General features: G+C 45.5%; 1 pseudogene; it reads right to left on the bottom strand.

Annotated features, from left to right (window-relative positions):
• Positions 1–44,651: 44,651 nt before the first annotated feature.
• Positions 44,652–50,617, bottom strand: LOC138376161 (Y-box-binding protein 1 pseudogene; annotated as a pseudogene).
• Between the last annotated feature and the right edge of the window lie 21,472 nt (positions 50,618–72,089).

Below are 72,089 nucleotides of genomic sequence, written 5' to 3'. Positions count from 1 at the left end.
CGGGGCAGCTCCCCTGGGAATCAGGGGGTGCTTCTCAAGTGCACAGCTGTGATCGAGACGTGTGGCTGAAGCTGAAGTGACAGCTGAAGCCATTAGAAGAATCTTCTTAAGACAAGTGGACTTTGCTTGCTCAGCGATGCCCACTGAAGACTCACCAGAGTCGTCAAGGAAAGAGCACAACTTCATGGCCGTGACGTCCACCAGAACAAAGTCATTCTGTGCTTGTACACCGGCTGCGGCAGTGACTCTCAACCCTGGAGGCGCATTAAAATCACCTGGAAATTTTTATTTAATTTGTCTCGGGTGGGGCCTGGGTGAAGGTTTTGGTTAATAGCTACTAGGTGTTGTGAGTGTATTTCACAAGAGAAAACCCTTTTGCTGGAAATAGATTGTGTGAGTTAAATTTGTGGGCAGGGGTCCGCTGTGGGCAGGTGTTACTGGGAGGGCCGGGTCCTTTTGAATCCCAACAGTTGTGCTGGGCGGAGTGGGGATCAGATCTAGGTCTGTTTGGTCGTGAAGCCCCTGGGAAGCAGCATATACTTCTTTGCGTCCTCCTAAAACTATCTCTAGTTTGATACTGTTGTTATCATTGCTCTCATGGATTTTATTTGGATTTGGAAATAACCCAAAAAAGTCAGGCACAGCTAAGAAATATAAGCAATCCTGATCTTAAGAACAAGCTGTTTTCCAAGATTTCATTTGTAAGTTGGCCATTTGTTGTGTATATAAAGGGTCAGTTAATGCAAGACTGCTCTTTTGATTTTGTTTTTGTTTTATTTGTTTGTCTTGCTAGTGGTTTCTGCTACTCACAACCCGGCCACGGAGCAGGCCTCCCACTCTCACTTTGTCCTTCATTATTTATTGTTCAGTTCACACAGGGGTGTGCTGGAGCCGGCTTCTACCGGCCCACAGCAGCTAATCATGAGCATCTCTTCCCACCTCTGCGCTGGGTGACATTACCCTGGGAGCCTGAAATCAGCCCGGGTAGAAGTATTTACACCACGGAAATCAGCAAATGCTACAAATCAGGGCTTTCCCCCCAGGGAGCCCATTGTTCAAGGCTCACCAGCACACCACTGTGGTCACGGCTTCCTATTTCAGGAGGTGCACAAAGACCAAGAGGATGCTCACTGTTCATGGGAGAGGATCAACTACGTGCCATCCCCTCAAAATGATGGTAAACAACAAAAAAAAGGTACAAGTAGATAATAACAAAGGGAGCAAATGAGAGGTAGGCCCTCAGCCAGAGTCACAAGTGGGACACATCTCAGCCTGACCTCTTGTCCCAGCCACAACAGCACCCAGCCCTGGGAGGGCTCCAGCGACCTCCAGCAGGCAGGACCTGCCCAAGCCTTGTCCCCTGAATGCTGAGGCAGGGGTGGATGCTGCAGGCCCACGGGGCTCCCAGTAGCGTGGGGAGGTTAATGTCCCATGGGTATCGCTCTGGGGATGGGCCTGCAGGACCAGGCAATCCGATGTGCCTCAGGGGCCAGAGCACACTGTGCAGCTCATCCTGCTCCCTTGGGTCACGCCCCTTCTCCTACCTGGGATTCGCCTCCTAATAAAGTGGTAGCTCATTAGCCTTTGCCTCTGCTTAGCCCAGACTTGGACGGAATTTACGGAGGAGAGAGAACAGATGGCGAGGTGGGAACTGCGGCACCCCTCTAGGGAGCAGCCACGAGCCCAGCAGGAAGGGGTGGGAGCCCTGCGCGGGGCGGAGCTGCTCCCTGGACGCCCACGAACAGGAAACATTGTGCAGGACTGAGGGTGCCACAGAAAAACAGGCAGGAAAAAAAATTAGGGAATTTAGTGCTGTCTTAGTTTTGAGCAAGGATCTCTGCTCCAGGCAACTCTGGAAATAACTATGTGTTCAAACGAGACCAGAGGAGATGAGTCCATGCTGTTCAAGTCAACACACTCTTCCAAAGATTAATATGGAAAAAAAATTAGATGTCAACAACCTGCAAAGGAGTGACAGCACAATGCAATGCATGAAACTTGACTGGATCCTGGTTCCAAAAAGAAAAGCAATGAACATAACGACATTGGAACAACTGGGGAAAACTGGAAAGGACATTAGATGACGTGATGAAATTTGTGTTAATTTCCTTATGTGTGCTAATAGTATTGTGGTTATATTGGGGAAATGTCCTTACTTTTAGGAGATTACATGCTGAAGTATTCAGGGATGAAGTATCATTTTGCCTGTAACTTTCAAATAGTTCAGAAAACAAATACATGTTTGAATACAGATATATACATTATACATACAGGTGTGCACACCTGTAGGTAAGGCAAATGTATCAACCTGTTGTCAATGGTTGAATCTAAATAAAGGATATCCAGATATTTATTGTACCATTATTTCAATTTTTCTTGTTTTTTAATTTATAATAAAATGGTAGGCAGGGAGACAGTAGACCAATGGCTTCAAGATTCCAAGAGGAATGTTTTCTTTGTAAAAATATCTATTGTATGTATATACCCATATATATAATTTCACATAAATGCATAAAAGTACTCATATCATTGATGCTTTTTAAAATACCATCTAATTGTTTTCCTTTGTTTCCTGGCTCTTGTCCCTCTCCTTTTCCTTCTCACCTCATATCGGCTCTGCAACACCACAAAAATAACCTGTGCTATTAATAGCAACTAGAATGAAGACTTTCTTAATTCTCCATGCTCACAGAATCATATACAGATATAAATATGCACATATATGTACACACTGACGTACACACACATACACATGTAAGGGAATAGATTCTTTCACAAGTGTGGAATTATTTTAAACACTCAGGTAGGTGTAAGTGATATGGCATTGTTACTTTAATTTGCAATTCCTTTACTGCTGGTAAACTTAAGGCTCTTTTCATACGCTTGCTGGTGTTCCTGATTTGCTCTTTCGTGAACTGCCTATTCACATCCTTTATCCATTTTTCTATTGGGCTGCTTCTGTCAGCTTTTTATTGTCAATTTGTAAGAGCTCTTTGTATATAATAGACAGAGATAACCTTTGTCATCTCTATTAAGTATTTTTCAAATCTATTGTTTAATTTTGTTTTTAATATCATTCACCATACAAAGGGTTTTAATTTCTATATATTCAAGTATGTCTACCTTTTCTTTGAAAGCGTCTGCATTGTCAGTCTGGTAAAGGAGGTCTCCCAAACTGTACATGGAGTCGGCCAGATTTTGCTTCCTGTATTTAGTTCCATAATACAGCTGTGATTTGTTCTTGAGTAGGATACAAAACAGGCATTCACTTTTTTTTCCCCTAGATGTATGGTGAATTATGCCAGCAAAATATATTAAATAATTTCTTCTAAGCCATTGCTTTTGGCATATGTGAAATTCTCTCTCCTGAATCTCATTGCAGACTCACTATTGCATTCCACTGATCTACCTGCCTAATCTTATGCAAATACCTTATGGGTTCTACTGTAGTACCTTGATAGCGTGGTCTGAGACCAGGTGAGCCGAGTCCCCTCAGCAAGCTAGGTCTCTCACGTGTTCTCAGCTACTATGCAGATTACTCCTCCATAGAAATTTTAAGATAGTATCTTTGAAAAAGCTTCTTAGTTTTCCATTAAATTTATATGGCAATTTATATAGCATTGATATGTTTAGAATGTAGTCTTTTCATCCAAAATCATAATAGCTCTTTCCTTTTGTTCAGACTTTTTATGTCTTTCAATAAACTTTTATAGTTCTTTTAGGTCAAGAGTCTTTTTTATTAAATTTATTTATATTTTACAGGTTTTGCCATTGTTTTCTATTAAATATTCTTCACATCTTATTTCAAGGTGTTGCTAGAGTAGAGAAAAGCTATTTTTCATATATTTATCTAAAACCATCCACCTTCCCAAATTTTCAAGTCCAGCCAGTGCTTCACATCCACAGGCTCTACCAACCCTGGATAGAAAATATCCTTTTAAAAAACAATAAAAAATAATGACATAACAATAAGTATAATGCAGATTTAAAACACAATGAAGTATAACAGCTATTTACATAGCATTTACAGTGTATTAGGAATTATGGGTAATCTAGAGATGATTGAAAGTCTACAGGAGAATGTGTGTAGGTTCTATGCAAACACTACACCATTTTATATAAGGGACGGGAGCATTGCAGATTTTGGTACCTGCAGAGGGTCTTGAACAAAACCGTCCAGGATACTGAGGGACTACTGTATTTTTTTTAACTAGAGACTTTTTTGTTTTTTGATTATAATATCATCAGCAAAGATCAAGAATTTTTACCATTTTTCTTGTGTGATCATGTGGTTTTTCTCTTTTAATTTTTGATGTAATGGATTGGAGTAAAATATTTCCCAAAATTAAACCACTATTATTTCTAGAAAAAACCTTACATAGGCATAGAGTAAAATTTTTTGTTACATATGTGTAATTCTTTTTTCTTTTCTATATACATATATATTTTTTTTTAGAGACAGTGTCCCACTCTGTCATCCAGGCTGGAGTGCAGTCATAGCTCACTGCACCCTCAAACTCCCGGGTTCAGCAATCCCCTGTCTCAGCCTTCCAAGTAGCTGGAACTACAGGTACACACCACCACACCCAGCTACTTTTTTTAATTTTTTGTAGAGACAGGATCTCACTATGTTGTTCAGGCCGGTCTCAAACTCCTGGTCTTAAGCCATCCTCCTGCCTCAGTATCCCAAAGTGGGATACAGGCACACATGTGTAATTCTATTTCCTAATATTTTATATAACTTTTTTGCAACAGTATTTATAAGTAAAATCTTTTTTATAAGTTTTGTTGCTATATAACAGATTTAAGCAATAAATTATTTTGCCTTATTCTAAAGCTTGGATTAAATAACATTGGAATTACTTGCTTTTTAACAACTAGACAAAACTTAGCTTGAATCTTCTAACCCTGCTGTTGTTTTTTTGTTTTTTAATGATAGATCTTTAAACAATTTTCCAAACTCTTCTGTAGTAACTGGTCCTTTCAACTTTTCATTTCTTCTTTGGTCAGTTTTAGTAAGTTGTATTTTACTAGGAAACCCATTTTATTTTGTGTTTGTATCTGTTGCCATACAGTTGCATGTAATATTCTATTCTAATATTTGTAATATTTAAAATCTATTTTTCTAAAATTATGTTCCCATTCTCATTCTTATTCTTACTCTTACCTATTTTGTTTCATTTTATCTTAAATTAGGGTAACATGGGATTTGACTATTTTATTGATATGTTCAACGGACAGTTGGATTTATCTATTCCTTGCACTGATTTTTGTTTTCTATCCCATTAATTTCAGTTTTTGTTTTTATTAATTCTTTCCTCTTCATTTCTTTTTGTTTATTTTGTTCTTCTAGTTTCTTAAGATGAATATTTAACACTTCTGTTGTTTTTATTTTTTTAATATAGAAGGCATTTAAAGCTCCAGAATTATAAGCAGAGAATTCTCTGTGTCTCATAGGTTTTGGTATGAAGTGTTCTCCTTTTTTTGTATTTTTTGTTTGTTTGTTTTTACAGGTGAAGTCTCTGTCTTTTTTGCTGCAACGGTGTATTAGGAGTGCATTGCTTAATTTCTTAGAAGTTAAAACTCATTTATTGCCTTTTTGTGATTTATTTTGTTGTTCCTAATGTTTTTAGGCTGGAGAATGTGGTTTCCTTTATGACCAACTTAAGCACAATTTCTGTAAATATTCGATACAGAAAACTATATCTCATCTCTTTGAGTTGTGTTAAGCTTCTATATATAATTATTAAATCAAGTTTCTTAATATGGTATTTTATTCTCCTGTATCCTCACTTATTTTTATCTGTTATACTAGATCTATCCAATTCTGAGATAAATATATTCAAATCTTCCACTATAATTGTATTTTTATCAGGCTCTCCTTGCATTTCAATTCATTTTCATTTAGATATAATTTATTTGGTACATGTACATTTTTGATGGTTATAACTTATTCATAAATTATGCTTTCATCACTGCATACTTTCCCTAATAATTGTTTAATTGTTTTTACTTTAAATTCTACCTTACCTGATTTTGATAGTCCAGCTTTCCTTTTGGTTGCATTTGTTTAGTATCACTTTTCCAACCCATTATTTTCAATCTTTTTCTATCACTTACCTTTAAATATGTATAGATTTAACTAGCTTTGGTTTTTAGCACCTAATATGACAACGTCTGTTTTTAAAGGTAGACTTTAATCCATTCATATTAAACAAGAATGGTTTCATTTAACCTTGTTTTGTTAAAACATCAGTGAGGAAAAATCAACGGATTCCCGGCCGGGGCCACCGTCTGTGTGGAGTTCACACTTCTGGGTCCCTCGCGGCCTTTCTGAAGATGCTGCAGCAGCTCCCGGCTCCACGTCCTCAGGTGGTGACACCCAGGAGCAAGGAGAAAAGGGTGAGCGGCTCTTCTCAGATGGCTGCCTCTTTCTTCTTTTCCAGAAGCCCCCAGGGGACTTCCCTTTATGTCTCTCTGGCTAGGACAGGGTCACGTGCCCGTGCCCACGCGGCAGGGGAGGCTGGGCAAGCAGGTAGCCATAGTTTCCCACCTGGGATGGCAGGTGGATTCCGCCAGCCAGGAGGAAGGGAACTGGTGTGTGTTAGTCGGCCAGGGCTGCCGTAACGAAATGCCAGACTGGAGGCTTGAGCCACAGAAATGGATTTCCTCAGTTCCAGAGGGTGAATGTCTAAGACCAAGGTGCTGGCAGGTTTGGTTTTCCCTGGGGCCTTTCTCTCCTTGCCTTGGTAAACGGTACCCTGTCACTGTCTGCCATGTCACTATGCTCCCTTGGCCTCTTGTCTGTGTACACACTTCCCGTGTCTCTCCCTCTTCTTGGAAGGTCACCAACTCTATCGGATTAGAACCCCACCCGTATAACCTCATTTAATCCTAATTATCTCCTTATAGACCCTATCTCCAAATACAGTCACCTTGGGGTTTAGGGCTTCCACCTATGACTTTGGGGGACACAATTCAGTCCATAACAGTAGATAACCAGGATCATCTGCCCTAATCACCAGATTGTAAGATGATTTCGGCATTTTTTTCTGAATGATTCAGTCTTTGTGTGCACACACACACATACACACACACACGCCCTTGTGCTTTTCTCTATTTTCAGTTTAAAACTCTAGAGAGAGCCAAGGGCAGGCAGGGCCTCTGGCTCTCACATCAGTGCTATGAACTCTCCCCGCCGTCTTCTCTATCGCAGAAAACACTCCCCGCCTATCACTTAATATTGCTTACAAGGGTCTTGACTTTTAAGCAATGCGACATTCAGTGTGTATTTAAATGCCATCCATTACCATCAAATGGTGACATTTACTTCATTTGTAATTCAGAAAAAGAAAACACACATCCGAATACTGCAAAGAGACATTCAAATCAAAGATAATGGACCCAAACAATTGCCGCCCCTTGTATTTCAAGTTTGGAGAAGAGAGCTAATAAAAGATTAAAGAGAAGACCCAGGAGCCGCAGGAACAAGTTTGAGCAATCACTTGTCACTTGAGGTTAGCACAGAAGTTATTTTAACAAGATATTACTTACAGAATTTCTACCATAAATCTTTTATTAAATCCAAGAATCTCAGTCAAGACGTTTCCCATGCAGGAGTGTCAGAAATAATGCTCCTTCATAGCTTCCTTTAAAACCTGAGGATAAGAGATGCTAAATGCTGAACCCACTGACCTTCACATAAACCTAAGATTATCATTGATTTTCCTCTGCTCAAAGAAGCAAAATATATTTTTTGGAAGCCACTGTTAATGAGCCTGGACAAAGCCAATGCGTATTTATTCTGCACTCCTATTTGCTCAGAGCAGGAGCCCCAGGTGGGTGTAATAAACCCAGACATGTTTTTATTGTTTTGCATCACCCTGGGCATGAGAAGGAAAGGACAGCAGAGGCAGCCTAGGCAGACGGCAAAAAAAACTATAGAATCCCAGCATCTCCGGAACCTTCGCAGGCAGGATTTCTTATTCTTACATTTCAGTAAAAAAGTCCTCGCTCCCCTTGGTAGCCCTGCTTTGGTGTCTGGTGTCCTATCCAACATTCCCTCCCACTGACATCTAATAAGCTGGTTCTGTCCATTGCAAATGTCTAGATTCTTTTTTTTTTTTTTTGCATATGGATGTCTGGTTGTTCTAGAAAACACTATATTTCTGCCATTGTATTGCCTTTGCTCCTTTGTCAAAGATCAGTGGACTATATCCACATAGGTCTATTCCTAGGCTCTGTATTCTGTTCCATTGACCTATTTGTCTCCTCTGTCACCGATACCACACTGTCTGGATTCCTGTGGCTTTACATCAAGTCTTGAAGTCAGGTAGTGTCAATCCTCCAATTTTGTTCTCCTTCAATATTGTGTTGGCTATTCTGGGTCTTTTGCCTCCCCAATAAACTTCATAATCCGTTTGTCGATATCCACAAAATAACTTGCTGGGATTTGACATCCATTGCAAGTGAAAAGTTTTCTCTGCCCCACTTGTTTTTTTCATTTTCTTGCATTCCTTTCCATTGTAAATGAAAAAGAAAAGGAAAAAAAAATAGTTTCGAAGAAAGTGCCAGCAGGAAGTTTTATTGGCCGGGTTGGGTACGTGAAAGTTCGGCAGAGGCTGAGTCCTCAGAGGCCATTGTGTGGCTGTCAGCTTCGCTCCGCGAAAAGCTGGGCTCATTGTTTATTGTTGGTCAACTGCCAAGGTCATCTAATACATTAAGATTACTCTCCTGGAATTTAAGGCTAATTAAAATAGAAATCCATCAGTTTAGACAATGGGGATGCTTGCAACGGAGCAGAAACAAACATATTTAGGAAATCGTATGTGTAACATAAACAGGATACATTTATCCTCCAGGCCTTTGGTTATTAAAAAAAAATGCTGTTAAATAGGTTGTTAATGTTTTGACGCATGCTGATTTTTTAGGTCTTCCCAAACCCTGTAAATCAGATAATTAAAATATACAGCATATTAACAAGGCAATTATAAGAGGGGAAAGGATTTTAAAAATAAGCTCACAGAGATTGGGCAGGTTATAGAATGTTTATGTTATGCCACCTACAGTGATTTTAAAATATGTAAAATTTTAGCAGTGCAGGTACTTATTTTGTTGGGACTAAAGCTGAAGAAGAACAAAATTTATTATCAGCTGTAATATTTACTGAAATATGCCCTCTCTTCTGCCTGTTAATGCTTGCCAATTCTAAAAGCAGATACACATGATTCTTACAGGTTTCAGTAATTCCTGAGACTCAAAACTAATGGATAGTTTGAGTTTTGTTCTGTTTTAATTCTTAAAAAAACAAAAACCTTTTGCACTTACATTGATAATGAACACAGTTTCTCAGACACTGATGGCAGGTATAGATTGGAACAGTTTCTGTGGAAGACAATTTGGTGGTATCAGCCAAAATCATAAATGCACATAACCCTTGACTTACCAGTTTTGTCTGTAATAATTTATCCTACAGATTTTCTCACATACATGGAAAAAGAGGCATGGACAATGGTATTTGTTGAGACACTGTAATAGCAAACTCAGTGTCCATTTATAGGGAACTGGCTAAAGAAATTATTGTAGATCTGTAAAATGGAATAGCGTGCAACCTTTTTTAAAAACGTGGTGCAACCTTTTTTAAAAACGTGAAGAGTCTCTATATGTACAGATGGAGCTATCTTCAAAATGTTTTGTCAATCTTGAAAGAATAAGGTATTGAAAAGTGTATATAGAATGCTACCATTCATGAAAAAAATACCTATGTACAAACTTAGGCTCTATCTCTGGAAAAAGTCTTAAGAAACTGGTAACAGTTGCTGACTGCAGGGAGAGGATCCAGACGGCTGGGGGTGGGAGGGGAAGAGGATCCTCCCCCTAAATAAACATTTGAGTTTGTATTATGTGCCCATTTTACCTGTGCAAAATCTGTTCATTTGGCTGATAAGATATAATTTATTTTAATTAAAACTATATTAAATTTAATAATCTAAAAACTGAATGTAAAAGTAAAAAAAGAAAAAAGAAAAATAATTACCACCCATATTCCCAGCACCCGGAATTAACTACTATTAACATTTTGCTGCATTTGCTCCCAGCTTTTTGCCTATGTTTAGTATCTTTGAAGATTATACAACCTATGTGAACCCATTATCCTTTTAAAAATATTATAAACTTCCAGATAAAGCAAATTCTCTTGACCATCAACTCTTCCAGATGCCCTTCCCACCTCCCCAAAAGAGACTTCCCCATAGGTTGGGCTTATCCTTGCATCTTAGGTGACACTTTCCAGACCTGTCTATAGAAAACATTCTGTGCCTTTAAAAATTTATGTAAATGATATCGTGGAATGAATATTCCTCATTCTCTAGCTTTTATTTATTTTTTTACTACAATTACACTTTTGAGATATTGTTTCAGGATGAAAAATTCCCATCACTAATTTATGCCTAGATCTCAAAGGCATCCACTGGTTCTCTTCACCAGCATGAGCTTTCATTTGTTCATTTCTCCAGCACACACGTGTAGGGCATCTGCCACGTGCACAGCGCCGTGGGCTGGGAAGTCATGGTCTCTGAGAGCCTGGGTGGGAAGGGCAGACGTGGACCTCTGTCTCCCACGAGGCAGAAAAGTAACGGCCAGGGGAGAGGCTGGAAGTGCTGGGGGCTTCAGAGGAGGCACGAGCACTCCTGGATGGAAATAATAACCACCACCACCACCATTTACTGTGTGCATACGGTGTCCTGGGCATCGTTCCATGTGGTTTAGGTGGATTTTCTCAATTAACTTTGACAACAATCCTGTCAGGTAGGTGTTCTATTTTGTAGATTCAGAAAACGAGCTTCCAAGAAGTTTAAGTAACTTGTGCATCGTCACATGGCTAACACGTGGTACCCAGTCTCTAGTCCTTTCCAAAGCACTCCACAGTAGACATGGTAATTCTTATGCAACAGGTGAATAGCAGAGTTGCAGCGGTTAAAGAACTCCTCCCAACCAGGTTGCACAGCCAGCATTCCAGACCTCTTTCCCCGAGTTCTCACTGCCTCCCGAGTCACCTGCGGACTCCTTCTGGCACCCACGGGCTGTGCTGATAAGATCAGACCAGTCGAGACCTGCCCAGTGGTGGTCTGTCAGGGACATGGGACAGATGCAATGCCCTGCCCTGATCCAACGCAGGCTTCTATTGCTCTCCCCGCCTCATGTCCCTTCACATCGCTGCTCCCTGACACCTGAGTCCCTCATCTTGTCCTTGAACTTCTTTCCTTTCTGTGTCTACTCCCATGGCTCCTTCCTTGGCCTTGAATTTTTCTTCCTCTCTGCCTGTGAGTTCCAGCTTCCCAATGTCTTTTATTTGAATGAAATTTCAGAGGCTGTGCAATATGATGCCTTCTCCTCTTCCTATGCAGGGCCACCTTCCTGCCATCCCACTGACAGCCTGCACCATCCCTGTGCTTCCAGGGCTGGCCTTGTCCCCTCACACCCACCCCAGCCCCAGAATGGGCACACTGCAACCCCGTGTGTTACAGGACCCTATACTGCAGCCGTGCTGCTTGCCTCCAAGGGGGACGCTTGATCCAAGTCAGGCCAGTTAGAGTCTTTCCCAAACTTTCTCTCTCTTTGGGATCAGAAGCTATGAGAATAATGCCAGCGTGGCTACTAGTTGCCATTCACCACATGGAAAGAACTGGCTTGGAATAAAAACAGCTAGAAGCAAGCAAGCTAAGAGATGACAAGAGTGACAGAACTCTGATGACATTATTTGAATCCCTGGATCCAGCCATTCCTGATCACCCCTCAGGAATTCCCAGTTACACATGTAAAAATATTCCCTTTTTTTTTTTTTTGAGTTGTGTTTCATGACATAGAGTCTTCAACAGTTCATACCTTAATATATAAGATAGATATTTTATAAATTTAATTTTTATAACATTTCCTTATAAAATAGAAATAGCAAAGCTTTATAATAAACACACAAAAATTAAAGCCAGAAGTTATGGGTGAAACTTGCAATTTCAGCATCAGTAATCAATTCATTTCTGTATTTTTGGTTTTGCAATAGCAAGAGAATCTTGATTTAAACAGATAAGTAGTTCCAAATGGTAACACTTTTAAGCGGTTTACATGAATACCTCTACATGTTAGCTGATTTCGAAAGCTTAGAAGAGGAGTAGGTGAGTTTTATGTCTGATCTGAGCCATCACAAGCACAATATGGTTGTGTCCCCCAGTGCTGTCCTAACCAAAGCACAACGGCTCGTGAGAGCGGGATGCTAAATTGTCAGGAATTTGGCATGTTGGTTCTTAAACCACTGTAGCTTGAAACTGCCACGTTGAGAGTGGAAATTAGCAAACACTAGAAGACAGGGGTGGGAATTTTCCCTGGAGAGCTGGTTGCTAAATGTCGGGTAGCACACACTGTCTCCGGTTCTTGTTCCATTTTTATTGCAATGTTACTTACATGTTACAAAGTGTGCAAATCTTCAATGTTCTTTCGATAGATTTTTACATATGTGTGCACTCAAATAATCATCACCCTAGTCACTCTGATCAAGAAATAGGATGTTTACAGCACCCAGAACACTCCCCCAGCCCCCTCACTGGTCACACTCCCACTCACACAGGTGATCATTCTGACTTCTTTCCTTATAGATTAGTTTTACCCATCCTTAAACATCTTATAGATGGACGCATGGTGCATTCTCTTTTGTTTCTGGCTTTTTTCATTCTTCACTGTGTCTATGAGATTCATCCATGATATTGACCATGGCAGTAGTTTAATCTTTGTTTGTTTCTGCAGAGTATTCCATTGCGTGAATATGCCACAGTGTATTGGTCCATTCTCCTCTTGGTGGACGTTTTGGGTTGTTTCCAGTTTTAAATAAAGCCGGCATGAACACGTTTGGACATTGGTTTGGGAGTTGTAAGAGCTTTTGCCTCCTGGGCTCGCACCTAGGAACTTAACTGCTGCGTCATCCGGGCTACACTTGCTCAGCTTGAGTCTACACCCCCAAATGGTTTTCCACAGATTACACAAGGAGCCTCTCCCCCAGCGATGCCCGAGAGCTCTCCTGGCCCCGCATCCGCACCGCCACTGCATGTGACAGTCTTTCAGCCGTTTGGGGAGCATGCAGTGGTGTCTGATTATAATTGCAATTTGCTCTCCCTGGTGAGTAGTGACGCTGAGCCTCTCCTCACATGTTTATGCCATTTGAATGTCCTTTTTTATGAAGTGCCTGCTCAAGTCTTTTGCCTATTTTTATTGGGTTGTCTTTTCCTTGTTGGCTGTCTGAGCTCCTTACGTATTTCTGGATACAAGTCCTTTGTCATATACACATGTTGCAAATATCTTCTCCAGTCTTTGGTTTGTCTTTTCACTCCTTTAATATTGTATTTTGATGAGCAGAAGTTCTTGATTTTAACAAAGTGAAATCTGGCAACCTTTTCCTCTGTGGACAGTGCTTATGAGTATATGTAGGCATCTTTGCCTAACCAGTGATTATGAAGATATTCTCCTCTGTTTTTCTTTAGGTGACGTATGTTTTTATCATTTCAGCTGCCTCCATGCTTTATCAAATACAAGTCGGGCAATAAACACTCAAAGTTCACAATTTCTAAAGCCATCATAAGGAGCATTATCATTGGACCAAGTTTGTACTATGGGAATAGGTGCCAGACAGATACACTTGAACTTGCCTAGCCATTATTTGGGTACAACATGGGTTCTGTGATTTGGTGTACACAACTAAATTGAGAAAAAGGTCAGTGTAGAGCCACAGTGTTCCTTATAGGACACGTTTATTGGAAGGTCACACCTATGCACATGGATGGCCCTGGAAGCCTTATTCAAAGGTCAGGCCAGGTGACTGGGCTGGTAGCCCCAGCTGGTTAAAACTGAACTAGCACACATTTGAATGGACATGATGCTTGAAAAAAAATTATGGCCCTAAAACACTTGTCACAAAAATAGCCTAAAAATAAAACTTAAAGCAAACATTTGATGTACCATTGGTGATTCTGACAGTGATAAATATCACTGTCTTGATATTTAAATTCTATTAGAAACTTCAAGAGAGCTTTGCTGCTGTCATCCACCCCCAGAAGCTCACCAAAACCCCCTGATCAGCCTGGAAACCACACTGGCGGGAAGGCAGATGACCCACTCCCCTGACCAGCGGACGGAAGACCTGCCTTCAAGTCACAGGGAGATCTGTCGCCCTTCGTTGTGATGATCTATAGAAATTTAGAACGTTCTGTAAAACATGCAGCAGCAATCGATACCGATTTACAGCTGCATTCTCAACGAGTCTTTAAACATTGATGTCACTGCTTTACTTAAGTTACTCACGGAATTATATTGTATGCGATCCTCATGCATTCAACAAAACGTTGATTAAACATCCACTACTCTGGTTAGTGTTCTGCGTTAGGAAACTACATTCTTTGAGTCAGCAAACAGGCAGCAAGCCAACCAACCCCAGCAAACCAACCCCAGGCGGGGCAGGATGAACTGACGGACCGGCACAGACGTCCTTCTCAGCACTCACACCTGCACCCTGACCGGGGGAGCACAGCATGGCAGGTGGAAAGAGAGGGAAGGAAGAGGCACAGACCTACTGCGTGCCATGTCACTTATTATTTGCCTCAATCTAAGGAGAAGGGCGTCGTACTAACGGGGAAACTAAACTTTTGGAGAGTTTGAATAATTTGTGCGAGACCACACCCAGCTTCTGTGTGTGCAGAGGTGGGAGGTGGGGACCAGGATTCGAACCCAAATCTCTTTCATTCCTAAGTCCTCCCCTTCGGAATCCATGCTGGCCGCAGTCTGGCAGGAGGGAGCAGCCATGGGAAAGCTTGTTTTATGTCAGGTGCTTCTAGATGGATTGGAGTAGACTTCAGTCTGAATCTCTCTGAGGAGCTTTTCTTTGTTCATAGGGATCCACAGATTTCTCACTTGCTGAATTTTACAGTTGAGGCTAGTGTTTCTGCTGATAAATGCATGTGGACAGGCTTTTCAATTTTCTTTTCGTTCCTGGAGATATTATTTTATACATTTCTTTGATGAGTGACGATGCACAAATCGGTTTTAATATCAATAATGTACCATTTGGAAAACATTCAATTTCTAGGCCCGCCAAAAAAACATCCCTCCATGTCAGGGCTTATTGAATCCAATCCTAGGAAGCTGAGGGAGAGTGGAGTTCCTTAAGCAGAAGAGTAAACAGATGGTCTTTGGAAAGTGCTCGTGTTCTTAAGCACCGAATTAGTTTTGGACAGAATGGAGTCACATATGCCAACGCCGTTGGCCAGCAGAGTGGTAGCAGGGAGACATCAAAACTATCGTGACATTCTTCAAACCTTTGGGCTTAATTTGGGTCTCAGCGATCTGATAGGAACGGTTACAAATTGCCAGGTGCCCCTCAGCTGGATAATTTAGGGAAAGAGGCGTGATTGGCAGACAGTAAGGGGAACCCAAACAGGGCTTAGAGCAGTTGAAAGCATTTGATGTTCAACATCCTTCAGGGCCACCTCCCCTGGGGCAGGAATCAATAGAGCCGTGATTGCCAGTTTCTGGCCTCATCGTCCAAAACAGTTACCCCCTGCTATGGTCTGAAAGTGTCCCCAAAGTTCATGTGTTGCAAACTTAGTCCCCAGCGCAACAGTGCTGGGAGGCGGGGCCTAATGGGAGGCTCCACCTCCATAAATTGATGAATGTCACTATCATGGGAGTGGCTTGTTACAAAAGCAAGTTTGGCCCCCTCTTGCCATCTCGCCTCCCACCCTGCAGCAAAAAGGCCCTCAAAGATGCTGTCACCTTCCACTGTACTTCCCAGCCCCCAGAACCGTGAGAAATAAATTTCTCCTCTTCATAAAATGCGCTATCTCTGGTATTTTGTTACAGCAGCAGAAAAACGAACTAAGATAACCCGAGACAAGCCCACTGGCATGTCATGGGTGGGTTCAGCTGGCTCTTCGAGGTGTAACTCTCTGAATTAACCTCTCCCCATCTGACTCCTCCACTCTCCTCTCTGAGGTCCATCTTGGGGGGTCCTCAGAACCCACCATGTTGACATGCACATCCTTCCCCGGTCCTGAGGCCCTGTTTGGTGCCACCTGCAGTCTCTTATCCCTCTCACCTGGTGCTTCCATCACCTCTCTGAAAGTCCCCATCTGAAGCACCTGTGACCCGGCTTCATTCCCAGTGGTCTGCTAATGCTAACGCCACTTCCTCAAAAAGCACTGAAATCCTGGTCCCAGTACAGAGCCTGGCTCATGCCGGGTGCTCAGTAAAGACGTAGTGAGTAAACAAACCAACAACCTTTCCTACAGCCCTTCTTTCTCCTTCTGCAACCGCTCCCCTGTTCCCTGCTGCTTTTTTTAATTTAATTTTTATTTTTTGAGATGAAAATTCTTTTTCTGAGATGAAATTCACATAAGAGGAACCATTTTTAAAGTGCACAATTCAATGACATTTATTAATAGTACGTTCCCAATTTTGTGCCTCCATCAACTGTATCGAGTTCCAGAGCCTTTCTTCACCCCCAAAGGAGACGCTATTCCCATTAAGCGGTCACTTCTCCTGCTCTTCTCTCCCGGGCCCTGGAAACCGTAATCTCCTTCCTGTCTCTACGGATTCACCTCTTCTGGAGGTGAATTTATTTATGTAAATCTATTTATGTAAATAGAACCATACAACACATGATCTTCATGTCTGGCTCTTTCACTCAGCGTGACGTCCTCAAGGTTCAAGTGCCGTAGCACGTGTCAGGACTTCATTCCTCTCTGCAGTGGATGATGGTCTGTCGTGTGGATATACACAGCTCTGTGTATGCAGATGGACATTGGTTGTTTCCACCTTTTACTGCTGTGAATAGTGTTGCTGTGAGCACGAGTGTACACATTTTTGTTCGAACACCTGTTTTCAATCCTTCAGGGCATGTGTTTAGGAGTGGAATTGCAGGGTCACACAGCAATGCTATGCCTACCTTTTTGAGCAACCCCAAAGCCCCTTTTGCAGCCCGAATCTGGCCCCCTGGGTCCTCACTGGTAGGGCTGGTACATCTATGCTCCTGGGAGCTGTCCACAGTCACTTCTCACTGCTAAGTCCAGAGTTGGCCTGGTGCCCCCTGCCCACTCTCTACGAGAGCAGGTCAGGAAATAAGAACACGATTGCATTCCCACCAATGAGAACACCGGGTCTGATTCAGCTCTCCTCTTGGAAAGAAGTGGTGAAAAAAGGTCATAGATGAGAAGTCACCACAAAGGAAGCCTTCTCAGGGCCTCACCCACAGCCCCCAGTATCCAGGGACATTGATATTTAAGGCACATTCTTGACCTCAAGGGTCTTAGGGTCCACTCCAGGGACAGAGAGTTGTTAACGAGTGCAAACCCAGCATCTATCAGATCCGGTGAAGGCCATGGCTAAGCTGGGAGTAGGCTCATTAATTATTTGCCACCCCCGTTCAAAGCAACACATTGTAAATATTTGTTTAACAGTTAGAGGAGTAGAAGGAATTCTCTCTTTTTTTTATTCATAAGAATAGCATAGCTTTTCTTTGTGGTTGAAATAAGCAACTTATTGCATGTACTGAGCAGCCTATTGCAGCTCATTCAGCACTGTCTTCACTTCAACCAATTTTTGACGCCCCAAACTGGAGAGCATCAGTCCTCATCTGTGCTAAGGAGAGTGGGGTTTTTTGTAGACATAGCAATGAAGACTCATTCCAAATGTATCTGAAAGTTCTTGTTTGGGTTTTGCTACCAACAGGACATCGCTTGGGTTGCCGTAGAGATATCTTCATTTCTGCTTTGTTCTGTAATTTACCAAACCAGGCAAGTATTGTTAGGGGAGTGGAGTCCTATTAGACCATAAAAAGTGTAGATAATGAAAGAAATTCCTCATTCACAGCAAATAGAATGGTGCCATGCACTATTTTGGTTTCAGAATTTTGGTGTCCCGAGATGCCAGCTCCAGGTAGGTGTCACTAATGGGTCTCAGGCCAGAGGGTGTGGCTCGAGGTTGCCCTGTGCCTTGCTTGTGTCTGATGCAGAATCCCTCACTACGTTGGCACCAGCAAGGAATCTTCCAAACTACTGGCTTTCTCCTTTGGTGGGAATGGACCTAAGTTGCATTTGACCTGTTGGGTAAGGAGTCATATGTGGAAACCTGCCTTCACTGGAATCTCTCTGACATTGATGTCAATGACGTTTGCAGAGACAGAGCGTGGTCCCCCTGTACCTAACCCTCCTCCTTCCACTGTAGTCAAACTCTTAGCTAGACGTGCAATAAGTGAATAGAAAGGCTACATTTCCCAGACTCCTTTGCAGCCAGCTGAGGCTATGTTGTTAAGTTCTAGCCAATGGGATGTGAGCAGAAGTGAGGTCATGTCCTTACACAGAAGGAGCAGGTGCTCGCTGTTCCCTTTCCCCCTCCTGCTGGCCAGCATGAGGACCTGGTGTCAGCTGTCTTGCCCCATGCACACCAGGGCAACACGCGAGGGATTATTGAGCCACAAGAGAGAAGGCGCTTGTACCCTGATGACTTCCTGGAGCAGAACCCCATTCCTGCTCAGACTTTCACAAAGTGAGAAATAGATACTGTCTCAGGTAAGCCATGGTATTAGGTCTTTGTCACACACAGATGAAACCACGTCTAATACTGATCCCTCAGAAGCTACCTGGCTGGACATGCCTCCTCCGCGTGCACACACACACACACACACACACACTTAACCACTGCACAGTGGAGGCATAAATGAGAGTGTGAGCAGTTCCCCTTGGGTGTTAGGAAGTCTCTTCAGGAAGGTGACATTTGAACTGGGTCTCAGAGCATGTGAGCTCTGACAACCCAAGTAAGAGAGAGAAGAAATTGGGAGACTCAAGAAGGAGAAGGCGCAATTCATTCATCAATTTCTTTCATCAGTTCTGTGCGAGCGTGCATGTGCACAGACACACACACACACACACACGTCCCCAGAGGAGGCAGGAAGAGGTAGGTGGTGGAGGAATTCGCGGGAGGCAGAGGAAAGCGCTCCTGTTCCAGTCACACAAGGGGCTGTGGTATCAGTTAGGAGGCTGAGGCTGCAAGAAACAAAACCCCAGCACAAACTGGCTGAAGCACGAGGAAGTCACTGGCCCACAGGACACCAAACTTGAGATGGTCTTGGCGTCAGGGCTGGTGACTGGGCAGCCCAATGATGTCACCAAAATCCAGTGTCTTCCCCTCTGTCGGTTTTCCACCATCTTCATCATTAGCTCCATCCCACGAGTGGTCCCTCCTGGTTATGGGACAGCTGACAGGGCATTCGGAGCAACAGGCAGCTCCGTTTACATTCAGAGGTAGAAAGAAATTGTTGCAGTCTTGGGAGTGAGCAAGAACTTTCTCAGAAGCTGCCAATGAAAACCTCAAATCCCGTTAGCTAGAATTGGGTCCCTGGAACTTACCCCTATCCCGGCCTTGCCCACCCTGGTCGGAGTCAGTCCCTGCCCTGCCCTGCTCCCCACGGTGGGGAGTCGACCTCAGTGTGCCCCTGACATTTGCTTACAGGGAGTGGAGCCAGAGTTTGGAAATAGTTCCCGTCAGATAGCTTTTCCTCTGAAACAAGAGGGAACGTCTTCAGCTCAGAATAATAAAAAAAAAAAAAAAAAACAGAGAGTCTTAAAAATTTACCTACACTTTTTTCCCCTCTTCCATTTTAACTGAAAATGTCAGCTCGGGAAGGGAGGGGACTGAGAATTAAATGTGTAAACAAGGTAGCCCTCTCCTGGGGCCCCAGGAAGAGCAGCATTCACCTGGAGGTAATATTGAAGGTTAAATACAGAAAAAAATAACACAGTACACAATTACAGCCGTTCATTCTTCCACTTAAAATGGGGAGTAAAGGTCACAAATCAAATCAAATCACCGCATTAAGTTGGGAGTCACCTGCCTCAGTGACGCCGTCCCTGTTCCGTTAATTAGGCGGCCAGGACCCTGCCAGGGCAGCGCGGAGCTGGCAGGTGCGGCTCCCGCAGCCCCGGGGTTAATTGCCCCACTGAAGCCACAGGCCCGGGGCTCTGAGCCGAGGTGGCCACGTGGCCTGAGATTCAGGCCTTCTGGTTTTCAGGGTGGTGGCAAGTCCCCTGTTTTCTAAAATGACAGTGACAGTAGAAGGTGAGTTTGGGTTTTTAAATGTCTTCCTGACTTGAATAAATAGCAAGTTGGCAAGTCGATGTCAGTGCCCAGCGTTGTGCGTTCTGGGTCACACTGGACTGTGATCTCCGCACAGCTGGAGCCACCAGCAGAGTCTCCCCTCTCTGCAGGAGAGACTTTGTGTCCCTGTCTCTCTCCCCTTAAGGGCAGGGCCCCTGAAATGTTCACCTTTGTTCCCCCGAAATCTAAAATAGGTTTGGCCCGTGGACATGTTTTATCTGACCAAATCCCACAGTCAGCTCTTCTCCAGACTAAATAATTTCAAGTCCAGGACCATTTAGCCAAGTCCTTATTTTCCAGCCCTTCCGCCATATTCCTCCTTTGTTTTTTCTCTAAAAATTCTCCATGTTTTCTTCATCATCTCCGTAGGACCTGGGTGCCACTGAGCTGAGCCCAGCGCAGGCGTGTTGAGGCAGTGCTGCCCTGGGCCCGGGCTCCAAGTGCAGCTCCTTCCCCATTACCTTCGCGGCGCTCACTGTTACCCCGGGTCCTTCCCTTGTCTGGTTTTGACTTAGCTTCCCAGACAGTTTCTTCTCAACGCTCATGAGCAGCCCCAGCCCTCCTGACTAGCTCCATCGGCGTCTGTTCCTCTCTCCTGCCCGGCATCCCAGCCGTCCCGACTGCAAGGAGAAGCCACCTTAAGTGCAATTCTATTTTCCACGGCAGTTTCCTTCAAGTGCTGGCGTAGATAGTCTCTGTGTTTGAAACAGCCCTAATCACCCAAGATGTTATAGAGAATGTGTTACTTGTTTCCAGTCCGTATCAAGGTGAGACACTTGTGGGCTCTGGACTTACTGCCCCTCCATCTGACACCTGTCACCTGTCAGCCCCGCCCCTCCAGAAACCACACATCTTTCATTAATCTTAATTCCACACCTGGCAAACAAAAGCTTTTCTTTGCAGCATATCTACAAAACTCAGGGTAAAGGGCAGAGGGATTATTCAGTTAATTTGATCAGCATAGACATCTACTGTGACTCACTAAAACCAGAAGCAGTATGCGACACAAACCTGAGTCGGGGCAGTGTCTTATATGGAAAAGCACCTGAGCTGGTCAGAGTCCCTGGAAAACGGCCCAGGGTTTATTCCCCTTTAAGCAGCAGCAACAGCCTTGTGGCTGAATTCGATTTGAGATGAGTCGATGCCGGGTTGATAGTGCATGAGATGATATTAAAGAAGTGTTAGGATGCATTCTAAGCCCTCCTTATCTTCAAAACTCATGCAAGTTGATGCAAAAAGAAGTTGCTATAAATCTCCGTCAATATGATGGATGGTGTGCTCTGGCAGCTGCCAAATCCTGTCCTCCCACCCTGGACCACGCCAGAAAACACACTTGATTTCAATACAAGATGTTGATCCTCTTGCCCAAAACAAGAAATTGCATTTTGTTTTAGAAAATGACAAACTTATTTTAAAGAAGTGTGATAAGCACTCATACATGCTTTACCTGTATTTATCAGTTGTTAACATTTCACCACATTTGTGTGCACTCACTCTCTCTCATGTGTCTGTAATGGATTTTGGTTTTTTGCTACACTAATTGAGAATAAGTTGCAGAATTGTGACCTGTCACCCCTAAATAATTCAGCATTAATTTCATAAGAACAAAGACATCCTCTTATGGAACCACAGTATGATTATCAAATTCAGGAAACTTAACTTTGACACCATGCTATCATCATAGCGTCCGTACATAGATTCCCAGTTGTCCTAGGAACGTCCCATAAAGCAACGTTTTTCTAACTCAGGATCCAACTTTCGAGCACGTGTTGCATTGCCTGTGTGGCTCTAGTTTCTGTCACTCTGGGCCAGACAGCAGCCTGTCTGCCTTTCCTGACGCTGGCAGCTTTGAAGAGTACAGGCCAGTTGTTTTGTAGCATGTTCCTGAATTGGAATTTTTTGGATTAGATGGGATTCAGGCCAAGCATTTTGGGCAGAACCAGGACACAAGTACCACTGGGTCCTCAGTACATGTGCTAGTTCATCCCCTAGTAGTGATGTTGGCTCTGACCACTTGGTTAAGGCTCTGTCTGCCAATTCTCCACCGTAAAGGTACTTTAACAAAAAACCTTTATGATTAATAAATAATGTGTGGGGAAGCACTTTGAGACCTCATTGCAAAGTACTTGGTTGCATGGTGGAAAGGATAAGCACAAAGTCAAAGGCGTTCCAATCGCCCCCGTGGTGAGGTTCAGTCTGGGAGACACAGGTAAACACCTCCCTGTGATGCAACCTCCTCCAGTCCTTTGGGGAAGGAAGCAGGAAGTGAACAAATTCATGAGCTTCTTATAATACAAATCCAAACAAAATTAATGATATGGTGGGGGTGCTAGTTAGCTGCAGGTTACCAGGAGACCAAACATTTAATTTCAAATGTAACGCTCCAGAAAAGCTTCCCGGGAACATAAGGCAAATCTCCTGCAGTTCTCACAAGCCACAGAAGAAAAGGTGCAAATGAACAATAGATACTTGGAAAGATGCTCCAGCTCATCAGCAGTCAGGGAAACACACGTTAAAATAATGAGTTTTTAGCTCTTCATAGAGTCAAAAAATAAAAATGTTGGTAACACCCAGTGCCGGCAAGGGTGCAGGAAAGCTGCTGGGAGTGTGAACTGTTACGTCTTTGGAAAGGAATCTTGCAGAGGTACTAACATTTCAAACATCAACACACTTTGGCCCAGGTCTCTATTTGAATTACTCCCTGAGATCAAGAAAGCGCCTAAAAACCAAGTGTAAGTGGGTAGAATTTTCATCTATAGCAACAAAAGCTCAAGAAATGTTACAATCTTTTATCTTTCTAGGTGAAATTTAATCTTAGAGACCTCCATGGACTGAGCTGCAGATGATTCAATCCCACTCATTTTGGGAGTTTTGCCCCCTTCCTAGAGCCACCGAGGGCCCTAGAGGTCTAGCATTATCCAGAACATTCCTAGAAGAACCATTCGTTCTCAAACCATGTTGGCCTCCACAGCACAGCTCACAGGTTCAGGAGAGAGAGCAGCTCCTCTGCGTCTGTGCTGGAGCGCAAGGGGCTTTATCTGACCATCCCAGGAACACCACAACCTGCTTCACCCAGAGGGCCTGCCACTTCAGGGAGTCTGAGGATTGGGGTCCAGTTTCCAGGACAAAGCCCTTTGCCCTTTCCCAGTGTCAGAGGAAGCCCCCAAATGCTTCCACTTCCCTAAAAATGTGCCTCTTATGTTCCCACAAACACACCAAACTAAAGCTCCCTCCTCATCCCACAAAAGCCTGCAGAGGAGACCCCTTTGCCAGGCCACACCAAGGCTGCCAACAATCCTTCTTTGCTTAAGTGATGGACACTACCTAGACTGAACTCCTTGAGGATGGGGGATGTGTCCTTTATCCTGGCACCAGCCAAGCATGGAGTCTGGCAAATTGTAGCTCTTTGGTCAGTATTTGAGGAATAAATAAACAAACAGACGCATGGATGGATGGATGATGGGTGGGTGGGTGGATGTCTAGGTAGATGACTTGGTGCATGGATGACTAGATGGGTGCATAGGTATTTGGGTACATGGGTAGATGTATGGATGTGTAATGGGTTGATGGATGGGTGGGTATTGGGGTGGCTGATGAATGGGTGGATGGATGGATGGATGGATGATGGATGAGTGAGTGAATGGATGAGTGGATAGGCAGATAAGTGGATGAATGGGTGGGTGGATAGGTGGGTGCATGGATAGCCCACTGGAAGAAGACATGATTTAAAAGTCTTCAGGTTGGGCACAATGGCTCACTCCTGTAGTCCCAGCTACTCAGGAGGCTGAGGCAAGACGATGGCTTGAGTCCAGGAGTTCAAGGCTGCAGTGAGCTATGATCGCTCCACTGCACTCCAGCCTGGGCAACAGAGTGAGATCCTGGCTCTTAAAAAACAAAGTCTCAGGGAACACTATTTTCAAGAAGGCCAGAACAAGGACATCCTTCTTTTCCCCAACCCCATTACAGTAAGCACTGATCCAGTTAAAGCCCGCTTGGCAAAGGCCAACCTATTGTGTTGCTTCCTTCCCTGAGGTCCAGACCACTGGCTTTGGGGCACCAAAGGATTCTGAGGGTGCCTGGGGTCCCCCATGCTCTGAGCAGGTCATAACAGACCTCACCCAGAACATGCTTCAGTGACCACAAGCTGCTCCCTGCAGCAAGACAGGTGAGATGTATTTGTTGGATGAATAAAGGAATCTATCGACCAAAATGTAGAAAATAAATCACCCCTAATTCTGCTATCCAGAAACAGAGTAATATTAATAGTTACCAATTTTGTATACAATTTTCCATTATTTTTAATTAGCAAATATATATTTTCAATACAAAATGGATCATGCTGTTATATACTCTGTTATATACTACCCTTTAGTCAGCTTTTCTCTGCAACAATATACTTTGAATGGTTTCCTTTTTATTTAATATTCTTCAAAAACATAATATGCCATTACATAAATGGACCATAATTTGTTGGACCAACCTCCTGTTATTGTTTCCAATTGTTCATTATTATAAGCTCTGCTGTGATGGACTTTACAACTCTATTTTTACAAACGTCTAGAATTATTTCCGTAGAATAAATCCCTATTTGTACAACTGCTCCATCAAAGGATATGCAGAACCTTAGGCTTCTCTTGAGAGTGGCCAGATTGTCCTCCAGAAAGATCGTGCTAAATCACACTCCTACCAGCCGAGCGAGAGAATTCATGTGTCTGGCACACTAACCTGGTCTGGCTTCTAAACAAACACACAAGCAAGTTGCATTTTGAGATCTGGCTGTATTTTGCACGATGTAAGAACCTTCAGGCTGCCCAGTCCATACTACCCGATTCACTCACTACACATCTTGAGAATAATTTTTATTTCTAAAAAGGAAAAATACTCCCAGTGCTCAGAATCCCATCACAAAGGGCCTGCTGCCTCATTAAGAACAATAATGTTCTGCACACAATGATGACTGGTGTGTGAGTAGGAAGAGCAGCAAGACGAAGGCGCTCAGATACATCTGCACAACTGGTACCTACACAACTAAAGACGGAGCTGGCCAGGGAACTGAGGCAGCTCCTAGGAGAAGTCTTTGGCACTCCAAGCGGTTTTACCCATTTATTATTTCTAATAAATGATCTCCATCATAAAAGTCGTCATTTCCTTATTAAAGAAAATTGAGGAAGTAGAAAGAATGGGGGCGGGGCACTCACTCCCCAGAAACAGTGGGTGCAACGGCTCACTGTGTTTCCTTCCAGGCTTTCTATGTCTGTGAACGGATTATTTCTTTTGTGTGACTGTAGCAGCATGGTAATGCAGCGAGGTGTCCCATTTTCTTTTTACCCACCAACACATTATAAGCATTTTTAAATATCTTGTTATAAACCTAATTTTAGCAAGTGCGTAATATTCCTTCCAGCCGATGGGACATAGCTTAACCATTTCCCCTGCTGGACGCGTAAGTTACATTCTGTGCAACAGCATGGCAATAAGCAACTTTGTGCATGAAACACTGGCACCTGTCCGTGTCTGTTATCTCCTTGCTTTAAACATACATGACCATAAGTGGCAAATTCACTTAGAAGAAGAAAAGGCGTATTTTACAGATGCTGATCCCCATGGCAATCAAATGAAGACTATAAATTGGTCGCCCATAGCTCTTCTTACCACCTCGGGCATGGGACATTGTTCAGCAGGATTTTGCCAAAATCAAAGGCCCAGTGCTGCAGGTAGAAGTATTTCCCTGCAGACTTCCACCCGGAATCCCACCGCTCTCTCTCCACACACACAGTGCAGCCACCAGAGTGCTGGGGACTTGGCTTCCACGAGACCTTGTAGGGACACAATTAGAAGAAAAAACATACACTCTATTTTTGTTTTGCAGCAGTTTCTCGGTCCTGCGTATTAACATGTCTGGCAATTTTGACTTTCCAGATAAGCCAGCATCATACTTCTGATGACAGTCATTGCTTTGTCTCTCTCTGTTGCTTCTCCGGTTTGTTTTCATGTCATTCTCTGTGTCTGGTAAAACGAAAACTATCACAGTTTCCTGAGATATGGGTACTTGGGATGTAAATTTTTTGAGACGCTTCAAGTCTGAAATACATTTATTCTACCCTTGGATTTGATTCATTGACCGGGTGGAATTCAGGATTGAAAATTATTTTCCTTCCATATTTTGAAGACATTGCTCGTTGTCTTTTAGCTTCCAGGGCTGCCTCCAGGCTGAGAAGTCCGAAGTCAGCCTGACCCCTGATCCTCTGAACGTGACTGTTCTCGTGTGTTGGGTTGTGTTTTATCTCTTTTCTCTCTGACAGTTCATTGCTTGTTTGTCCTCAGGGCCCTGAAATTTCATTATGTGGCTCTATTTTGATTCCTTGTAAGTTCATGAGCCCTTTCAATCTAAAACCTGTATCTTCTCATTTTGGAAATTTTTCTTGAATTATTTCACTTATTATTTTCTAATTTCCATTTTCTCTCTTCCTATTTTCTGAACTGGTCCACTAATTTTCTAATCTTTTTTGTTTGTTTGTTTGTTTTCCATCCCTTGATCTTTTTGTTCAATTCTGTGAGATGCCTCAACTTTATCTTTTAACCCTTATTTTGGGTCTTTCACTTCTAGCAAACTTTTAGTCTTCAAGCAATCTGTTTTTATTGGCTAGTTTTTACTAATTGATTTATAGGAGTTCTTTGTATAATGTGAATAGAAGCCCTTTGTCTAATGCATGAATTGCAAATATCTAGTCCCACTCCGCAGCGCACTTTTTCATTCTCCAAATGGTGTCTTCTTAGGAGCAGAAAGTCTAAATTTTAATGAGCTCCAACTAATTAATTTTTATTTTATAATTAGTGGTTTTATTGTGTCTTGTTTAAGAAATGTTTGCCTACCTCAAGGTCATGACAATATTCTCCTATGTTTCTGCTAGGAGCTTCATTATTCACATTACACCTTTTACACTTAGATCTTCAATTGGTTTTTGTGTGTGGTATGCAGTAGTGGTCAATGTCCTCTGATAGTTTGCTTTGGTCTCTTTCTTGCATGTTAGAAACTGTCTGGTAATCTTTGGTCATTTTCTCATGTTTAAATGTGAGGAATTTGAAACCTGTTTATAAACTCCAAGTGTGCGGGTAGGAAATGACAACTGTGAACTTCACTGTAAGTTCACCTGGAAAACCTGCACGTTAGCATCTTCACAGTCTTTCTTTCCTCTTGTGCTGGGCAAATCCCTAAGGAAGGTTTCTTCAGTCTCCAGCCTGGACATCAGCATTCCAAAAGTCTGGGGGGCGGTTAGCAGCCAACGTGCAGAGTTCACATAGGCCCTCGGGTTTACTAAGTCTTTGCCCAGCCTCGACTGCATCTCACGTCCCAGTGCAGACTTGCTTGGTTTTCCCTGCTCCAGAGAATAACGTCCACACGTATGCGTGGTGGAGGAGTGAGGGGAGCCGCCCCGTGGCCAGGCAACGGAGGAGGGGAGGGGACCTGGGGTTCCGACTGTCTCTGAAACAACTCTCAGCTTCCCTGAGACTCACCTGGTGCCACCCACTCCTGCATGTTTTCAGGATTCAGCTGTGAACATTGAGTTGATTTTCCATTTTCTCAACCACCAGCTGGGGACTCAGCCTTCTCAAAGCTGCTAAAGCAGTTACCACTCGTCCATCTGCTTCTCAGACTCCCAGATTGTGCTGCTGTTCCCCTCTCGTGTTCTTGAGAGTTTATGCCTTTTTTTAAAAGAGTCTCCTTACTGTCGTGGGGGGTGGAGAAACAAAATTAGTGTGTTCAATCTGCTGTCTTTACCTGGAAGTTAAGGAGTGGGCTCCTTTTTTAAAAAAAAGTACAAACTTTTTTTTAGAAAAAGAAAGCAATTAACAATGTATATCAAGAAACTTTGAAATGTTCATACTCTTTAATTTCACTTCTAGACTTCTAGGAATTTATCCCAAAGAAATCATCAGAAATAGGGACTGAAGTTTTTATATTGGCGTTCATCACAGTATTATTTACAAGGCAAAAACCTGAAAACAAACTCAGTGTTCAACAATATAGGAATAGTTTAGAAAATGATGGTAAATCCACAAGATAAAATATTAAGTCATTAAATGTAATATATATGAAGAATACTTAATAACAGGGGAAATGTTCATAATATACTAACTGATACAAGGACATAAAACTAAATTTCATCCCCGTTCTGGAGAAAAAGAAGGAAGGAGAGATGAGCAGAAGGAAGTGCACCCAAAGAAGCAGGAGACATGTGGAGGAGAAAAGACAGGAGTATTTTATAGTTATCTTTGAACATTAATTTTTGCTATGATCGGAAAAACATAATTGTTTTAGAATTAAAAATAGGGTCTTTATGCAGGTATACACCCATCCCCTTCCCCCCCCCCGCACATCTGCCCAACACCCAATTAGTGTTAATCCCAAATGTGCACTTAGGTGATGATCAGGGAAACCAATTTGATGGTGAGTACATGTGGTGTTTATTTTTCCATTCTTGGGATACTTCACTTAGTAGAATGGGCTCCAGCTCTATCCAGGAGAACATAAGAGATTCTATCTCACCGTTATTTCTTATAGCTGAGTAATACTCCATGGTATCCATATACCACATTTTACTAATCCACTCATGTATTGATGGGCATTTGGGTTGTTGCCACATCTTTGCGCACTGTCTGGGGAATGGACACGCTTGAAGCTCTGACTGGGGGGGGGGGGCAATATACATAACCTAAACTTTCATACCCCCATAATATGCGGAAATAAAAAGAAAAATAGGGTCTTGCCTTCTTTCACCTATCTTGTCACCCCTGTCTCTCCCTAAACTGGCAATTTGCTCACGTGCCTCCCTGGCGGGACTCAGAAAGTCCCCCTGCCTGGAACAGGCTTCCTTTCTAACTCCCACGCAGCCTTCGATTCCCAGCTCACGGTCACCCTCCCAGACTGCTCTCCACTCCAGTTGACTTGGCAAGAATCCATCGTGCTCCGGCTCCTAAGCCCGGCGTGCACGTCTTCGCGGTTGCGCTTTCACGCTATAACAACCGGTGGTTTTGCGGAGGCGCGCCCGGTTCACCTCTGCAGCCCTGCACGGAGCAGAGTGGCTAATGGTCGTCAAGGTGTTTGAAGGAGCAGAGCCGATGAGAATAAAGGAATGGAATGAGTCACGTTTTCACGGACCATCTTTCGGGGCCGGGTTGTGTGATAATCTCGCTCTCCCAGCTTCCCATGGCTGCGAAAAGCCTAAACTACTGGACCTCCAACGCCAAACCCAAGATGTCTGTGTGCCTCTGGTGCCGCCTACGCGAATGACAGTTACAAGGTTTAAGAGGAAATGATCTGCAAACATCGTAGATCAGCCTCAGAGAGAAATGGCAAAGCCCACGGGCCGCAGCTGCAGTTGACAAGAGCAGCTCAAAGCACAGGGCTCTGTAATAATTATCATTATTTAACATTGCTCCGCCAGGAACCATTACAGGAACAAGGTTTGAAATTAGAGTCAAACGATTCCCCCTTCTCCTCAATCCACGCGCGCGGGCCCCAGCGGCGCGGCAAAGGGCTGGGAACGCCGTAATTATTTCTAACTCTCTCCCAGCCCCAAAATACCATCTTGTCACATGGCTTGTCATTTTTGTATGGCTCTGTCTATCATAACTTGTCATATTTTCCCAGCTTTTATTGCAGTTCTCATGAAGCACATGTACTCCTGGTGGAATAATGGCTTCTGCCGGAAGATTCTAAAAGCCACGGAAACTTCCTCCTGTCCTCGCTCCTGCCTCGGCTGGCTTGGGAACAGTTCTCTCCTGTCGGACGTGGGACTACTGCAGCCAGGATGTGAGCTTTCCGCAGCGTAGGGGACACGTGGACAGCCCTGCTCAGGGCCCCGCACCTCTGGCCAGTGTGCGGCACATGACACCCTGGGGCCACCCTCAAGGGCCAAGGGAAACCTGTCCCCGCCGACAATGTTCTAGGCAACCAGGTGTGGGCCAGACTCTTCAACCACGTGGGCATCAGCAGTGGACTCTGGTGTGCTTCGGTGCCAGCCAGCTCCCACGCCCCTTCCTTGTGCGGAATCACTTTGCCGTGGGATTGAGCTCAGGACCGCCTTCCCCAGGCAAGTCTCCCGGGCTGGGCCGGGGCTGAGGGCAAAGCTCCGTGGGAGACCAGGCACCGGGGAGCGGATGCAGAGCCCAGCATTCCCGCCACGCGCTGTTCCCACCCAGCACGCTTCCTTGGTGTCCGCCGGTCTCCAAGCCGGTCTCCAGCCTTCCCATTGAGTCCAGATGCTTTTTCCGGAGAGTCGCTCTCGTTAGCTCCACAGCGAGGGTCTGTGGCTTGCGGCCTAAGCTCCCTGGCCACCCTGTTCCCAGGGGCCTCGGAGGCTGCTGAGAAATCCCGAGACTCGGGGTGGCTGTGATAAAACCTTTTGCTCCTGGATCACACCTGTAGTCCCACCCCCTCCTGCACCCCCCCACGTCTCCCACCTTTGCCAAGCCCTCCCTCGTCCCCCCATCACAGCTTGTCTCATCAGTGCCCACGAGCTCCGCTGGCCAATGTCACCCCGTTCCGCCAGTGGGTCTTGCTCAAGCTGCGTCCATGGACTAGAATGGTTGCCCCACCGTAAGAGGCCAGCTGTGGGGTCACCTGCCCCACAGGGCCTTCCCCTCAGACCCCAGAGGGACTGTCCCCCACAGCACTTCGCAGGCACCCCTCAGGACACGTGGCACGTTTCATCTTCTGTCGCAGCCACGTCTATACATGTCCCTTACACTTCCCAACAGGGGTGACGTGTGGGCAAACTACTGGAGACACCAGCATCTCCCCACATTGCCCCGTGCCGATGTGCAGCAATGCGCTGTCGCCACGGACAGGCTCAGCCCGGCCCTGACGCGGTCCCCGACACCAGCCAGACCTGTCCACCCCGCCTGCAGAGTGACCTCTGTGAGGACGCGTGCCCGTCTCACTCTGTGTCTTCAGACCTGGGCTCCGTTTCCCATTAAATGTCAAGTCCAGCGGCCCGTCTTGATCGGAAAGGGCATGCTTTCCCTGGCATTAAAAACATCTTATTAAAAAGATGGACAGATCCAATAATAGGGAGTTAAAAAGTGGTTTAGGTTCAGAGTCTGCATCCGGGAGATAGTGCCACTTTCCACAGAATAAAACTCAAAGGTCTTGGCCGAGCTTTCAACCTCCTGCGTCCCCCACCACAATACACACACATACATGCACACACATGCACACACAAAACCACACCAAAAAATACATACATATATGCATGCACATATAAACACACGTGCACACATAGACACATGCATATGTCCATGCACATATAAACACACGTGCACACACACAGATGTGCACACAGCCTGCACCGAGCTGCAGCTCAGCAGGACCGGCTGCTCCTCTCGCACACCCGTGCCTCCTGCCCTGCGCCACTCCTGTGCCCCATCTGAAACACCCTCGTCCCTTCTCCACCCACCAACATTCTTTTAGCCCTTCAAGGCCCTGTTAAAACCCACCACCACCAAGAAGCCTTCCCACCCATCCCTAACCTAAGTAAGTCCCACCCCCTTTCTCTTGGTGCCTTTTACAGCCCTTTGATGGCACTTACGAGCCCCTGCCCCCATCTACAGGGACTGGTATACATGTCAGTGCCTGCTACAGACCATAATTTCCTCATCTGCAAAATGAGTATAACCACAGCCATTGGATTATTGTGAGAATTAAGTGAGTGAACATATGCAAAGCACTTAAAACTGCACCTGGCACGTGGCAGGTGTTCTGTGGGTTAACTGGGTGCTGCCATCAGCCACATGCCTCACTTATTTGTTATCATTCAGTTCCATCAACCAATCGCAATTACCTTTAGAGATGTGGAAACTGAGGCACACAGAGGTCAAGCACTTGCCCCAAGGTCATTGAGTCACTAAGTAGAGTTAGAGAACTGAGACCGTCCCTGACTCACCCAGAGGCAGGCCTGAGTGTGTTCCTTTTTGGATGTTGAGGAAGGAAATCACCATGCCAACCCACCTTTCTCTTAAAAGAAATCCCCCCAATTTAGGAATTGACATCACAGCTTAGCAGAGTTCCTGGTAAGCTCTCAGCACTGCGGGGCCAGTCTGGTCCCCACTTTGAGATCCCCACAATAGACTCCAAGCAGGTTTGGGTGCAAGATGGCAGCAAGGCAGGAGGTGAAGATCAACTTGGTTCATTGAAAGCACTGTGGTACTTTCCAGAGCAGGGCTCGCGTGGCCTTTTTTCTACAGCAGGAAGCCTTTTCCAGGGAGTGGTGCTCATGAAGCACTCGCCCACCTTTCCGGAATGTGGGTGCTAAGTCCGGACATTCCCACCCGCAGCACCCACTGCCAGGTGCTTCACGCTCTATGCAGCGCCCAGAACCAAAGCATCTGCTATTAAATTAACCTTTTTATTCTCTCTGTAGTGACAACATCTGGGACAGGTTTATCTGGAAGCCTCAAGAAGCTGCTTTGCCTACATCCTCTCAGTGGATGGATGGACCCAGGTGGGTCTCAGGGACATGTTAATGTCCCCCAGGGCCAGCTTGGCAGGGCTTCTGGACACACAGCTGATAGCCCAGTGGGATCCTGCTTCCCTTCTGTACAAACTGCAGACAGCCTGACACAGGAGCCTCACGTGTGCTCTGCACAATCACCAGCTGTTTGTGTTACACGGACATTTCTATTTGCAGGTCCAGGGGCAAATGGCAGGAATGGGAAAGCCGCTGTCCGTCCCCACTCGGGGCTATTGCTGTTTGGAAACTAGAACATGGCGGTATCCTGAGACACCGTGAGACTCACCCCTGAGGTGTGGTCCCCACTGCCCACGGGAACAAGGGATATTACGGTCACCGGCCTCTAAGCAGACACACCATCCAGCCAGCGGAACCTCCCCAGCTAGTCAGGCTGCCATGGGGACAGCAGCTCAGTGTCCATGTGACAAGACAGCTTCGAACTTGACTGTTCTGATTTGCTGTTTCTATCCCAAAAACTAACACATAGATTCCCTGTTTCCCTCTCTCACACACCCACACACATGCACACACACACGCACACACAGTAACATCATTTCTTAGGGTAGTGTTTCTTAGCAGCTTCTTCATACAGGTTGTTACCAAAGAGTAAAGTCACAATATAAAATATAGAGGCTCCAGTTAAATCTGAATTTCAGGTAAACAATAAATAATGTTTTAATCTAAGTATATCCCAAGTATCACATGGGACATACTTATACTATGAAATAATTCGTTGTTTTTCTGAAGTTCTGATTTAACTGGGCACCCCATATTTCTATTTGCTGGGTCTGGCAACCCTTCCAAAAATCTGTTCCGGCGCAGTGCAGATGTGGCCAGGGACAGGCGGGTGCTGGGGAATCACCCCGGGGGCCTGGCTCCTTCTCGGACCCGTGGAGAAGAGCCTGCCTCCCATTCCTGGCCTGTCCATCGGGGACCCCTGAGCCTGGGTAAGATCAAACAGGAAAGCTGCCCCTGGAGGGTGGCCAGGGACCTGTGGCTAAAGTGCTCCATCCTCGTCCATCTTCGTCTCCCCTCCTCCTGCCCCATCTCTCCCCTCCCTGCACTGCTTCATTTGCCTGGTCCTTACCCCTCTGGAAGCCCCCTGCCCTCCCATTCAGATGGCCCCACACTGCTCCCAGTGGTCACCCCTCATCACAGCGCCCTCCTGTGGGGTCTCCCCACCTCCAGCCTCCCACCTTGCTGCCCTGCTGTTCTGGTTCTCCTCGTGCTACTCCCCTGCTCAACAACCTGCCCTGGCTCCCTGCTGCCCACTGGGTAAAAAGCTCACTGCTCAGCCCGGCATCCAAGCTCACTAGGGCGCTATATCCCCCTCCCAGTCTTCTCTCCCTTTCCTGCCCCTGTGTTCCTGCTGAACCTGTCCCCTTGGTACACTTTGCCAACGGTGCCCCGCCGTCCTCTTCTTCAAGGACTGGGCACTACATGTTCATCAAGGCCCAGGACACTTTCATTCTCGGCACTTATTATGCTCTGCAAAGCGTCCCTTCCACGTACTTGTCGGCTTGTCTGCTATCTGCCTCTGACCTGACTCCTACTATTACATAATCTCTGTAAGAGCGGGGACCTAGTAGCCCAAGGCTTACAGCAAGTAGAGAGCCACAGGACAGGTGCTCTGGGAATGCTGTTGTCAAATGAATACAATGGCTCCTCTTCCAAGAAGCCCTCCCAGCTTCCCCCCAGCTGCCTGTGATCCCTCCATGTTCAGATCCACATAGCACTGGAACAGTACCCTGCATGGCACTGGAACAGCATTGTCTAATGCACCAACCATTTCTGACTTGGATTTTAGAGTGTGTCATTCCTCCCAGCAGTCTGTACGTCCCTGGAGGGCAGAGCCCAGACTTACTGTGCATTCCATGCAGATTGTATGTACTTTGTGTTTTGAGCAAATGCATCTGTGAAAGCATGAACAAGTATAGGCGATTGGCTATGTCCCTGGGACCTGCAGAACAGTTTGTGCAAGGACATCGGGGCTCGAGGTTCTCGGCCCTGGCTCTCCCCAGACAAGCCTCTACTTCTCCCTCCAGCCTGGCTGGGATCCAGGCCCCCTGGTTCACCTCCTAACACTTCTGGTGCTGCTCGGGCCCACATCCCAGCTATGAGCAGCAGCACCCTGGGAACAGGGAGTCCACAACCCCACCATGATCCACACAGGGGAGCAGAGATCTGTGTTTGAGAAGGCATCGCCACCTGACTCACGGGCAAGGAGCCCCCTCAAGGCCAGGGTGGGGCTCCGTGTGGGTGGGAGGAAGAGACACAAGTTCTAGGCGCAGTGAAGAGACATGTCTCGGGGTGCTCGGACCGGGCTTTCTCTGGGACCTGTCCCAGAGCATTGAGGGGACCGCATGCCCACCCCCAGACCACCCAGCAGTTCCCCTGCTGCAACAACCCGGCCTTCACAATTGCTCGGTCAGTGCCCGGGGGCGGGGAATTCAAGAGGAAGATCACGGAGAGGTGCGCTAGTCTTTCCCCAGTTCATTCATGCAACAAGTATTTACTGAGCGGTGACCTGCCCGGGATGGAATGCCGTCCACACGCCACACACCTTCCGTACATCATTACTAACTCACACCCCCGCTCGTGCTACAGGAAATGGAGGTGTGGAAAAGTGATGCAACGTGCCCAAGGCCACCAGGTGAGTGCATCCAGGTCCTTCTGATTCTGGCACACTTAATCAGTGTCCCTCAGACCTCTTATTAGTTTTTTATTGTGTTTTGTTCAAAGAAAATGCCTGTGTCTGTACACTCTCCAAGTCTGTCTAGATAAAGGTTCCAAACTAGAAGGAGAAGACTGTCTGTCAGGCAGTCAGCAGAAAGTTCCTGAATGCCAACTGGACATCAGGCGCAGGGGATGACCTGCTGAGGACACCTCCAAAGGTGAGCAAGACCTGTCACCTCCCGACAGAGTTCACAGTCCAGAGGGGAACAGCAGAGAGGACTAGCAATGCAAAGTGACCATGCCACACAGGTGGCTCATAGGCCACCATCCTGATCCTGGACTTATCCTCTAACCCACCTGCAAGGTCAGAATAAAAATAATAAGTGTGTAATCTTCAAAGCCACCTACCGCACACACAGGGGATGGCACACACAAGGCAAAAGCAACACCACGTTGCAATGAGCATCGCACAGTTTTCACACCTCTGTTTAGTTTTTCTGGTGGCAGCCTGTGGTTTTCCTATTGTCTCTCCCCTCACCTCCCTCCCTTTCCCTGTTTCCCTTATATGACAGCCCCTGAGAAGAGCGCTGGCACAGTCAGGCTGGCTGAGAGGTATCATTAGAAGCGCATTGATATTATTGAAGACGGGGCTCATTAAAACAAAATAATAAAGATCCAGACGATAGCGGAGAAAGCAGGTTGTCTGGGTGCCACCGCACAAAATACTTCGTTAGCGTTCCTAATTAATACCAACAACTGTCACAAAATACAAATATCACACCCCTTAAGATCTGCCTGCCTATCAGGCGCTGTTCTAGTTGAAAAGCCCCCGTGTCTGTTTCACTGTGATCCCTTTCTGAAATAATTGGTGTGGTTTGATTGATAATGTGGATTCCTCTTTAAAGGAAAACACACTATTTTTCATAATCAGAGCTGGAATGCATAACGAGCAGGCTGGTGATGCCTTCAGCACCGGGTCTGTCAAAGCGCACGGTTATTTCCATATTGATGCAAACTAAGATATTACGCGCCCTCATTACGTTGACGCGGCACATCTTTCAACAGTCAGCTCCAAATCATACATTCCTTGCAAACAAAATTACCTTCATTTTCTCCTTTGGTTCAGCGGAGCTAGCAGTTAAAATGTGCCCTAACAAGCTAATCAACTAATTTTTAGAATATGTTGGAACCGTTTAATATTCTAAAAGAAAACAAGAAAAAGTTGCTAATGGGTCTGCAGGCATAAACAGAAATAAATAGACAACTGGTTCATTGAGCATTAGCATACTTAAGTTTGAGCCAGTCACGGTGGAATTCATTTTGCAAGTCAAAAAAGCAGTATCTATTTGTATCCATAAGCCAAACAACCTCATTTAGTCGGTACATACTTGAGTAGATAACCTTGGCGGGAAGGTAACAAGGAGAAAGGATTCTTCTAAAGAGTGGTGTGTTCTGGGGGGGTGGGAGGGGGAGGCAGCTCGGGGAGGGGCTGAGCTTTGCAGCCGGGGGTCGGCCTCCTGGCTCTGCCACAGAGAAATGCTAAGCTGTGTCTGGGGTGGTTCAAGAGCTCAGAGGGACCCCAAAGCCAAGTGCATCCCAGGGAGGTGACGAATGGCTCTTTCTATGGTGGCCAGCAGTGAAGGAGCCTGGGAACACCTGTCGAATGTCCACACCTGGGGCAGTTCCAGACAGGTCGAGAGGAGTGAGCAGGCCCAGAAAAACCAGGGTTTGAGTCCCAGAGCCACTGGGATCTCAGCAGGTGTTTGGCTTTGGGCAGGTGTGCCTCAGTGTCCTCCTCATACAGGGGACAAAGGGGAGAAGGGCTCCCCTGCACAGGGCGGGAGTGAGGGTTACATGCAGCGATGGCCACAAGGGCTTGCTACATGGTAAGCCCCACTTGGATGTTAGCTGTTGTCTCCCACGCCTGCTCCCTTGGGACCCTACTACCTGCTCTCCGGGCAAGGCTGCCTCCTCTCAAGCCCCCAAATGTGTCCATGGGGTCCCACTTTCCTGCCTCTGTTCACGTGTGCCCCCTCACCCCCTTCCACCACCCGAATCCTGCCCGTCCTCGTCTCTCAAGGCCCTTCTCTAAGAGACTGACCCCCAAGCCTTCCCTATCCCCACTTGACACACCCGCCAGTAGGCACAGTCTCCTCTGACTTTGAAGCCAGTGTAGCCTTTTCATCGAGATCAAAGGACAACTTACTCCACTGAGCCTCGAGGGTGGGGACGGAGTCTTGTTCCTTTGGGGTCGATGCTGGACGTGGTTCCCAGGGCATCGCAGATGCTCGGCTCACGTTTGCCAGGTGGACGGATGAGGGGATGAACAGACAGACGCTGGACAGACGAAGGGACAGTACTTTACCTACATGGGAAGAACCCTGGTTCTTCCCAATCAGTGCCCAGTGGCTGGAGGCATCGGTGTGTATTTTCAGCCCTCGCCACCCTGCACTGTCCTCAGGAGGCCCCTCCCACCCTGCCCTGTCTGCACATTTTGTTCCCTGGGCCTAGCCAGCCCCCTGTGCCACTGAGTACCTGACACTACTGGAATGGGTGGCACACTGGTGGCATCACCTGTGTGTGGGGTGATATGCCACAGTTTTAACAACCTACGGCACTGATAGGGACAATGGGACAGATGCTGGCAGGTGTGTCAGGTGTACCAGCTACATTCCAGCCTGTGAGGGTTTGAATGTGACCCCTCCAAAATTCGGGCACTGCCAACATGATATATGAAGAGGGGGCCCTTTAAGAGCTGATCAGGTCTTAAACCCCCATGGGATTAAGCTCCTTATAAAAGAGGCTCCACACAGCACTCAGTGGCCTTGCCTTGCCGCCTTCTGCCACTCGAGGACACAGCAATAAAGCCCTGACCAGATGCTGGCACCTTGATCTTGAGCTTTCCAGCCCTCAGAACCGTGAGAAAATAAATTTCTGTATGAACTACCCAGTCCCAGAGATTCTGTTATAGCAGAAAAATGCACACTAAGACAGAAACCGGCACCAGGAGTGGCGTCCCTGTTTCTGTGTCTCTCTGTCACTGAGACCCTGCCCAGGCCCAGGGTCAGGCCCACCTCTCTGTCCCTGGCACAGTACCTGGCACAAAGTACGCGTCACTCAGCAGAGGCTGGACGGAGCTGCCCAGCTGCCCCAGGCTGGCCAGGTCACACAGGGAAGCTGGCTGAGTCTGCCCCTGCCCCTCCTGTGGGTGCAGTCCCCAAGGCCACCTCCTAGAACCATACAAGCACTTCTTGTTCTTGCTCAACTTCAGTAGACAGTGAAGAACAAGGGGTGGCATTTTTTATTCTGACACTGATCCCAAAAGCTATTAAAAAAAAAATGAAGTTGAACTACAACTTGCTGGCAATAGCTCCCCACCTTCCCCGAGACCCTACCGTGGCTCTGGATATAGACGTGGGTGCAGGAGAGTGGCGACACCTCCCCCCTGTGCAGCGTCTTGCTGATTCCCCAGCACCCGCACGTACCCTACCCCATCGGCTTCATCGCTCTTCGCCCCAGACCTGCTAGGCGCTGTCACCCCCACTTTTCGGATGGGCAGAGCGGATGCTCCTGGAGGTTGAGTGACTTGGCCAGGCACTTTGCCAGGAAGAGCTGGGGCCGGGACTGGAACCCAGGTCATGAGCTCCTGAGCATTTGTGCTTTTCTGTGGCTCGTGGTGCTTCTCCAAAATCTGTGAAACCCACTCACCTCTTAGCAAATAGCTCCCGAATATCCACTTGATGCCAAGCCATGCTCTGAGAACCGAGGGGGGAGAAAGAGCCCGAAGGCAGGAAGGAGCCTGACGCGTTCAAAGAGAGAGGGCCGGGCGCCGCTGGAGCAGGAATCACGCAGAGATAGGAGATGAGTAATGGGTAGGAATCCAAGTTGACTTTCAGATCAGAGGACTTTTAGGAGATTTGCATAATTTATTTTCTTTTGAAAGTTGTCGTCTAAATTTATAAATACAGCCATGAATTTTCCTCTTTTGAAGAAAACCAATAGGCATAAATTGCTAACCCCAAACCTCCCGTCAAGGAGAAGTAAGAACATCATGCATTGACTTGAAAAAGGAGTGTTCAAAGCTCATCACTGCAACCCCAATTTAAGAAAGTGTTTGTTTTACATAAATGCACTTTTAAAGCTATGTAGCTAGTCATTTTTGACAAAATGGTTGGCAAAGATGAAAAAGAATGAGGACGCAACCTTGGCAAGAAGGGAACCTGGCCGGGGTCAGGAGCCGGGGCTGCTATGAGGGAGAGGGGAAACTGAGTCTTCCCCCGGCAACGGCAGAGAGCTCTGTTTTATTGCAGCTCTGCAAACTAATAGGTGGTCACTGTGGAAACCCCGAAACATCATTTAGGAGGTAGAATTCAATTCCATTTACTCACCTGTCTAAGGCAGGAAGGTGTCAACCTATTTTCACTTTCCTGATTTCTTAAAAACATTTAAAAAAAAATAAAAAGTATTTAAAGGGCCAGTTTTCTAGAAAGGGAGACATAAGAAGTTGTTGCAAATAGACCCTCTAAAATTGCATTTAGAGGTCAGAAGGCAGCAGAAGTGGCTTTAGCCGGAGCACCAGCACATGCACTTTCAGATGTTATGGCAACAAAACTGTGCAATGTTGCAGACGCAGAAAACATATATGTCAGTGTTGCTGGCTTGCTCCTTCCTTTGTGCAGACATGACCTCATATACCGGTGTGTGAAGGGGTTGTCATGGAAACGATAGCTCACCCTTTGGACCTGTGAGACAAAATGGCCCCAGGCATCTGAGCCTCCAGCTGGGTGGGTGAACGCAAGCAAAGGCAGAAACTGGGCAGCGGACAGCACGTGCCCTCAGTGCCCACATCCTTCCTGGGCCGCCCTGGGTGAGGTGCTGGAGTGGGGGGTGAGAGGGTGAGGGAGACCAGCCTCTGCCCACTAGAGGCTCCCAGTACAGACAGAGCCAGGGGAGTGCAAACCACTCCACCCTAGGGAAGAGGCAAGGGCCAGGACAGGTGGGGAGCAGAATTTGGGGAGTCAGTGACGTCTGACTGCAGAGATCAGGGAAGCCTTTCTCAAGGATGTGGACTTCCAGCTGGGTGCTGAGGGAAGGGTGGGATTCTGCACAGAACAGTCCAGGCAGAGGGACCCATGTTCAGAACTGTGTTTCAGTGCAGTGGAGTGTGTACAAGAGGGGGACGTGAGAGAGAAACAGATTTGCAATATCAGTAAATAGCCTCAGTATAAAACCTGCACAGGTTTTTGTCTAGCTGATAAGATTCTTTGCAGAGAAAATAATTTCTTTAAAATGCAGGTTGTAGTTTTTGAAGGGCTACCACGTGCAGTTCGATTTGAAAGCTTCTGGTGCTGAATGTTTCTAGATGCTTTAATGGTTCCTTTCATATCTTGACTTGTGCAGGGTGGCACAGCAAACTCCTAGGAATTAGCATCAGTAGGAGATTTGGAGCTTTTTACAATGTTGCATTTGAAGGTTTCTTTTAATTATATAATAAAATTAAAGTCTAGATTGGGGTGGGGACAGAATAATGAGTTGATTATAGAAGGAGAAGCTCAGTTGCCCCAGTGAGGCTCAAGCCCCTGCCCGAATGTCCTGGCCAAGGGACAGCAGCTGTCATCCCGTCCCTGGCTGTAAAATGGAGATGCTCATAGTGACCCTCCCTTGTGGGCTCTAAGGCTACACACATGCCATTCTGAAACTGTCATTCCAGGCAAATGGAAGAGATTTGAACTTGATCCGTGTGCAGGTCGGTGAGATTGTGGGCCTGGCTGCCAGGTAAACCAAGATGAAAAGAAACAGACCTGCTCCAGCCAAGCCCACCTGGGGGCACGGTCAGGTGGGGCTGCACCGTGGTGAGTTTCAAGCCGGGTTGAGTGGTTCCAGGGCAACCTGGAACAAGTCGCATTGACTCTGGTCTTTGGGTCCCATTTGGGATCTCCAAATTTTTGCTGCAGGAGATGAAAAAAATATCGTGCTCTGACAGTCAAGGAAGACAATTGTAAGAATCCCATCTGGGGCATGGTGGACAGAATCACTGAGCTTGCCCGAGGCTGGTGTGGCTGGCTCCCACGTACTCCCAGAACTCGTCAAGTCGCCACTGGACCAGACCAACTGAACAGCGTCTGCAAACTCACCAAGGACTCTCACCCTGAGGCATTGTGGCTGCTTTGCTCAAAATATACTTGTTGGCTCTGGCATTCTGTCTTGTTTATTAATTAGTTAATATTTTCAAAGTGCTTTGCTGATGAAGAGTGCTATTTAAGAGCCAAGTTTTTATGGTTATTTCTGCTGTTATTTATATAATGCCACATAGACATTGCTACACAGCCCTGGGATGATGGTGTGCTTTAAACAAAGAACAAATTCCTGCCCCAGCAGAGTTGGAAGATTCCAGCACAATAGCAAAAACAAAACAAAGCCAAATACCAGCAAAATGGGGCACAGATGAACCAGACCCTTCTGAGCATCACATCCAGAAATCGGCAAACGGAAAATTGGTGTTTCGGGGAGTCCAGAAGGCGGGTCTGAGGGAGGTCAGTGCCCTGGGCACCAAGGTGAGAGATTCATCAGAAATGAGGGGCCCTTTATTGCCCATGAGGCTGCTCCCCACCCCCGGGACTCTATGGGGTGCTCGTCCCATAGTTCCACCTGTGTTGCTCCCATTCCTGTGGATGGGAAAGTTGAGGTGTGCCCCAAATAGAGCTCCCTTTCTTGGCCAAGTCTCACCCTAGCAGAATGATCTTGCTATTAACCCAGTGTAATGAGATGAAGAAAATATTCCCCTGCAGCTGACATGTGAATTCCAAAGAGATTCTCATCTTTACTGGGAAAAATTAATTGACAAATCCACTTGGAACAGAAGCGCGGGTCCCAGAGACCTGAGGGCTGCCCTGCAAGAGAGAGAGGTGGAGGAGCAGGGGGCAGGAGGAGCAGGGGGGAGGCAGGGAGGCTGCAGAGGCTGTGCGAAGCAGGACATGGCGGTCTCAGTCACTTCAGCAATGCCACCGTACTCGTGAAGTGCCGCTGCAAGTGGCTCTCCTATGGATACCCAGTGAAGGAGGGGGCTTGTGCACAGGTGATGGGGAAAGAACTGCAACATCTTGTGCAGATTCGGACGTGGGCACAAAGAAGGAAATCCGCGGGGAAGACTCCAGCTTCCCACAGGCCATGGTCTTGGGGATTCAAACCAGGTTTACCTAAACCCCTGCCTGGCAGAGAGGCCCAGCCCTCCTCAGTGACACCAGAATATGAGCTCCGAGAGAGGAGGGGCTACACCTGCAAAGGAGGATTTGCCGGGACGTCGACGGAGCTTAAATGTCAGGGCTCCTCGCTGGCAGAAGCCCTTCCCAAGGCAGTGGGAAAGCCTTAGCATTTTGCATTTGTGATTTTGTTCTTTGAAAGAGGAACCCCACAAAGTTGCATAAGCTTCAGGTCACAAAAACCCGGCCTGTCCTGCTTGTCTGCCCGTTTGCCACTTTATCCCCAGAGCCTGCTAGCTCTGAGCCTAGCATGCAGTAGGGGACTCTTAAATTTGTGTGTCAGATGGGTGGATGGGTGGGCAGATGGGTGGAAGGAAAGGAACATGCATGCACAGATGGTTGGATAGAAGAAGGGAGGGAGAGACAGAGGAAACGTGGAAACACGGATGAACAGGCGATTGGAAGGAGAGAGGGAGGAAGAAACGGATGGACGAGTTGATGGAAGGGAGAAAACGTGGATAGATGGAGAGCTGGATGAAGGGAGAGAGGGAGCCAGGGATGGTATGGAGCAAAACGGATGGATGGCAGCCAGATGAATGGCTGGACAGATGGACAGAGGGACAGATGGGTGGACAGGTAGAAGGTAGGGAGAAAGGGTATATATAAAACAGTGGTGGCCAATTTGTAACTGAAGAGAAATTGAACGCTTTTGACTAAAAGAGAAGAGTTCTGTTTTGATTTAATTTGTGCAATGCCAAAATCATCTTAGTTAGAAGAGACTTCATGCACATAATAGAAAATTTCCAATACAGAGTCACCCACCAAGAGAAAAGAGCTTACAAGGAGACCTCCACAGCCACAGATCAAACATGAACTGATAGTCAAAGCAGGGAAAAACAAACTGCAAGTGCTGTTTATATTTCTAGTTTCAAGTTCAACTATTTATATTTAAAGTTTCCATCTGGATTAGTTCATTAGCCACCATTAGTAAATTTAGAAGTGCTTGAATTTCAAGAAGAATGATTTCTCTCTCCGGCCCACCTTGGCCCAGCGGGCCTGGGAGCAGCAGGGAGTCTCTGCTGACATTTCTAATGGAGCCGCAGCCAACAGCAGAGGGTTCCTTGTTCACATTGGAAGCTGCATGAAGAGATGAACCAAAGGAAAGGCCAGAGTGCTTGAATATTCTTCGACACTTGTTTCACCTGGGCCCCTTGGTTTTGCAAGGACCTATGAAGCCCGGAGAGGGGCAGAAGCCCACACCTGCTGAGAGTTGCTGTTTAAGGACGTGTTACTGGTGATCAGCGAACCTATTAGCTTCAAAAGCTCCACCTGGGAAAAGTGTGCTGTAGTGAACTGTAAATTCAAATGTGCCCCCCAAAGATACGCACCTGAAACCTCAGACTGTGCCCTTTCTTGGGATAAAGGTGTTTGCGGATGTAATGAAGGTAAGCATTTTCAGGTGGGATTATCTCGGGTTAGGGTGGGCCCCAAACCCAACAACGAGTGCCCTTATGAGACACAGGGAGAGGCCCCAGGGAGGCAGCCACAGGCTCAGGAACGCCCGGAGCCACCAGAAACCAGGAGAGTCGAAGAAGGGTCCTCCCCTCGAGGCTTTGGAGGGAGCCCAGCCCTGCAACTCCTTGATTTAGAACTTCCGGCCACCAGACGGTGAGAGAATACATTTCTGTGGTTTTTTTGTTTGTTTGTTTGATTATTTAAGACCTTTATTAACAGGTGCTTGCAGTTTGTTGACTTTTTTGAAAAAAATCAAGTTGTAAACTTTTATTACAAATTAAAAATGAAGTTCGTAAAAATCTCAACTTGACCAGGTATGAAACAATTTAAAAACCTTTAAAGGCATATTGAGAAAAACCAGGCGTTTTTTTAAAAACACGTTTGTTATTACCAAAAAAGACGTCTTTAGGTAAAAATAATAAAAACTCCACGCTGCACAGATAATGCAGATAGTTCTGGTTATCTGGTCAACAGGCAAAAAGCAAGCACTTAAGGTCTTCAGCTCCAATCTCGTTCATTTCTTACTGCTGGAATTTCAGAGTCGTTTCTTCTTGTTGGATGACTAAACCGGACGGTGGTAGAGATCAGCCTCGGGAGCGGACGAATTCTCAGCTGGTGGATCGGCTCCTCTTGTCTCTTTGCCGTCTTGTGGGTTAGGGTTTTCTGGGCGTCTGCGACGGTCATTGAAGTTGCGGCGGTACCGACGTTGAGGCGGCTGCTGACTTTGGGTCTCATCTCCTTGATTCTCTTTATCCTCTTCATTGCCCTCCTCTCTGGGCTGTCTCTGGCGAGGAGGGCCCCTGCGGAACCGTGGTCTATGACTCCGATACATATCCTGTCTTACCTGTGGTCTACCTTGTTCTCCTGCACCCCGGTTGTCAGCCCCCTCCTTTGCTTCTCCCTGCACAGGAGGGTGGAATACTGTGGTCGCCGCCCACAGGGTCACCGCATGCAGTAAGGGGGGAGCCTTCGCCTGCGGTAGGGCCAGGGTTGCTGGCCTGGCCTGCAGGAGCGCTCTCCGGTCCCTCATCATTTTCCCCCACTCTCACTATTCTGGTGACTCTGCTGGTAATTGCGTGGGGGACCCCTGCGACGTGGAGAGTGTCTATGATGGTTCCCGTCTGCTGCGTATTGACTGCCTTGAACTGGGATTGCACCAGGGCCTGTAGCATTTGCTGCCTCGGCACCCTCTTCTCCTCCGACAGCATCAGACTCCACGGTTTCTCCAGCTCCTGCACTGCCAAGGTGCTTCCCGGGGTTATTCTTCTTTATGGCAGTCTGGTGTACAAATACATCTTCTTTGGTGTCATTCCTGTTGATGAAGCCATATCCGTTTCTTACATTGAACTATTTTACTGTCCCCTAAACCTTCGTTGCGATGACCTTCTTTTCCTCGCCGGCAGGCGCCGCCGATGTGAGGCCGCCCGGGGCCACCGCTCCCTGCGCCGCTGCGCGTGGTGCGGGGCTTGGTGTCGGCAGCGCCGAGGGCGGGGACGGCGGCTGCTGGGTCTCGGCCTCGCCGCTCACGGTTGCGGTGGCGGTGACCGGGGCTGCTGCTCACGGTTGCGGTGGCGGTGACCGGTGACCCAGGCCGGCTGCAGCTCCTCCCGATGCGTGAGGGTAACTAGGCCGGCGGCGGTGGGGCTGCCCAGGGCTCTCTGGGGCCCGCTCTCCGCTCCCGCTACCGATCGAACTGAAATTTCTGTGGTTTTGAGCCACCAAGTTTGTGGCAACTGGTTGTGGCAGCCCTAGGTGACTCATATCGATGCTTTCTCAACGTTTGCCCGAAGGGGCTGTTGTCAGTGTGGACTGACTTTGTTTGATAAAACCCTATTTCTTCCTCCCCTAATGTCTCCGTTGGTGATGGAAAAACAAAAACTTATCCAAGAAAAGTGGTAATTGTGATTACATTCTTTTTTTCCTCCAGGAAATAGAATCCCAACTAGCTGGACAGAAATATTTGGAAAAGGTGACTCCGTCCCTATCGTTGCTGGATATACCTGTATGGCCTTGGTCCCATTTTCAAATCCATCTAATCAGGTTGATACTTACTTGAAACATACATTGATAGTATTGTAACTAATAAAACATATGTTCCCGGAGAATAGTTGCACACAACATGATGTCTTTTGCATGGTCATTGCTCACTCATTCTTTAATCTACTAGGTATAGTTCATGTGACACTTCTGAGACGATTCCTGGCCTGTCATTTTATTCACCATGAGAACACAGAATCCAAAATTCTAATTTAAAATTTAGGGGAAATATTTATTACCTTGGAAGAAAAAAAAATCTTATTTTACCAGAACCATAGATTTTCAAGTTAGAAATTAAATAGTTTGATATGGTTTTAAAAATAAATAAATATAAAGAAATCCAGCCGAGCATGGTGGCTCACACCTGTAATCCCAGCACTCTGGAAGGCCAAGGTGGGAGAATCGCTTGAGCGCAAGAGTTCAAGACCAGCCTGAGCAAGAGCAAGAACCCAGTCTGTACAAAAAATAGAAAAGTTAGCCAGGCGTGGTGGCACGCACCTGTAGACCCAGCTACTCGGGAGGTTGAGTATGAGGATCGTTGGGGCCCAGGAGTTTGAGGTTGCAGTGAGCTATAATGATTCCACTGCACTCTAGCCAGGGTGACAGAGACTTTGTCTCCAAAAAAAAAAAAAAAAAAAATTGCTACATTTAGCAACAACAAAAGACTTGAAAGTGGGATTCTGATGACACTGACAAGAGTAAGAATTATAGCGACTATTGATCGAGTGTAGACTTTGCTAAGTGCCAAGCCAGATGCTCTACCTCTGTAAGTGGTTCTCAACAGGAGTGAATTTTGTCCCCAGGGGATATTTGACAATGTCTGAAGATATTTTGGGTTGTCAAGACTGGGGGGGCGTGGCAGGGGGCGGGGGGAGCAGGGATGTTGCCAAATGTTCTGCAAGGAACAGGACAGGCCCCACCACAAATGATCCAGCCCAGACCGTGGACAGCGTGAGGATGCGAAGCCCTGGTGTACCTAACGTCATTTAGCTCGCAGCTGAAGCTCACAGATAGTGCCTATTGCGGGGCAGGAATAGGCCCTGGCTATGGATACAGAGACTGAGTGTCAGGGACAACGAACAATGTGCTCACGTTCCCAAGGCTAGTTGGAAAATCCTTGGCTTACTCTGTAGGGATATAGAGCAAAACAACAATTATCTACCGAATAGGAACCTGGGAAAGGATTCAAGAGAGAAAGAATCCACGAACACTGTTGGTGTGTGGGAGCACGTTGAAACGATGCTGTAACTGTTGTGGCTGCGTGGGTTTCTAGACGCTGACCGTGAACACATCACAGTACCAGGAGGAACGTGTTCTTGTGCAACCTGCCGATCCAAGTTTGCCTGTCCTCGGGTTTTTTTCTCTGCTTTATCATCCATAATTGGATAACTTTTCTCCAATTTTCTCCTTGCAACAGTGAAGATAAGGTTTCTGTTTAATCATCCTCCTCTAAGCACTTGCAATCAGGCAGGATATTGCTGCTTTTAAAATAAGACAATGACATTTAATGACTTTCATTTCTTCCTATACAAAAGATTAATTTATATGCTGGAGTCATCGTTTCATTGGAAAATTCAGCCTATTCTTTTTGAAATGCTGTGATATGATTAACAACTCAATCCCCCCTTATATTTTTAATTTCGTGGCTTTCTCTGTGTATATTTACCTTCACAGTCTAATTTAGCCTTTGCTTTAGCGTTAGGATAAAATTAGTGAGTGGAGCAGAGGAGAGGTGCCATGTCTGAGAGGAGCCCTGGGAGTCAACCTGCCCCATCTCCAGGTAATGCTGGTGCTTTTACCAAGAAAGGACCATCTCGATTAGCGAATGGAGCCCTTGGGACCTCGCTTGAAATGCCTGCTTAGTCCGACACAGCGAGGCCCCCTAGGATCGGACTGTAACATTCCCACCTCCCGTTCATCCTTCCACACACCCTCGGCTCTGGGCACACCCGGCAGCTCCTGGTCCCAAAATATCCAATGTGTCCACACATTCCCACATCCCTTTTCAAGACTTTTCCCTCTGCCCGAAACCATCTCCCCTTGTCTTGCATCAAAACCCTGTGCATCCTTCAAAGCTCTTCTCAAATCTCTTGTCCCGGAGCCTTCGTGGATGCCCCTGCAGAAACCGCTCCTCCCTCCTGGGCTCACACAGCCCTTGCGGTGAGGCTCTCGTTCTGTTCTGCCTTTTGTGACCATGAGGACAGCCACCCCTTAATTGTCCTTGGTTGCCAATCACTGTGGTGTCCCAGTTAAGCCTCCCAACAGCCCTGCGTTGCCGTATCATCCCATATCATTTCATAGACGGGGAAGTCAAGGATGAGAGAACTTCAGTGATGTGCTCGAGTTCACCCAGTATTCAGGGGGCTGTAGTGAGCTGTGGGCGCAAACCCTCCGAAACCTTCTCTCCTTATAAAACCCAGTGAAAAGCCCCTGTGGTACTGAGAAGAAGGGTCTGCGGGGTCCCCAACAGAGAAGATGACCCTGGCTGCAGCCGATGCCTCCACGGGCATGGTAGGCCACCTCTCCCAGCTCGCTGCGAAAAGTGGGCCGCACTTCCCCCCACCCCGGGGGCCCTGTGGACCTGTTTTCATTCGGAAATTATCACATTAAACATTGCAAATGTGAAGCCTTCTAAAATTTCTAGAATGGTGCCATGAATCAATATTAATAAAATGTATTTATCCATCACCTACAAGATTTTCACCACCAAAAAATCACATTACTTCATGGCTCAGGCAGAAGGCAAGGTTTCTGCTGCTCCTCGGGCCAAGTTCTGGCCTGAGCAACTTGCTTCTAATTCTTCCTGATGTTAGTGGTTAGTGTGACCTGTTTCCTGGGAGAAAAGATGCCCTTTTGGGATGGAGTCTTTCAGTCCCTATTGTCTCTAATGCTCACGGATGACTTGATCCATTATGACAACTTGTTGGTGACCCTGAAGCTGTACGTTACAGAAACAGGGAATTCCTGTTGCAAAGGGGTGAGTGAGTAGATGCTGTCAGGGAAAAGAAATCATAGTCATAACAGTTTTGCCCAGGAAGAGACTGACTCATTTCTGCACGGAAAGCCCTCACCTCGCCGTCTGCGTGTTCCCCAACATGCTAGCACCCAGCCATTGCAGACAGACGAGTGTCCTATCTTTCCTTCCAACGCCCCGCCCCCCCATCCCCACTGTCTGCCACAGACTACTTAAACTCCACCGGACCTTTAACCTGGTGCCATCCAGTGTAAACCATCCCCTCACCAGACTGCCCGTGATCCAGACAACTGTGGCAGGCAGAGCTGCAGGCACCTTGGAGGTCACCTGCTGAGTGGCTCTTAATCATTTTAGGTTCCAGACACCTTAAAGAATGTGAAAAGCTCTGCACTGACAACACCAAATGCTGGCAGGTATGTGGAAGAGGAGGAACTCTCCTTCACTGCTGGTGGGAATGCAAAACGACACAGCCACTTCGAAACGTTTCAGTTTCTTATCAAACTAAACATACTCTTACCAAAAGATCCAGCAATTGCACTCCTTGGTATTTATCCAAATGAGTTGAAAACTTAAGTCCACACAAAAACCTGCACATAGATGTTTATGGCGGCTTTGTTCATAATTGCCAGAACTTGGTTGCAACCAAGATGACATTCAGTAGGTCAATGGAAAAATAAACTGCGGTGTATCCGGACAATGACATATTATTCAGCACTAAAAAGAAATGACCTATCAAGCCACCAAAGACACGAAGCACCTTACGTGCACATTGCTAAGTGAAAGAAGCCAATCTAAGAAGGCTACACACTGTTGGATTCCAACCATATAACCTTCTGGAAAGGGCAAAATTATGGAGATAGTAAAAAAGATCAGTAGTTAGAGGCGAGGGAGGGAAGAACTGGTGGAGCACAGAGGACTTTTAGGCACTGACACTACTGTGCCTGATGCCGTACAGTGGCTGCATCTCATGACACATGTCCAGACACACGGCATGCACACACTGAGAGTGGCCCCTAACGTAGACTGTGGACTCTGGGTGGCAATGATGCATCAGCATAGGCTCATCCTAACAAATGTACCGCTCCAGTGAGGGGTGTTGATAACGGGGAGGCTATACAAGTGGGAGGCAGCAGGTATATGGGAAATCTCTGAATCCTCTGCCCAATTTTGCTATGAACCTAAGACTGCTCTAAAAAATAAAGTCTACTTAAAAAAAAAAATGCTATGTCTCTTTCCCCAGAAACACACACACACACACACACACACACGCACGAACTTTTGCAATACAGTGTCAGGGGTCCACTGACCATGAAGCCCCGTGTGGTTGAGAATCCACGTGAGCCGGTCCAAGAGAGGCACAGAAAACCATCACACCTGGCAGTCAGGGACAGGAATGTGCAATGTTCGGATCCCTGATCGCCTGGTCGGTGCCACGCAGGCTGCTCCTCCTGCCCACACCCTCCCCCAGGTCCCACCCCCATACCCTCCTCGCGCTTAATCACGCATGTCTTTTTCATGATGTACACAGCATCATTCACTAAGCTTTTTATAGTAAACCTTTGAATAAAGAATAACGTACATGCCAAAAAGTACGCAGCTTGGTAAACGTTCACTAAGTGAACACACCAACCCGATCAACACACAGAACCCAGGAGCACACGGGAGTCCGCTGATGCCCCCGACGTCGCCCCACCCACAAACACAGATGTTATTCTGTTTTTATCACCATAAATTGGTGACAAAAATTTGAACTTTATGTAAGTAAAATCAAACAGGATGTACTCGTTTGTGTCTGGATTCTTTCTCTCAAAATTACATCTGGGAGTTTCATCCCTATTGTTGTATATAATTGTAATTTTCTCTTTCCCATCACAGTACAGTGTTTAATGGTACACGGAGGCCACAATCTAATTATCAACCTGATTGTTGATGCACATTTGGGTTATTTGCAGCTTGGGGCTGTTGAAAATAGTGCTGCTATGATGTGTTTTTTGTTGAGTAAACGTACATAGTTATTCTGAGTGTATACCTGGTCACAAGGTATGTGTTATATTCAAATTTAGTACATAATGACAAAACATTTTTCAAAGTAGATGCGCCAGTTTACACTCCCACCAACAGTGAATGAAAGTTTCCATTGCTTCACATGCTTTCCAATACATGGTAACATCAGTCCTTTTAATTTTAACCGTTTAGATATGTGTTTAACTATAGCCTTAATATGCATTTCCCTGGTGATTAACAAAGTTGAGCACCTTTTCAGATAGTTATTAGTAATATGTATATCCTCTTTTGTAAAACGTTTTATTCAAGTTTTCTTCCCCCATTTTTCTGTTGGGTTGTCTTTTTCTTACTGGTTTGTAGGAATCCTTTCTATATTGTGGTCATGAGCCTTTAGTCTGATATATGTTCCAAATGTCTTATACCAGCCACCCGGAGGCTTGCCTTCTTACCCCTAAGGGTGTCTTATGGTAAACAAAATTTCTTAATTTCCATGTAGTTCAAGTTATTAATCTTTTCTTTTATAATTAGTGCTCTTTTGGTCCTAGTTTAGAGATTTTTGCCAACCCTTAAGTCATGAAGATATTCTTTGCATTTTCTCCTAGAAGCTTTATTACTTTATTTTTCACATTTAGGTCTATGATCCTTCTAGAATTGCTTTTTGTATATGGTATGAACTAAGAGTTAGGTTTCTTTTTTTTTCTTTCCATGTGGATAGCCAGTTAATTCAGTAACACTTATTTAAAAGGCTATTCTACCCCCAATGCACTGCAATGCCAATCATCTTTGACATAAATCAACTAACCTTGTACGTGTGGGTCTGTTTCTGGACTTTGTTCTCTTCTGTTGGACTATTTGTTTATTCTTGTGCCAATACCATGCTTTCTTGATTACTGTGGCTATCTTATCTTAATTTAATTTTTATTAATTTAGAGACAAGTTCTGGCTCTGTCACCCAAGCTGGAGTGTAATGGCCCTGATCATAGCTCACTGTAGCCTTGAACTCCCAGGCTCAAGCAGTCCTCCTGCCTCGTCCTCCCAAAGCGCTGGGATTACAGATATGAGCCACCATGCCCGGCCTACTATAGCTATCTAATAAGTCTTGATATCTAGTAGTCTAAGTCTTCCAACTTTGTTCTTCTTCTTTAAGATTGTTTTATTTTGCTTTTTTCATTTTCTTTCGATTTCTTATATAAATATGAGAATCAGATGGACAATTTCCACAAAAATCTTCCTGGAATTTGGATTGGGATTGCATTGAATCTACAGATTGATTTGAGGGAGATTTGATATCTTTAGAGTATTAAATTTTCTAATCTATGAACATGATATATCTTTCCGTTTAGGTCTTCTTTAATTTCATTCAATAATAGTTTGTACTTTTCAGTGTTGAAGGCTTATGCATTTTTCATTAGATTAATTCCTAGATATTTGATATGAGTTGAGGGGTTGTATGTTTGTTTGTTTGTTCTGTTCTGTTCTGCTTTTTGGTGCTACTGGAAATGGTTTCACTTTACTTTGTGATTTTTTTTGTTGTTGTTACTGCTATTAAAAAAATAAAATTGATTTTTACATGTGGACCTTCTATCCAGACCTTGCTAAACTGATTTATTAATTCTAATAATTCATAGACATTTTAGATTTTGTACATATACATCATGTCATTTGTGAATAAAGATAGTTTTGTTTATTGAGTTCATGAGAGAAATTTTCTCATAATTTTCCTTTCTTGTAATGTCCTCATTAAGTTTTTATAAGATTATGCTAGCCTCATAAAGCAAATTGGGAAGGGATTCTTTTTTCTTCTACTTTTTGGTACAATTAGTTGGCTATTTCTTTCTTAAATGTTTCAAAGAATGTGTCAGTGAAACCATCTGGATCTGAAGCTTTCTTTGTGAGAAGGATTCAGTTACAGAATAGTTTTTTGGTAAGATTTTTGATAGACATGGGACAATTCAGATTTTCTATCTTTTAAGTCAGTTGTAGTAAGTGTTTTTGTAACATTTTGTCTGTTTTGCCTACTTTCCAAATGTATTAGAATAAAGTTGTTGATGATATTGTCTTATCTTTTAATATCTGTAGAATCTATAATATCAGTTTTTCACTCCAAATTTTGATACTTTGTCCCCACTCCCCTCGCTCTCATCTTGCTAGGAGTTTGTCAATTTTATTACTCTTTTTAAAGAATGAACGTATGGCTTTATTAATTTATTTCTATTATGTATTCCATTTCTTTCTTATTAATTTCTGGCCTCATCTTCATTATTTCTTCTTTCTACTTTCCTTAGATTTCATTTGCTATTTCTTTTTTCAATTTCTTGAAATGGAGATTTATATCATTGATTTTTTGTCTTTCTTTTCTTATTTATTTTAAAATTATAAATTTCCCTCTAAATAGAGCTTTAGCTGCATCCCACAAATTTTGACATGTTATATTTTCATTTTCATTGAGTTAAAAATATTTTATAATTTCCATTGGGATTGTTTCTTTTACCTATGGCTTATGTAGAAGTGGATTGCTTAATTTCAAAACACTTGGAGAATTTCTAATTAACTTTTAAAACTTGGTTTCTAGTTTAATTCCACTGTTACCAGAGATCATACTCTAAGTACTTTGAAACTTATTGAGACTTACTTTATGGACTACCACATTGTTGTTTGTAAATGTTGGTAAATGTTCTATGTACTCTTGAAAAGACTATTTAATCTGTCATCACTGAGTGAAATGTTCTATATGTCAATTAAGGTCAAGTTTGTTAATTGTGGTGTTCCAATATTCTGCTTCCTTACTGAAGTTTCAGCTATATGTTCTAGCAGTTACTGAAAGAAGTATAGTAAAGTCTGCCACTGTAGTTGTGAAACTGTCTCTTCTCTTCTTAGTTCTATCAATTTTCACTTTATATATGTTGAAACTATGTTATTATGTTTCCTGATGGATTGATCTCTTTTTCACTATGAAATCTCTCTGTTTATCTTTGGTAATGATTCTTGCCTTAAAGTCTACTTTGTCTTGTTTTAGTATAGCTTTCCTAGCTTTATTTTGGTTGTTGCTTTCAGGAAAATAGAAAAATATATTTTGTGTTATTCGTGATTTTTATCTCTACTAACTTGTGAATTATACATTATTTTAGTATTCTTTAAGTTATCACTGGGTTACAACATGCCTCCTTGACTTCAGTATAATGAAAATTAGTACTTTTATCATTTCCTAAACAATTCTAGGAACTTGGAACACTTTAACTCCATTGCATCACTTTCTCCTGCCTGTTGTGCTATTATTGTCATGCATCTAAATTCCACATATATTTTAAAGCCTGAAAGACATTATGTTGTTTTGTACAGCCAATATACTTTTACACTTACCCACGTATTTATCCTTTTCTTTGCTCTTCATTCCTCTCTATATTTTCCTAATTACATCTGGAATCATTTTTCTTCTACCTGAAGAAATTATTTTCATATTTATTCCTTTAATATTTGTATTTTTATTTCACTGTTACTTTTTTTGAAAGATATTTTTTCTGTGTATAGAATTCTGGATTGACAGTTTCTTCCCCCCCCCCCCCCCCCAGCATTTTAAAGTTGTTATTCCATTGTTTTCTGACTTCCATTATTCTAGTTAAGAAGTCAGTTGTAAGTCTTATTGCTGTTCCTTTGACGGTACTATCACCCTGTTAGTTGCTTTTAAGATTTTTGTCTTTAGTTTTCACCAGTTTTACTGTGATGTGACTAGGGTAGTTTTTTCATATTCATCCTGGTTGAGTTTTATAGATCTTCTAGAATTTGTGGTTTGATATATTTTGTCCATTTTGGAAAATTCAAAATCTCTTCTAATATTTCTTGTCACTGTCCCTCTCCTCTCCTCCTATTACACATAAGTTTGATCCCGTCATCACCATTTCCTCTATGTCTCATGTTCTTTCTTTTTTAGAATTTTCATCCTTTTTGCTCTTCAAGTTTTAGTCTGGATATTTTTTGCTGAGCTGTTTTCCAGTTTACTAATCCTCTCTTTAGCTGTTTAAAATCTGTTAAGTTCTTAATTTATGTTATTGGCTTTTTCAGTCCCATACTTTTTATTTGGCTCTTTTCAAGGATTTCAATTCTCTAAAGAAATTGTCCAAAAGAGAAAAAAAAAAGAAAGAAACTGTACATCTTGTCATCTGGTTTTTGGAACAATGACAATTACAGTTATTTAAATGTCCATGTCTAAAAAGTGCAACATCTGGTTCTGTTTCTATTATCTGACTTTTTTGATCCTTTCCTTAGTATACCTAAAATTTTTTATTGATAACCAGACATGGTATATGAAGAAGTGGAGAAGGTCTGGATAGATGGTGGTGCCTTCCTTCAGAGAAGATTCAACTCTGTCATCTTTCAGACAGCTAGAGTAGGAGCAGTTCACTTCCAATCCAATCAGAGAAATTGCTGACCTGAGTCTAAGTAAGTCTTCTAAAGTTCTAGTTACCACCATCTAAGAATGTAATCCTCTAGGTGTCCAATTCAGAATTGGAATATTCACTAGGGCTCCTCCTCTTATATAGCTCCTGAATATAAATATCTATCTCCCCAGCACCATAAAACTGCTAATAACTTCCTCTGGTTTTTTTCACCCACTTCTTTCCTGGATTCTTAGCCCTGTGCAACTATGACTTGGTAAATGCTTAAAGGTGAAAGCACTGATATTGGGCTCACTTCTCTTCTCTTTATTATCTTGATTCCTTATGTTCTGGCTACCTAAGCAGCCCCAAACTCCAATTTTTGTTTCCCTAGCCCTGCAAGATAGCCAAAAATTCTGCTGGCTTCTCTTCCTCTTGGCAAGTGCCTTTTACCAGACTTCTCAGACTCTTGTCACAACCAAATATCAATAAATTACCCAAAAGTAAAAGCAACATATAGAATGTTGAGCTGAATGCAATGATCCCTTCACTCCAAGATCTTTGCCTCTCAAATCCTAGCAGCTCTATACAACGCCTTCAAACTGATATTTTTGGTTTAGGAGTTTAATTTTAATTTTGTGTGGATTTTCTAGTTATTCTCAGTGGGACTACTGGTCTGATATAAGCTTCTCCATGACACACAAAAGTATATTAAGTTTTATTTCAGTACAGAATTCAGCATCCAAACATGACCCCAATTGTTCTTATTGTTCTTTTCTCCTACCTTCTTCCTATATACACTATGTACTTCTTTATTTGATCTCCTCTCAGCATTTGCTCTTATCATTTCTTTACCAGAAATGTCATTGCTTGCCAATCCCACCTGTCAAATTCCTGGTCATTTTCCAAGATTCATCAAAAATGTCACTTGTTCTATGAATCCCATCTTCACCCTACCAGCATAACATGATCCTTTCCTTCCCCCATCGTCTAGCACTCATCTGCCTTGTCTTAGAGACATTGTGTTCCCGGCACATAGAACTAAGTGTGGAACTTAGCCTGTTCACAGAGGCTTGAGGGCAATATTACCTCATTTAGATCTATGAATCAAGTTGAAATTTAATATAACTGTAATAGTCAGGAATCTTAGATATAAAGTAGCAGAAACCTAAATCAAATTGGCTTGAGAAAAATAAAAGAGGAATATAATGGCTCAAATAACTGAACACTCCAGATGTAGCTCTACTTTAGGTATACCTGGATTTAAGAGCTCAAATTTTATCTTCAGAAAGCTGTATGTCTGTATCTTTCTATTTTGCTTTCTCATGTGTTGATTTTATTCTCCAAAAACACTTCCCAAACAGAGCAGCACTCTCCAACAAGGGTTCCCTGGCAGCTCCAGGCTTTGGCTTCCCGACTATTAATTTCAAAGGAAGAGAAGGAACACCTTTCAACAGGTGCTTGTACTAAAGTGCTGAAATTCATTCTGATTGGATAAGCTTGATCATGTGCCCTTAGATCAGTCATAATGGTCAGGGAGATGACAACTTCTAATTTTTGTGGTACCAGTGAGGTGGGACCAATCCCATTCAAACCAGGAATACCAGGAGGAATAGAGTTCTGAGAAAATTCTGGGAGCTATTATCAGAAGATAGTGATGGCCACATGCTGAAAAGACAGAAACCATGTTGTGTCATTGAGGTGACAGCCCATCAGGAAGGATATTACCTAATCCAGTTTGTGAATTATACCTGGGGACCCAGCTGTTCCCTAATGAATTGAAAAAACAACAGCTTTGTAGCCAATGAAGTGCTCACTTTCTAGTGCCAGTATCCCACAGAATTCCACCTAATGAAAATCTGATACTCTATAATCTGCCTGACTGATAAAACTTCTGGAAACTTCTGGGACCATGATTCCATCCACACTGCTACTATAATGTTTAGGTCATTAAATATGAAATTTCTGATTTCAAATCAAAGGCTTAGTTTATTATACCTCAAACAAGAAGCAGTACAATTAATCAAAGTATGAGCCTAAACTATAGATACAGTTTTGCCATCATAACGGTAGCTTGTTTATGCCAGCAGCGAAGAAGCCTGGAGAATTGAGTGGCGATGAAATCGTGAAAGTCTTTTTCCACAGCTTATTGAGAATTGAATATTTTTCCTTGTGAGAAGTGGTCCAAAGCCTGGAAAAAGTGGTAGTAGTTGGTGCAAGCTCTGGGGAATATGTTGGATGACAGCGAATTTCCAAGTCCAGCTGCTGTAGTTTGAGCAGCATTGTTTGTGCCACCTGTGGTCGAGTATTGTCTTGCAAGAGGATTGGCCTGTCTCTATTGACCAATCTTGGCTGCTTAATCACAAGCATCCTCATCATTTCATCCAATTGGTTGCAGTAGACATTTGCTGTAATCGACTGACCAGGTTTCGTGAAGCTGTAGTGGATAATACCAGCACTGGACCACCAAACAGACACCATCAGCTTTTTATGATGAATATTTGGTTTGAGACAGTGTTTCAGCACTTCATCTTTATCCAACCATTGTGCCAAATGCTTGCAATTGTCAAACAGAATCCATTTTTCATCACCCGTAACAATATGGTATAGAAATGCTTCACCTTTATGTCATGAGAGCAAAGAAAGGCAAGATTCGTGACGATTTCTCCTCTGATGTTCATTTAATTCATGTGGTACCCATCTATCCAGCTTCTTCACCTTGCTCTTTTGTTTCAAATGGTCCAATATTGTTGGAATAGTAATGCCAAACCTTGCTGCTAATTCACAAGTAGGTTGAGATGAATTTGCTTCCACTACAGCTTTCAGCTCATCGTTATCCACCTTGGTCTCAGGTCACCCATGTGGCTCATTTTCAAGATTAAAATCACCAGAACAGAACTTCTCAAACCATTGATGTACTGGGCGTTCATTAGCCAAATCCTTGCCAAACACTTCATTGATATTTTGAGCTGTCTATGCTGCATTGGTTTCTTGATGGAACTCATATTCAAAAATAACACGAATTTTTTACTTATCCATGGTTTCACAAAAATTGCTCTAAAAAAATTTTTGAAAGATAATCACAAGCCAAACCATGCATTTGAAAGAATGAGGATGTACCTTCACAATAAAAATAAAACAAGAATATCAAAGTGAAATGTCAGAGACATCAACTCTCCAACTTAGGGAATTAGACATTTCATACTTAATAACCTAATACAACCAGCTCTTTGCAACAACCACTTGTCTTACAAATCTCCAAATCCCATTACCCTACCTTGACTGAATCACCCTCAACAGATAAAAAATCTTGGCTGTCTGCCCTCGCCAGTGAGGGTTACCTGTGGTTTGAGGAGGAGTTGGCAGCTTCCTCCCTGTGTCGTGTTCAGTCTCTGTTCCTGGGATAGGTGCTGGTGCCAGCACTCACTGATGGGAGGGAAGCTTAGTTACCACCCTCCCAGCTGTCGGTGACCCCGTCTCCCCTGCAGGCTGCTGGTCTCTTTCTGGGGTGATAGCCATCAGCCAGGCCACCATAGACAACACACCTGCAGCCCTCTTGAGGAGAAGATATTCGACATGAATACTGCAACAAGTGCAGCAGATGTCTTAAAGCAGTTTGCATCTTTTACCAAGGAAAATGCTTTTTTTTTTTTTTTTTTTTTGAGACAGAGTCTTGCTCTGTCACCCAAGCTAGAGTGCAGTGGCGTCAGCCTAGCTCACAGCAACCTCAAACTCCTGGGCTCAAGTGATTCTTCTGCCTCAGCCTCCCAAGTAGCTGTGACTACAGGCATGTGCCACTATGCCCAGCTAATTTTTTCTATTTTTAGTAGAAACGGGTGTCACTCTTGTTCAGGCTGGTCTTGAACTCCTGGCCTCAAGCGATGCTCTCACCTTAGCCTCCCAGAATGCTAGGATTACAGGTGTGAGCCACTGGACTCAGCCAAAAATGCTATTTTTAAGAGGAATAAATGGTAATGTCAATGAACATAAACTTTGATACAGTATCCCTGTTTCTTAGAATTTATCTTAAGGAAATTATCTTAGACATGCACAAAGATGCATGTAGGAGGATGGTCATGGATGCATTTCCTTATAAGCAAAAATTTTGTAAAGGAAAGAGCCTACATGTTCATCAGTATCAAAAGGACTACAGAAATGGTGATGTCGGTTGAGTGATAGAACCTTCTGCAACCATTGAAAGTCATGTGTTCAAATATTCACTAACTTGGGAAAGTGCTCAAAGGACAGTAAATGCAGGAAAAATGCTAAAAAGTAATATGTCCCATTTACTTCTTTTAAAAGATTAATCTTTTTGTATAAATATACACAGAAGCAGGTCTAAAAGATACACACCAAAATACTAGCTGTGGTTATCTCTGGGTAATATCATGATCGTTGATTTTTGGCTTTTGTATATGAAGAACCATCACCTCATTTCCTTCTTAGTGAGAGGAGGAAACTTCTACACCCATCCAAACAGCTGGCGCCTTGTCTGCATCAGCATCGGACCACAAACACAGCATCTGTTTTCAAGAAATCTGCTTCTGTTAACAGGGCTCTGAACGACAATTGTATTTTTTCAAAGCATGAGTATTAGCCCTGAACATGGTTTTATTAGTGGCAAAAAAAAATTCTTTTAATGCTCTAACGTTGGGAAGGGACCAGCTTTCAAAACCAGAAGCAGGCTTTGGAGGCCAAGAGTCCCAGCTTGGATATAAAAACCAGAGACGGGCCTCCCACTGGGCTGGTGTTTGAGAGAGCTCATCCTCAACTGCTGGGCCCCTCTTTTTCCAAACTCCAAAATGCTGTCCCATTCTCTCTCTAATAATAAGTTTCCAAAGGATAAAATATGTGATATAGATGAGGCTCCAAAGGTGACTTCCAAGCCCGAAGTCTGCTCAGAGATGACGGAAATGGAACAGAAGTTTGGCCGGAAACACAGGTGGTGCAGGACTGAGTCTTCAGGCAGCTCTGCACCGTGACAATCCGAGAGTGAGGAAAGGCAGCAGGCAGGAATTGTCTCCTCATTTACATATGTGATTTTGACTCTCCCCGGATCTCTTTATTGTTTGTTTTTCCTACTTCTTGCTACATCTTAAATCTGAGCATTGTATTAAGCAAAGTTGTTGTGTGTTAATTTACTTTGCCAAGCACACAGGCCGTCGGGAGAGCTCACATGATGGACGGCAACTGCGCTGGCTACCGGCCCCAACGGCAGTCATTTGCGTTGTGAAATTCCTTAATTATATATGTACACAGCGCCTCTAATGGCCCCCGCAGAGGCACCGGGCCCAGCCAGAGTCCCTAAACACTGTCACGAAAACAGAAAAAAAAAAAAAAACTTATAAAGGAGGAGTTTTAAATCAGCAATGGGGACAAATGGTATTTTTTCAGAGTCTGTAATGTAGAGCATGAGACATTCTAATCACCACATCTATAATTACAAAGCAGAGTAAATCAGTAAAAAAATTAAGTGTCTTCCATAGGATAAAGAAGAATAATTAACTTTTAACTCGAAGCTGCCATCCTGGTGTTGGATGACTCCGGCTGACCCTTGGGAAGTGTCAGCACGACAAAGGAAATCAACCTCCCAGGCTGGAGGAGGCAGCCGATGGCTTCCACAGGGGCTCACGTCTCACTGTCTCACCCAGCAAGACAGCAAATGAGTCACTGGACGGTCATGCACACGAGAGTGCTCTGCGTAAACACCCAAACTTCCGAAAATAAAAAAGCAATTCCGCTTTACCACGCGAGCTCTTGGTGAATACGTGGTGTGTAAGTCTCTTTGCACACACAGTGTTTTCACACAGAGCTGTCACTGTGGGCTCACAATTGCCCCGTGGGCCCGGCTGGGCGCACAGCACTGCCCTCATTTTACAGACGAGAAAACCAGAACTCAGTGGGTCAGTGCCTGGTCCCTGGCCCCACGGTCAGAAGTGATGGAGCTTGGACCAGAAACCCAGTCCTCTGGGCCGTTACCCTGCAGTGCAAGGCACAGGAAAGAAGCCATGTGCGGCACTCCTGTGCCACGGGGCACTGGCCCAGCTGGGATGCCGGCAGGGAGGCCCAGGGGCTGGCCCCCCAAACTCCGGCTAGCCACCATTGGGATGGCCTCGAGAGAAGGAGCAACCACTGTCTGGGGCCCAAGTCCCTGCTCATGCTGGTGGCCCCAACTCTCCTCCAGGAAGGCGAGAGCAGCAACATGGGGGCGGGTCCCAGTCTTGCCTGTTCCCTAGGATACCCGGGGCAGCGCATGCAACCTTTCTCTAAACCGTAGCTTCCCCCTCTTTGCAGGCAAGTTAATACCTGCGCCGTGTAACTCTCAGGATGGTTGTGATGATAAAAATGAGAAAATTCACACCTAGCACCTAAGCCGAGAGGAACTGCTGGGTTTGTGGGAAGAGAAATGGCAGGTAATGAATTAGGCCTGCGAAGCTGCTTGTTACCTGTCAGATGTTCACACATTTGAGGGCTGCTATTATTCCTCCAACAAACAGCGTTGGAAAGACAACCTCGCACAGCACTGTGCTAGGTACCCTAGGGGTGCCAAGGGTCGGATGAGATGCATTCCCAACCGTAGGGAGCGTGGGCTCCAGAAAAGCCTTACGAAATTAAATGAAGACGTCCTTAGGTTCGCAAGGGGCAGCAGCAGCAGAAACCACAGCACCAGGTTCTTTGGGCTGTAGGGAAAGACCAACGGAAAGAGCTTTGCAGGAGGACGCAGGGAGAGGTCCTGGGAGCTGAGAGGTGTTGCGACAAGGCAGCAGCCCGGAGATCATCCAGGGCCTCGGGACTCAGAGGTGGTCCAGGCGCCAGCAGCAACGGCATCCCCTGGGGCAGCCAGCTGTGCAGGACCTGCTGATTTAACAAGACCCCTGGTGATTCCCATGCACATTACAGTCTGAAAACCCCTGGGCGGGTTGGTGAATAGACTGGCCGACCCCCCCCCCCCCCAGCCTGGCAGAGGAGCTGCCCTGTGAACCCACCCACCCAGAGCCTCCCCAAGGCCCCCCTGCCTGGAAGGGCTCAAGCGAGAAGCTGAAACTCTGCCACGTGGGGCCCGGCCCCATGCATTTGATTCAGGGCTCATATTGGAAGGCCTGGCTGTCTGGCCACAACGTCTTAATGGGTGGGCCACTCACTAGCAGTAGGTGCAGGGGCCTCCCCGACCCTGGCTGTAGCTCCTAGAGGCAGAATGCTCAGTTATTTGAAGGGGGCTCCCCACGGTCCCCCAAAGTAAATGTTGTATCAGCTGCATAGCCCATATGCTAAGTCAGACCATCCCAAACATAGCTGTCAAATTTGGTGAGTGTCCAGCTGTTTTCGCATGATTCAGTAACCAGCAGAAATGCCATTTTGTGTAAGTGTGTGAGGAACCTCACGCTGAAACAGTGACTCGTCCAAAACCCACACTCATTAGTGACAGAGCTGGGGCTGCAATCTTGGCCTTCCTGCCTTCCTTTGCATAGCAACAGGACAGAGCTGCGACCATAGCAGGGTGACAGGACTGAGAACCTTCCACCCAAACTGCCAGGCCTGGCAGCCCTGGCTGGGATTTCTAGGACCAGCCTACATGGGAAGTAGACTCCAAGAATGTGCTTTAAAATGCCTAACATGACCACAGTGAGATACCACTGCATACCCACAAGGATGGCTATTATTAAAAAAAAAAAAAAAAAAAAAGTGTTGACAGGGATGTGGAGAAACTGGAACCCTTGTGCATTGTTGGTGGGGATGTAAAACCAGGCAGCTGCTGTGGAAAAGAAAATGGCAGTTCCTCAAAAACCTCAAACATAGAATTTCTGTACGATCCAGCAATTCCACTCCCAGGTATATACCGAAAGGTACTGAAGGCAGAGTGGTAAAGAGATATTTGTGCACCGTGTTCCCAGCAGCATTATTCACAATAGCCTGAAGACAGAAACAGCCCAGATGCGCATGGATGGATGAGTGGACATGCAAATGTGGTGGATACATACAGGGAATATTATTTAGCCTTAAAAAGGAACAAAATTCTGCCACAGCATGGATGAACTTGGAAGACATTATCCTGGATGAAATAAGCCAGCCACAAAAGGACAAATATTGTATGATTCCACTAATATGAAGAACCTAGTGTGGTCAGATTCATAGAGACAGAAAGTAGAATGGTGGTTCTCAGGGCTCCGGGGGAGGGAATGGGGAGTTCATGCTTAACAGGAGTGTGGAGGTGGGGGGTGGTGATGGTTGGACAGCAAGGCGAATGTACTTGACACTCCTGAACTGTACACTTGTAAATGGATAAAATGGTAAATTTTATGTTATTTATATTTTACTAAATGAAAAAAAAGACTTTATGCTATTTTTTAAAATACCAAAAATTGTGTGCTGAGTCTCACTTGCAATCCTGTCCATGTAGCTTTGCGACAACATCAGCGAGTTCAGAAATATCCACCCTTGGTGAGGAAGAAAGTTGACTGACTTAGGAGCTGGGAGAATTCAAGTCCAGACCCAGCTCTCTTTGACACCTCCATGAACTTGGACGAGGCAGGTGACAGCCTCTTGGAGCCTTACTTCAAGTGCAGCCAAAAGCACTAGACAATCCCTAACATCTCTTCCAGATTTCCAGTCTTGGAAGCTTCGCCCCAGAGTTCAATGGCACCCACGTTTGTTTGCCCACATGGCTGGTTAAATACACAGATCCCTGGGCCCCATCCTGGAGATTCGGATTCAATCAGAGCCTGAACATCTGCCGTTCAACAAGCAGCCCAAGAGATCCTGACGCAGGGATCCCTCAGAACACCTTGAGAAACACTGCAGCTGTTCATACCTGGGCTTATTTTTTTACTGGTATTGTACAGTTTTCTAAAATAAAAAGCACAGCCACTTACTGTGTGACCTTAAATAAGTTACTTAACTTCTCTGTGCTGCCAGTTTCTTCTTTTGCAAATGGGGATCATATTAGTGCCTACTTCATAGGATTGTGGTGAGACTTCAATAAAATAAATGAGTTCAAGGATACAAAGTGCCTGGAACGCTGAGTCGTAGGGTGGGACTCTGAGATTCGCACGCAGGCGGCTTACTGGGGTGCCCTCCTGGATTAGTGCCTGCATGAGGCGAGGGCTGGACACAGGAGAACCTGCACAGTGGTGCAGTTGCCACGGAGGTCTCAGGTGAGCTCATGGGGGGGTCTGGAGCTCTGGTGGTGCTTCAGCCAAGGTGAGGGTCGTTGTGCCTCCCCACCTCGGACCAGTGCAGCTGGTCCTTGGGCAGGGCGTGTGAGCTTGGATAGGCAGCCCTGAGCGATTCCTAGACAGGCATGCAGCTAGGGGCGCAAGCGGGCAATTTCCCTGGGGCTCTGGGCGGCACAGCCCGGCACCCACTGCACTGCGCCTGCAGGTGGCAAGTGCCGAGTGCTCACAAGATACCCATTCCACCCCCAGCCCACTCCTGCCCACTGCGTGAGCTGCACCCCCTTCCTGTGCATGCTCCCCCATGGCCTGCAGTCACCTGGAGAGAGAAAGGAGGGCGACCACTTCCCAAAGCCATCAGTACAGACACTCCCTGGGGCCTGAGCAGGACAAGGCCACCCCGCCCACCGGGCAGGTGAGCCTTGTGTCCCTGCCAGGTGACTGGCGGCTGAGGCCCATAGAGCACACGCCCCGCATGCGTTACCTGGTGAAGTCTCAGTCCTTTTTTTTTTTATTTGTAATATTATTTATTAGGCGATTTTATTTTTTTTTATTTCAGCTTATTATGGGGGTACAAAAGTTTAGATTATGTATATTGCCCATGCCCCCCCGCCACCCCGAGTCAGAGCTTCAAGCGTGTCCATTCCCCAGACAGTGCGCATCGCACTCATTATGTAGGTATACACTCATCCCCTCCCCCCCCACATCTGCCCAACATCCAATTGGTGTTATTCCCAAATGTGCACTTAGGTAATGATCAGGGAAACCAATTTGCTGGTGAGTACATGTGGTGCTTATTTTTCCATTCTTGGGATACTTCACTTAGTAGAATGGGTTCCAGCTCTATCCAGGAGAACATAAGAGATTCTGTATCAGTGTTATTTCTTATAGCTGAGTATTACTCCATGGTATTATACATATACCACATTTTACTAATCCACTCATGTATTGATGGGCATTTGGGTTGTTTCCACATCTTTGTGATTGTGAATTGTGCTGCTATACACATTCGGGTGCAGATGTCTTTTTTATAGAATGTCTTTTGTTCTTTTGGGTAGATGCCCAATAATGGGATTGCTGGATCAAATGGTAGGTCTACTTGTATCTGTTTAAGGTATCTCCATATTGCTTTCCACAGGGGTTGCACTAGTTTGCAGTCCCACCAGCAGTGGATGAGTGTTCCTATCTCTCCATATCCACGCCAACATGTATTGTTTTGGGACTTTTTGACAAAGGCCATTGTCACTGGAGTTAAGTGATATCTCATTATGGTTTTGCTTTGCATTTCTCTGATGATTAGAGATGTTGAGCATTTTTTCATATGTTTGCTGGCCATTCTTCTATCTTCTTTTGAAAAATTTCTATTTATGTCCTTTGCCCATTTTTTTGATAGGGTTGTTTGATTTTTTTTCTTGCTGATTTTCCTGAGTTCTAAATAGATTCTAGTTATCAGTCCTTTACCGGATGTGTAGCATGTGAAAATTTTTTCCCATTCTGTAGGTTGTCTGTTTGCTCTCGTGACTGTTTCTTTGGCTGTGCAGAAGCTTTTTAATTTAATCAGATCCCATGTATTTATTTTTGTTGTTGCTGTGATTGCCTTTGGGGTCTTCATAAATTCTTTGCCTAGGCCAAAGTCTATAAGAGTCTTTCCCACATTTTCTTCTAGAATTCTAATTGTTTCACACCTAAGGTTTAAGTCTGTTATCCACCGTGAGTTGATTTTTGTGAGAGGTGAAAGCTGTGGGTCCTGTTTCAGTCTTCTACATGTGGCTATCCAGTTTTCCCAGCACCATTTATTGAATAAGGATTTTTCTCCCCAGAGTATGTTTTTGTCTGCTATGTCAAAGATTAGATGGCTATATGAGGATGGTTTTACATCTGGATTTTCTGTTCTGTTCCACTGGTCTGTGTCCCTGCACTTGTGCCAATACCATGCAGTTTTAATAACCACAGCCTTGTAGTATAGTTTAAAGTCTGGTAAATTAATACCTCCCATTTTGTTCTTATTGCCTAAAAGGGCTTTTGCTAAACAGGGTCTTCTCTGGTTCCATACAAAGTGTAAAATTATGACAAACTCACAGCCAACATCATACTGAATAGGGAAAAACTGAAAGCATTCCCACTTAGAACTGGAACCAGACAAGGCTGCCCACTGTCCCCATTACTTTTCAACATAGTACTGGAAGTTCTTGCGAGAGCTATCAGGCAAGAGAGCAGAATCAAGAGTGTCCAAATAGGGACAGAAGAGATCAAACTCTCACTCTTTGCTGATGATATGATGTTATATCTAGAAAACCCCAAGGATTCAACCAAGAGACTCCTCGAATTGATCAATGAATTCAGTAAAGTCTCAAGATACAAAATCAATACACATAAATCAGAGGCATTCATATATGCCAATAACAGTCAAATGGAGAACCAAATTAAGGACTCAATACCCTTCACAATAGCAACAAAGAAAATAAAATACCTAGGAATATATTTAACTAAGGAGATAAAGGACCTCTACAGGGAGAACTATGAAACACTGAGGAAGGAAATCACAGAGCATGTAAACAGGTGGAAAACCATACCATGCTCGTGGATCAGAAGAATCAACATTGTTAAAATGTCTATACTACCCAAAGTGATCTACAGATTCAATGCAATCCCTATTAAATTACCAACATCATTTTTCACAGATATAGAAAAAATAATTTTACGCTCTCAGTCCTCTTCACACCTCCCTGCAGGGGTTACTCCTGCTAATCCCCATCTTCCACAAAGGGAAACTGTGGCTTAGAGAGGGCCGGCACCTTGGCAGAGACCACAAGCTGGAAAACAGCAGAACTGCGGTGTAAGCCCAGAAGTCTTCCTAGAGGGCAGGTTTAACCCTGAGCACCCTGGCCCCTCCACTGAGACTGTGCAGTGGGGTCACGAGGGGATCTCGGTGGATGCTGGCAAGGTGACAGATGAGGAGAGGGACCCCGTCAGGAGCCTTCTCCCCAAGAACTGGGCCTGCCCCCAGACGCACGGGGAGAAGTCAGTGTGCCGAGCTTTCTGGCCAAAGGACTTGCAGGTGGGGCCTGGCCTCCCCTGACTTCCCTCTTAGCTCCACTTCCCTGGATGTCCTGGGGACATCCCCTCCACTGGGACCTCGGTGTCCGGGAGAAGCAGACAACACTGCCTCTCCGGCAGCCTCCAAACGGCAGGGCTCCCTTGCCAGCCCCAGCTAGTGATGGGGCCACAGCTGCCCAGTGAGAAGTCCCAGGCACCCTTGGGCCTGCCGGGGTTCAGCACCAGCTCTGGACCTCCTGGCTCCCTTACCCAGCACCTGACACCTGAGCCTTAAGGAGTACTGTCCACAGCTTCCCTCCCTACCCCACAATGACGGGGGCTCCCTGGACCAGGCCCGCCCCACCTCACCCTGCCCTGCCCAGGAGGCCTAGTCCCAGGACCTGCTGGGCCAGAAGTGGCAAGATACACAGCATCCAGGAGCAAGGTCCAAGTTCACTCCGATCCAAGAAGTAACTTCCAGGCTGCTTGTCACAACGTCCACTTCTCTGGTGTTGAACGTGCAGACCCCACTTGCCTCACGCCAGCATCCTCTGATTCCAGAATCCCAGAGAAAACACTCACCTCTTCGGGCAGTGAGGCTCTCCCTTCCCCACTGCCTACCAGCTCTGTGACCTTGGCCAAGGACTCAGCACTCTGGTCCGCAAAATGAGAAAAGCTGTTGAAGACTCCACCAGGATAACGCGGAGTCGTGCCCCGCAAGAGCTGGTGGTTACTGCCATCCACTCCGCGTCTGAGGCCTACGGGGAGGAGAGGGCGTGAACGGAGGGTCCAGTGGGACCCAGGCTGGTCGGACCAGGGCGGGCCGAGATCAGGAGCCAGAGAAGAGGGATTAACAAGGACCACCCGGGGTGGGGGGGGTGGACAGTAGAGCCAGGGCAGACACCAAGGGAGGCCCCCAGGCTGCTGAGAGCCCCCAGTGCCCAGCCTCTGAGGCTCCATTCAGACCTTCCAGCCAGACCCACTGGGCTGCCTCTTTCCACCCAGCCTGCAGCACGTGCAGGAGCCAGCCCTAGTATAGAGGAAAGAGCAGTGGACGTGGTGTTTGAGGACATGGCTGAAAGAGGTCAAGGCTGAGATCACATTCTCGTTGGTGCATAAACCAAAATGCACCCAGGGCAGGACTCCAGAGTGGACATTCCCACCCCTTGGCATGTGCTGACCTGACTAGACCGTCAGGCGGAGACTCCCACGTGCACACCCCCGACGAGCGTGGCTGACAGAGGAGGCACATCCAGCCCCGGGTCCTGCTCCCCCTTCCCGGCCAGAGCTTCTGCGGCCGGCCTGGCTCCTGGCTGACCCCCCCACCAAGGCTCCTCGGCCCAGCAGGCAGAAGGTGACAATCAAAGGGCCCTCAAAACTCATTTCGTCTAATTGTGCGTCTTCGCAGAGAAAGGCCTGGAACAGTGAACCACGTCTGCAGGAAGAGGAGAAGCTTCCCTTGGAAATCAAGGGACGGCTGTTGACGGCCGGACCGTCATCACCAGCTGCCTAATGAAGCAATAAAGGCCTTTGTTCCCCCACTTCTCGCTGCCCTGCTCTTACACGTACAATTATTACAAAAATCAAAGAGAGGAATGTTGCCTTGAGATATGATTTCCATATTGGTATGGATTTTATTATACAAGCCGTACAATACGCTCCATTATCATTTTGATTATATGCGCCTTTCATTTGCAATATTGGACCATTATCTGCAGTACATGCATTACATTAGAAGAAACTGGAACTCTAGCCTTACGATGAATTGTAAAAAAGGATTTCTATTTTTTGCAGATTGATATTTCAGGGGAGAACATTAAACAGCAAACATTATTTGTAAAGTTTTTTTTTTTTATCGTAAACTCTTAAAAGAAGGAAATAACCCTGATATTTCTAACAGACAGAAAAGCCCCAGGCTAGATGCAATAAATGATTGCAATTTAGAATGCGCGTACTATTAGGGACTCCTGATTAAATTGTAAGTTCCTTGAGAGAAAGGAAGTCAGAAAATGAAGCGGGGGTTCAGCCTGGCGTTGGGAGAAAGCAGACCTGGCACTTGGAGAGCAGAAAGATGTGACTAACTGTGGCCTCCAGCCTGGGAGTTTAGAGTCACAGGGGGCAGGAGAAGCTTCTGAGGGAGGAGGCGGACGGCTGTCCATGAGTCTGGGCGTGATGCGTGAGGTTGCCGCGTTCAGGTCTCCCCGTTGAGAAACCCAGAAGAGAGTTGATCTGGTGGTGACTCAAAGGCACATCAGCCAGGGCCCTCGTCTGAGCGGGAGCGGAGGCTGGAGAAAGAGCTGTGTACATCGCGCCCACGGGCACTCGCTCTCAACCTCGCTGTCAGCTGCCAGTCACGGGAAACAAAGGTGACACTCAGCCTTGTGTCTCCTGCTGTGGGGGCCATGCAGGGGCTGCGACCCAGTCACACTAGAGCTCACACCTGGCTCTGCCAAAGCCGAGGAGCTGTGTGTCCTAAAGCAACGTCCTTACTTCTCTGACCCTCAGTTTCCTCACTGATAAAATATGGCCAGTACCTCTTCTAACTGGGTCGCAAGTTTGCTAGGCTGATCCAACAAAGCTACAGGTGCGAAAGCCCCTTGAACAGGGTAACCCTATTCATTATATTAATAATGATATAATAATTTGTATGTTATTGCAAGCATTATTATTTTTCCCATCTCGGCCTGTGTTAATTGAAAGTATTACTCGAATGCCACCTCCTCCGTGGGGCCCTCCTTGATACCCCAGCCAGAAGGCCCTGTCCCCTCTCCACTCCCTTGAGTGGCACTTTCTTTCTCTTGAATCACTTTTCATGTCCCCCACCCCACCACTAGATCAGGATTTTCCAAACTTCGGGTCACTCTCCATTAGTAATGGATCATGAAATCAATTTTGAAGGTTGCAACCAGCTAGAATAGAAAATATCAGAATGCACCATGCAAAGTAGAAGTGAATATTGCTCCATAATTTTTTTCCTGAAAGTACATGAATGTGCACTGGCTTGCGATGTAATACGTATATCTGCCAATGGGTCGTGTTTAAAAAGTTTGAAAGACAGTACATCAAAGTCTGAGCTCCCGGAGGGCACAGTGCTGGCCTCCGGAGCCATATATTCATTCATCCCTATGGCACAGAGCCCGGCCTGTCTTCAGTACAGCAGGAGTTCAATGCGTGTTTGTTGAATGAATCTTTGTTATCATCATAGTTATTATATTACTGCATAATTTACAACGTGGACCCATTGGGGGTCAGGCAAAGTATGCAATTACCATCTCTGGGCGCAAACTCAGTGGATGGGAAGGGCCAGGTCTTTATTATCTGTTCCTGCAGAAGCAATTAGTACTCTTTAGAAACAGTTTTTCCACTTGCATCAAGAATCACCCAAATACTCCCGCCTCATTAGCTGCAAGCCTGGGAGGATTAAACACCCTCCTCTTCCGCGGCTGACCGCGGCCTACTTGGCTATGGATGGGGCTGACTCAGTCTTTAGAAGATCCTTTTATACACTGTTATATTGATTTTTAAAATATTTTTGGTCGACACAATGAAAAGCTCACCCAGGGGTCTTCCTTCAACTTCAGGGTTGAAATCCATATCTTAACCCCTTACTGCCTGGAGCCCGCCCTGCCCCGGAGTCGCTCTGGGGGCTGCAGTGGGACCAGATTTTACTTGTGTGGATCTCTAACGCCTTTTAGGATAAATATATTGATTTCTGAATAAACATTTTCATTCTCCCGTTCCCTCCGGTTTCCTAATCGCCTGACTCGGGGCTCCTGGGGTACACTGCTGTTGATCTTTACTTAAAAAAGAGCCCTGAGTGCTATTTTTAGAGCCCTTATTTATGTGATCCTGTGTCTCCAGGACAAGTTCATCAATTACTTTAATTCCCCCTAAATGTGGAGCTGGGTTTCGAGTGGTGCTGGAAGGTTCATGCACCCTTTTAGCTCTCAGTTTAAATCTTGATGAGGGCTGGAGGGGAAGGTGCTTAACCTTCTCTCCTCTAGTGCACCCCAGGCCCGGGGCCCAGCTGGGGGGGCCGGCCCGACCGGGAGGGGGGACCCAAGTGGGGGTGCAGTGTCAGGAAGACCACAGCGCTGCGGAACCTCTTTGCCTTTGGGGCATTCTGTGCAGCTTTGTTAGGCCTCTGCTCAGGGACTCAGGACAGCCTGGCAGACACGATGGTGCAAACCACCTGCCCCAGTTCCCGCCCCCTCCCCCTGAGTAGCCCCACCCTGAGCTCTCCAGAGCCCACCTGACACCTCCTCTGCCCCACCTGCATCTCCACCCCCCAGACTGAGAACCAGAAACCTTAGACAGCCAGAGATGGGGGACGGGGTTCAGAAAATGGAGGGGTGGGGACTCGGAGGTCCTAGTCCTGCATTTACTGAGTGCTTGGGCCAGGCCTG

Source organism: Eulemur rufifrons, chromosome 28 (genome assembly GCF_041146395.1).
Source record: "Eulemur rufifrons isolate Redbay chromosome 28, OSU_ERuf_1, whole genome shotgun sequence".
NCBI classification, from domain to species: domain Eukaryota; kingdom Metazoa; phylum Chordata; class Mammalia; order Primates; family Lemuridae; genus Eulemur; species Eulemur rufifrons.
This window is presented reverse-complemented; position numbering and strand designations above follow the sequence as displayed.